The sequence below is a fragment of the Quercus lobata genome, chromosome 5, assembly GCF_001633185.2.
Source record: "Quercus lobata isolate SW786 chromosome 5, ValleyOak3.0 Primary Assembly, whole genome shotgun sequence".
NCBI classification, from domain to species: Eukaryota; Viridiplantae; Streptophyta; class Magnoliopsida; order Fagales; family Fagaceae; genus Quercus; species Quercus lobata.
This window is the reverse complement of record NC_044908.1, coordinates 70,172,409-70,244,497: the sequence shown is the minus strand read 5'-3', so window position 1 is coordinate 70,244,497 and position 72,089 is coordinate 70,172,409. Positions and strand designations below refer to the sequence as shown.

The window sequence follows — 72,089 nt, the reverse complement described above, 5'->3', positions numbered from 1 at the left end:
TAAAAAATATTTAAAAACTATATGGCATTATGGCAAGGTGTAAGTTTTGTCACGAATTGCCAAAGGGAGAAATTGTTAGGTTCTAAAAGTTTAGAACAATTGGCAGATCGTGAACACAAAATTGTCTAGATATAGATCCTAGAGTCTATAGGTATTATTAGACAATACTCAAGGTGATACAAGTTAAAATTCAAGAATATAAAAGCTGCAGAAAGAAGGGTTCAGAAATTGCCTGGTTCGACTAATGGAGAAACAGGCTTGATCGATCGAAACACGTATCTGCAGAATTCTATTTCAGCCCAAACTTTACTTAAACGTATTGGCTTTCAAGCAAAACACTACAGTTATATAAAGAAAACCCTAAGTACATTTTTATAAGGCTTTTCAGAGAGAGAATAGTGTGCCTCTTTTGTAGATCTAGGGTTTTGTACCCAAAAGCTCTCTAAAGTCTTCTACCGGTGTTATTCCTTGAAGAATCTCAAGATCCGGTGTTGTAGAAGTTGCTTCATACAAGATCAACGTCTAAGGAGATCCAAAAACTTTGAATGGAATCTCAAAGTCACAAGTGTGGGTGTTTGTGTTGCAAAGGCCTAATAGAGAAGGAGTCTATGGATTTAAAGCTTGCATGTGGTCATGTCAGTAAGTTCTACATATGGTAGCAATAGGATGTTAGTGGTCTAAGTCTTATTGTAAACTTCGATTCTCTATAGTAGATTTTCTTTTTACTTTGAGGATAACTAGGTTAAATCATCCCCAGGTTTTTTACCGGTTTGGTTTTCTTAGGTCATCATATCGTTGTGTTATTTACTTTTCCGTTACTTTGCATGATATAATTGTTTTGTTTTAACCTAGATCTGAATAATAAACCTAAGTATTCTCTTAGTTAATTAATTACGTTAAACAATCTAGTTTACAAGGATCTAAAACCTAACAAGTGGTATTAAAGCGGGTTAGCTCTTGTTTTTAGGTTTCTTGACCTAGAGTTGATCCTTGATCCCTATTATCTTGGATAATTTTAAGTGTCTTACTTTTTTTTATTGTGATGATTTGAATAAAAATGACACTATTGTTTTACTTGATCTTTTTTAGGCTTGTGAAAGGAATTTGCAGTATTTCAGTCTTTCTCAGAAGATTATGCCTCAAATATACTCTACTTCACATGGATTTTCACCTATAAAGCCGAAGACTCGTTCTATATGGGTGAGAAAAGATTCTCTAAGGTGAGTGTTGCTGACTTGTCCCTGATTTAATTCTTTCAATTATTTTGTGGACATGTTTACTTTTAGTTTTTAGTTGTTTTATTTTCTTAGGTTGTTTTGATTATTCAAAAATCCAAAAACATTGAAAATTTTCAAAAAGACAAAAATATTTGATTTTGTGTCTTGTTTATTTGTTTTGAAGATTACATGAGTTATAATATCTTTCTTTTGATTTAGAACATGCTTGACATTGTGAAAAAACTTGAATAGTATGTGTTATATAAGTACTAAGCTATTTCTGATTTTATGTGAGTATGTACTAGTTTGTACATGTACTCAAGGGTTAATTAAGAAATTGATATTTCTTTTTTGTGTACCCTCTATAGCTTAGTTAAGCACTGTCATGCATTGCATTTGTATTTTTAATCATTTAGCATAATGTGTGCTTTTAGTTTTGGTCATAAAAAAAATTTTGAAATCAAAAAGATTTTTATTTCTTTTGTATTACACATCATGAATATATAATTGAGGTTGGCCTATTATCTTCGCATAACATGCCTGTGTACCTTGTTTAGCTTAGATGAGCCTTTTTTTCTGCACTTTGCTAGTTTTAGCTATGTAGTGCATGTTTGTGTGAGTGTTTATAGTTTTTGAAAATATGCTCTTGATTTTGAAGTCACATGATTTTGATTGTAAGAACTAAAAAATCCTAAGAGAAAGGCATAAAAAACCATCTCACCACTGTTTACTAGCCAATTATAAACACCCTAGTGCATATCATAAGATTTTGTGCTCGAGAAAGTGTAGCACATGCACAAAAAAATAATAATAAGGTGTAGCCTTAAAAAAAAAATTTTTAAAAATCTACATTCAATAAGGCAAAATAAAAAAATATGCATGATTGTAAGCTTGTTTTCTAAAAGATGTAGGAGTTATAGGATGTAACTCTTTAGGTGATAGTCACTTTCAAACGTTTGTGATGGATGATGTAGAAATTTTGATTGATTACTATCTACATATCACCTTATATGTATCTCATGTTCTTACTAGTTGCACACACATCACAAGAAAGTCTTTTCTAAATCTTGTACATAAAATTGTGTGTGAATTTGGTTTGACCATCCAAGATTATATATTCTATGATTTTGATACAAAATATATTCATTGGTTGAAATTTTGGGGTAAAAAGTGTGAAAATCTTGTTTTTGAAGCTTTGGGTTGAAAACAAACGTTTTTGAAAAACTTTTAAACTCATTCTCATGCATTTCATTCATGAAATTATTTGGTTTGAGTGTTTTCTACATAAAACTTCTGCTGTTTTTCAAAAAATTCAGTTTTCCAGAATTTCAATCGATCGGGTGTGATGTTTGATTAATCGAAAATTTCCAAGTTTTTGAATCTTGCTTCTACTTGACTCGATTGGTATTCGATTGATGCTTAACCGATCGAAACTAAAAAAATTTCAGTTTCTAAATTTTTGACCAAATTTTTTTTTCATGCATCATTTATATTTAGGATTCACATGCATTGCATTGTTTTCTGTATCCATTTTGCATTTTTACAGCCATATCTCTCATCGTTTTCACACATAACATGCATACACTTTACTAAATTGGGTACTCAACTTGATCTAAAAATTGATTGATTAATTTTTGAGTCCTTTGTACATTTTAGTATATGCTATTTTTCTTGATGTGTGAAATGTTGAAAATTGAAAATATTTTTTTAGAAATATGATGGATAATCAATGTGCAAATATTTTCTCTTAAACATATTGCATGCATATATTTATAGGTCACATAGTGTCAAGTTTGCATTTATTGAAAGAGATAATATTTTTTTTTAAGTGTATTCTTAACTTATGTTTCTTTTAGTTTTCCCCACCTCCTAAATTTTACCCAAAACTGTTTTTCCCAAAACATGTTTTTTTTTTCCTATTTTTATAGGAGAAGGAGAAAAGTTTTTTTTTTTTTTAACTTTTATTGTTCTTAGAGGGAGTTGTTGCTCCTAATAGGGGGAGTTGCCTCTATTCTCTATAGAGCTGGATTCATTTGTTTCCTTGATTCTCTATTTTCTCTTGACTTTTGTTGTGTATGTTTTCTATTTACTTTTGTTTGAGTTGTCTTTGTTAATATGTGACAAAAAAGGCGAGAAATAGATAAAATGTGGGAATCCTTTTTTTTTTTTTTAAGTTTTTAAAAATGTTTTGTTTAGGAGGAGTTGAAATTGTTTTTGAAAGGGGGAGAAATTAAAAAATTTTGATGTATCTAACTTAGGGGGAGAGTTAGTTTGATTATTTATTGTTTATATGTCTTTCTTTCCACACATACAGTGATGTGTTTTTTGAAGTGTTTTCAGGAAAACAAGTACATTCTGATTAAGACCTTCTACCTCTTATTGCAACTTCTAGGTTAGGAGTCTTAGATTGAGATTTGTGATGTAATTGGGCATTTTATTGTATTGGGTTATTCTTGTATTTGAGCATTTCATATTGTATGTAAGTTTTGTCACGAATTGCTAAAGAGAGAGATTATTAGGTTCTAAAAGTGTAGAACAATTGGCAAATCGTGAACACAAACTTGTCTAGATATAGATCCTAGAGTCTATAGGTATTATTAGACAATGTTCAAGGTGATACAAGTCAAGATTCAAGAATATACAAGCTACAGAAAGAAGAGTTCAAAAACTGCCTGGTTCGACTGATCGAGAAATAGGCTCGACCGATTGAAACACATATTTGTAAAATTCTATTTCAGCCTAAAATCTACTTAAATGTATTGAGTTTCAAGTAAAACACTACTAGTATATAAAGAAAACCCTAAGCACATTTATATAAGGTTTTTCAAAGAGAGAATAGTGTGCCTCTTTTGTAGATCTAGGGTTTTATACCCAAAAGCTCTCTAAAGTCTTCTACAAGTGTTATTCCTTGAAGAATCTCAAGATTCAGTGTTGTAAAAGTTGTTGCATACAAGATCAACGTCTAAGGAGATCCAAAACCTTTGAGTGGAGTCTCAAAGTCACAAGTGTGGGTGCTTCTGTTGCAAAGGCCTAATAGAGAAGGAGTCTGTGGATTTGGAGCGAGTCCGTGGATTTGAAGTTTGCACGTAGTCGTGTTAGTAAGTTCTACATGTGGTAGCAATAGGATGTTAGTGTTCTAAGTCTTATTGTAAACTTCAACTCTCTATAGTGGATTTGCTTTTTACCTTGAGGATAGCTAGATTAAATTCTCCCCAGATTTTTTACCAGTTTGGTTTTCCTAGGTCATCATATCGTTGTGTTATTTACTTTTCCGATGCTTTGCATGATATGATTATTTTGTTTTAACCTAGATCTAAATAATAAACCTAAGTATTCACTTGGTTTATTAATTAGGCTAAACAATCTAGTTTATAGGGATCTAAAACCTAACAGTATTGTAAATGAAGATATTGATGAAATTGGCCAACTTGAGCTACAATTTGTAAGTATGAATATTTGTAGTGCTAAATCTACTACCAACGTTGAGTAAATTGATGTATAATTCTTATAAAATATTCACTTGTTCTTCTTTACTTAAATTGTTATGTTCATTTTTAAAGGTTTTATTTTATATTTAGTTTATCTTTTTATATATTCTAATTTTATTAATATTATTTTAAATGCAACAGGGATTTGTGCACTTAAGAAGGCTAATAACTTGACATGGTCCATAACATTCAATTTTGCATTTTTTTTTTTTTTTGTTCTTTTTGTGGGAATGATATCATTAGTGAACTTTGAATTTGAAGTATATAAAGAATTTTACTCATGCTCAAAAGTCAAAACTATTTGAATTGCGTGGATATGGAAATCTTTATGTTTTTTTTTCCCCCTTCACATCACATGTATAACAGTAAATTAGTAACAAATAATCTAACTATTTGATTTGATTCATTCTCTCTAAAAAGTTGGCATTTATTTGGTTTTTTTTTTTAATGTGAAAATATGGGTCAACCCAACCCGACCCAACCCATTTTAAAATTGTCCTTTTTTACCCAGCCCGTTTTGGCTCGCAACCCAAATGACCCAACCTGAACCCAACCCAACTCAACCGTTTACCATGTCTAAGAACAGTGGAGTCTCAAAAAGTTCATATGCCTTACAAAAGCAGGCAAAAGGGAAGCCCCGACAAAGGGAGTTTAGAGGATGCTTTACGTCATTAACAAAGGTATCCAACAGACCAAGGTAGAGAACGGCGTCATTTGGTTCATTGGGGTTGGGGATGTGATAGTTTCAGCATAACAATACCATCCTCATCATTGGCCAAGACATACAAAGCTATCCATTCCAGCTTAGTTGCAAACCTGAAAGGCCCACCCACACCCACAGGTACCCATACCTTGTAGAGTAAAAATCCCATAAAAGCAAACATTTAAGTTGGAGATGAAAGAGTTTTATAGAAGGGCTCTGATCATAATAATCCAAAGAAGTCAACTGCTATTAAATTACCTTCTTTCATGTCCCAGATCTCTCCAAGCGTGAGCTTGTCTAGCATTGTTTGAGCAAATATGCTAAATATGTTTTCAAGATTCACATTCTCCTCTTTGGACTAAAATGTGTAGCAGATTGGGGATGGGGCCATGGGGCGTGATTGATTTAGGGATTTTGATCCAAACGTGAGACCTTTATTAAGCTAGTTTAAAAAAAAAAAAAAAAAAAAAAAGTTCATCTTAGTAAGGCATACATGTGACATTTTGATTTGGTATAAAATTATTTTTTATTTTGGTTATTAGCCATATCAGCATTTTCTATTCATCACTTAACGGTAGGAACTAATTTCACCCAATAACAAAAGGTTAGGGATTAAATTGACACATTTGAAACGTTAGGGACCAAATTGACATTTAGCGAAAATGATAAAGAATATATTTGTAATTTACCTATAAAAAAGAATCTATGTGGAATGCAAAAACCGTTCAATAGACTTTTGAGTCGTCGATGATCAAATAACTCTATAACAAGTACATTCCTTCTCCGTCACAACTTTCTTCCAAATCCGAATTGAAGCTGTCTGAGTCACTAAGGGTAGTAGCAAAGACTTTACCCTTTGCCTTCAAATAAGTGGGGCATTCTTTCTTCACATGCCCATGCCCTTTGTACTCATAGCACGTGACCACTTGAGATGGAGAAGAATCTTTGGAATCCTTCTTCTTGAAGTCTTTCTTATCCTTCTTGAAATTTAAGAATTTCCACTTCTCAAAGGACTTCCCATCCTTCTTGAATTTAAAGAACTTATGAAAGTTCTTTGCAAGGTATGCCACTTCCTTTTCAACCTCATCCTCACTGGAGGAGTCTTGAGCTTCCACTCTCTCATTGATTGTCTTAAGAGCAAGAGATTTGCTCTTCCTTTGTGAAGGTAGAGATAGCTCATAAGTTTGGAGAGAACTGATTAGCTTTTGAATCTTAATCTCATCAAGGTCTTTGCTCTCTTCGATTGCAGTGACCTTGGCACGAAAGCTCTCCAGCAATGATCATAAGATCTTCCTCACAGCCTTAGAGTCCTCCGTCTTTTCACCCAAGTTGAATTTGCCAATCACCACGTCATTCAACTTCCCGTAAAAGGAGTCGAACAACTCATCTTTAGTTCTTTGAAGTGAGTGGTGAGCATTTGTAACTTGGTGTCTTTCACCTTCTTGGTGCCTTCATATGTGGTCTCCAAAATTTCTCATGTCTCCTTGGCGATTGTAACATGTGAAATCCTATGGAATTCATTGGGTGAGACACCACAAAAAATAGCATTCAAAGCTTTACTATTAGCATTGGCCATTGCAAGGGCTGCCTTATCCCAAGTAGATTTGGCAGCCTCCAGCCTAGTCCATCCATTCTCGACCTCATCCCATACGCTCTCATCAATAGAGCACAAGAATGCACGCATACGCACTTTCCAAAAGGCGTAATTGCTCCCATTAAAGAAGGAAGGTGCATTTAGGGATCGAGATATATCCATTGTAGGGTCAAGGATCACACTTAGGATATAGAAATCAGACAAAGTGTACCCACTCTGATACCAATTGAAAGTTCACTTGGTGTATAAAACACTACTGAATGTTTAGACCCCCAATTTCAAAAATACTAACACAAGCTTATACTCAAACAATAAATGTGTGGAATAATAAGTACAAGCAATACCCAAATAAATAAACTACTCTAAACCATAATTAATCACAACACAACAGTAATTAAAAGGTAAGAGTAAGGGTTAGAGAGATGCAAGCACAAAAATAACACCAGCACGTCTTATCGAAGCGGAAACCAAAGTATTCGACGAAAAACCTCTCCACCGCCCTCCAAGCGGTAAAATGATCCACTAAAGAATAAAATCGAGATACACGAATAGCAATAGACCCTCCAAACCTAATCTACCCAATGCACCTAAGCCCTCCAAGCTTCTTGCTCCAACAAGGTTAAGCCTAACCGTATCTTCTTTAGCTTTCTGGATCCCGTAATAAGCCCATTGCATCAACCAAATGAATTGGTCATCTCTGAACTGCTTCCCAAGCACCAAATAACCTCTTCATTGATATGGGTATGGTGAGATAAGAATTTGGCTAATGAACCTCTTAAGGGTATGTTAATGGAGAGGGTGAGAGTAGAGAAATTTGAGAATCAAAGGTATAAGATTGTGGATGAGTCAATCTTGTTGTTCTTTAGAGTTTTTCTCTCAAAATTCTCTTTGGAAGTTCTCTACATTTCATGGGTATAAGGGTATTTATAGTAGGATACATGAGGAATGTGAAAAGTCATTTTTCTGCAAAACAGGATGTTCCGGAGACTCACTCGCGACAGGGATGAGTCGCAAGTTCAAGTCGCAAAATAGCTAACTAGTCAGACTGTCCTTTTTTGTCCTGTAGTGCTCCAACTGTTGTGACCCTTCAGCTTCCTGCATGGTTCACACATGTGGTATGTTGGCGAGTCATCAGTCTCGAGTCACTCACGAGAAGCTATTTGAATGCGCACACACTTGAATTCTTCACACTCTCTCACATACAACCCTTACATGATTCTCACCTAAATATAGGGTATCTAATTGCTGAATTATAAGCAAATTTGGCATGGAATAAAGCCAACACATAGTTGAATAAATTCAACCTTACAATCTCCCCCTTTGACTATTCCGTGACAAAACCCTAAAACAGACTAGACTTAAAATGTGAGTAGGGAACAGTTGTCAAAACTCACTCACACCTAACTCTAGATTCTGTGAATCTCTTGAACCATACGGACAAGTTTTCCTGAAAACAATATCACAAGAAGTTCATTGTAAGGATTGGGACTAGTGCAGAGGAACACTGGACCTATTAGGATGCTGACAAGTGGCAAACATTTGACATGTGTCAATATCTCAACGAATTCAGTGCTACAATGCACTAGACCCAAGTCAGTTCCTATATATATTACCTATACGATCACCTAAGTAGCAAAATTTGCGGGGACAACTCCAGCCACGGCCAAGCTCAAGATCTGCTCTTCCACTTGAAGTAATCAAAGTTTCATTATTTTTGTCATCGTGAAGGCCATCATCATCTGGAAGGCTTGTATTGGAGATGCAGGTTTAGTTAGCTATTATGTACAGAGTGAGAAATGTAATAAATTCTTCAAGCTGGTAGCATATTTTGTGAGGCATACAAAGATAGAGTAGCCCCTCCAATACGCTCACGGGGTGTCCACTCTTGAAAGCAGACGGCATGTTAGCTAGCAGTTGAAAACATGTATGGCCAAGTTGGCTTTGTCAAATTTCAATAAGATACGTGCCATTTCTATATCTCCAGTTGCTGCCGCTTCATGAAGTGGTGTGTTTCCCCATATATTCCAGCCACCTTCCCTCTCCTCTCCTCTCCATCTCCCATGCTTTATTAAAAAATCCAACAATTCCTTGTTTTTGCTGAAAACAGCAATATGAAGTGCAGTGCCCTTGGTGACTGTTAAAGAAGAATCCAGGTATACACGTATTTCTTCACTGCTTCCCAATTCTTTTCCATGAATAATCCATAAGGTTCCATCAATATTTCCAAATTATCCATCTCTCTCTTCCTCTCCATGTCAATGTCTCTCTCCATCAGACAATGTATACAATCCTGCTTTGGTCCATAGACTGCTCACAATTTAAAGAAAGTTACTGGTGTCTAACTTTGTTTGCTCGACTAACAAAGGTAAACATTATAACAATAAAGAAAAGGTTCTAGGCTGTAATTTTTATTTTTCTTTTTTCTTTTTCCAGCATTGCCCTCCATTTTTCAATGAATTAGCTTGGTTTTCCTGTAAGAAAAGATGGACTTCAGTTTCAATTTTTCAAAAGAGTTCATAGTAATGATCTTATAGAGTCAAAATCTATTGTGTATTGATACAATTATTTTTATTGATTTCTTTAGTACTAACTAAATGATCATAAGTGTATAACTGTGCAGCCTTTAATAATCATATTTATCATCACACCCCGAGGGGTGTATACAATGCAATTCGGTGCCCCTCACCATAAACAGATTGGTCACTTTGTGATTTGGTACAGTTTTAGACCGTACAATTCAGTGCAGTTTTGTCTATGCTGTGCTGGGCCTTTTATTCCCATTTTGGGCTAGTTTGGACTTGTCCAAATATCTTTCATTTTTTCCTTTGTTTTGGGTTGATTTAGAATAGCCCAATGGGATTTTAGTTGTAAAAAGGGTTTTTAGTTGAAAAAGTTTTTAGTAATTTTTAATTATTGAAAAAGATATATTAAATATATAAAATAAAAATGATATAGTATTATTAGGTGCGGTGAAGTGCGGTTTTTTAAAAACAAAACCGCAAACCAAACCGCACCTAGCTTCTGCACCTCCACTATGATTGGTGGTGCAATGACCACATTTAACAGTTGGTTTAAGTGTGGTCAGGTAGTTAGGGCCCTTTTTTGTATACCCCTAGTCCCAATGTCAATAAAATAGTAGTTTTCACAAAATCATAGAATTAAAAAAATAGCAAATACGTAATTGACTCCCATCAAAGGCAAAACGATGCTCATGGGTCAAGAAAAATCATATGTTAGCAAAGAGTGTACACGCCATTAGAATGACCTAAGATTGACAACCGATATAAGTTATGGATATACCCTTTCATATCTTTACAAACACCATTTCAGAGATCCAGTTTACATTCATCACCAAAGATTTATTACATAAAATGTCTTTGTTGAGGCAGTATCCTTATAAGAAATTATAAAAGAATATTTTAGTTTGCTCAGGTTGTCAAGAGAGAGCTGCCTTCCTTGATGAGAACAAACACACCGCCACCATCTTCCCTTGAAATTCGAAGTTCCTCATCAAGGTAAGTGGTAAGTAACCATGATTCAGGATTGCTTTTTGAGAAAGAGACCTTCAATGGTGGCTGGCTGGAAATGGTCTTTGCAACAGATGAAGCTGTGTCTTGAACAGAGTTGATTAAGCCCTCGAAGGGCGAAAGGTCAATCTTTTGCCCCAGAAGTTCCACATTTTCGGGTATCACTATGGAGTCAGTTAATTGGGGAGTCCCAATGATACCTTCTTCAAATTTCATCTGAATAGAGTGAGAAAAAAAAAGGGCTAATTTAGAGCTAAATCCAATGCTTCAAAGTTCTCTAAGGTGAGATAGAACAACATGGCCAAAGAGAATCTCTGAATGCCAGGGGCAGAGCTATAGCATGGCTGGCCCCCCACAAAATTTTTAAAAATTATTTTATATTATGTATAAGTATTAAATATTTAAATATTTAGCTACAAAAATAGAAGATGGCCCCTCCAAATGTTTGAGTTAGTCCAATAAAGCTCTTAAAAATCAATAGAATTTGTCAATTGGTCTAGTAGTTATAGAGACAAGGTAATTTTTGTTTTCTCTAATTCATTTTTTGTACATGTTTAATATTAAACTAGACAGTTTTTGTATACTCATTAGAAGTTTAAAAGATGATAAGTTCCCCTAAAAAATTATCTTGCGAATATATATATTTGAAAGTTGTTAATTTTATATACAATATATTTATATATTATGACCTACTCTAGTATCAAAATATTAATGCTTATATTTGTGTACATACATTTATGTATGTGTAGGATGATTTATCTTAACTCAAAACTAATATATTAATACCAAAATTCCCCCCCCATATAAAAAATCTTAGCTCTGCGTAGAATGTACTTGGAATATAATTTTGATTTGCACCCTTTAATGCATGGGTCCTTAACAGAGATTTGAAGCATATATGCAAGAAATAATATGTAACTTTAGATTGCTGGACATGTAGGCATAATTAGTGATTGATGAGAAAGGATAACATTAAAAGAAACAAAAATAAAACCTGCACACTCTTTGGACTTCGGACTTCAAACTTGGCACCGTTACCAATAGGAGTTGTAGCCAATGGCCCAGCAAGCAAGACAATATTCTCGACCGTAACATTTTCTGAGTCAATTATCTGTGATATTTCTTCTACCGTCACTAAGGGCAGTGTACCCTTCGACAACAATGGGAATAAACCTGCAAAACATGTGTACCTGCTCCACACACAAAATTCAAATTCACCATGTACATGACTATTCTCATGAGTACTAGAAGAAGAAACATGAGAACTCTTATGAGGAAAAAAAAAAAAACAAATCTTGTTGTTTCATGATATATTTCCAATATTAATTGTTGCTATACATCAACTTCCAAGGATAACTACAAAGCATTTCTCAACAAATAGCTAACACATTAAGCAACAACGTCATACCAAATCGTTTTTTTTTTTTTTTTTGGGAGAGATAATTACAATATATTGCTAACCCTGTATTTCGAACTCTTCTCCCCTAAATCCCATGCACTTTGTGCATGGAGAGGTGCCTATTTGGCTACAAGGCCCTTGGCCAAATCGAATTTTTTGAGTTTTGCTTTAAATTAATTATCTATAACAGACCTATAATGTAAAAATAGCGGAATGCCATATGTAAAATCATTACTAGATCTAGAGACCTCTATGCAAGTATGCATGCCTCACATAACAAGAACTAGATGAGTGTAAAGATGCACCATTCTTGGGTTGATCATTTTGATCCTGGCTCCAAAGTTTGTACACAACCCAAGTCCTGTGGATTTTAGCTTTGGTGAATGTCTGAATTCCATGAAGGGGGCCAAACCAAATTACAAAGCAACTTGATTATCACAAGTCACAAACAGCCTAGAGTTGGATTCCTGTCTGTCTTCTAACACTAACAAGTACATATAAGAAGTCTATTCTACATTAAAAAATTGTAGTACAAATGGATGTTTTGTCTTTTTTTTTCTATGTATACGCGGATCCACGTTTGCGTTTCTTTCCTTTTTTTTTTTTCCAACCGCATGTTTTGACTTTTCAGCAGTGAACAGTGCACCCATGCACTGTTCACAGGTCCACAAACTTCACTTTTCACCAACTTTTTCATTAAAAAATGAGTCCTACAATACTATTCATACATTTAAAAATTATTTTACTACAATATTTTCAGTTTTAGCAAAATAAGTTCTATCCAAACGGACCTTAAGACTTTTCTACCTTAAACAAATGTAGTTCAAATGAATGTCTTGTCAAAACTTCATAAATTTTGCCTTTAGTGAGTCGCTTAGTTTCATTGTAGTAGAACATGCGGCTCTTGTCTCAACTATGTCATTTGAACATATTTCATTCAAATCTCATTGTTTATATCTTTGTTTTCACTAAATTACTGATTACCTCCCAAATTTAAGCTATTAGAAAATTATGAATTTAATGATTTAATCATTATTTTATCAAGAGTGCCTTTTAGCTAGAGCCCATTGGCTTCAATCAAGGTGTAAAAGATCAAACTGCAAAACACAAATACAATCTCATATTGCCGGTTGAATTATGAACACCTACTGGAATGCTTTCTACAAAATATTCTTACTCTACAAGAATCTTACAAAGCAATTACTATAATATAGAGAAAGTTTATTGGCACAACAAAAATCCCAAAACATTTTCAAACAACCTTGTTTTGAGTTATGTTGGATCCGGGTATAATCTTTCTTATTTTATTTTAACTTAGGTTAGACTAACACCTCATTTTTTTTGGGTAAAAATGTTGTGACTTGTGAGATTATGACCATAGAAGAACTCGTATACTAATAGTCTAATACACCACTCCACCAACAAAAAAATTTCTTAGTTTTCAAACAAGATTCATCGAATGATATAGAACTCCTAAAATTTTATGAAATTTTCCATTTCCAAAGGTGAAAAACACAAACTGAACCAAGCAAGCAAGTTACTTCTCTACTAAGATTTAATTAAACAAGTTTCAGAATTTCCTATCACTTTTAAGCTTTTGATGCACATGTTCATATATGATACTATTAGAGCAGGTAATCCTGAGAGTTCGAACTGTGTAAACAAACACTTACGCGAGAATCCATTTTCCATTGAGAAGAGTCAAGGCCTCAGTGCGTGCAGGGATGGGTTTTTTCGCCTCCAGCTGCGTGATAAGCTCGGTAATCTTGGCTCTTGTCTCGCTCGTCGCACTTAGCCCCCTGTCAGTCCCGTTAAACGAGGTCACCAAAGCCTTCTTCAGCCTATCGATCTCTCTTGGCGCCGCCGTCACCACCTCCTCCGCCACCGCCTTCACCTCCTTCACCACCGCCACTGCGGGCCCCTCTTCCTTCTTAGGACCCAACTCCTCTTCGCTCCCCGCTCTGACCCGGAAACTCGGCCTCTCCCGGACCAATTCCCCGGTCCAAATCCGGGTTTTCTCGACCCGTTTCGCTCCGATTTTAACAGAATTTGGCTCAAAAACTGAAGCTCTGGGAGTGAATTGGGTTTGTGGAGTGACCACTGAGAGAGTGAATTGGCTTAACTGTGACACAAAGGCCATATTTTGCAGTGTTGATTTGGGTTTTTCTTTGCTTGAGAGAGAACAGAGAGGTATGTGAACTGAGAGTCAAGAACAGAGAGTAGAGTTAATATATACAGAGCTGTACTTAGCGAGAAAATACACCCTATTACGAGTGCATGATTCTCTTCTCTCTCTCACAGCTGGTGAGAGAGACGGAGGAAGCGTGCACCCATAACAGGGTATACTTCCTCGTACTGTGCAACTATGCCGACTTCCTAGTACGTGTATTAAATTTAAAGGGATCAGTTTTTCGGAGCAACCATGCCGACTACCTAGTCCATACGTGGATGTGAAGGCATTGGAGGAAAATAGGCCGACTTCATGTAGGACAAGAAAGGGTCTGTTTTGTATTGTGAATTTTGCATGAACGTGATTTGTTTGGTCTGTAGTACACTTATACTATTGGCGGAGAATGTGCGATAGGTCAACAGAATTGCACTAATTATATGTGTCCAGCTTACCATGAGCTCAAGCATTGAGCATGAACGCAATGTGTTCCTAATTTCAGCTATTAATTAATTTTTAATAAAAAAAAGTTGGAATCTCCAATGATCTTTGTGCTAAGCACGATGTTTACTGATTTGATTTGTGTATTTTATATTATTTGGGTCACGAGGCTGTGCCTCTAGGAACCAACTTTTATTAGGTTCCCAATAAACCAAAAGGAGTTACATAGGAGTGAAAAAAGAAAAAAAGTTACATAGGAATGAACTTAGCAAAAAAAAAAAACCAAAAAGAGTTGCGTAGGAGTAGGAAAAAAAATCATCGGATTGTGACTTGATGATAGGAGTTTTTATCCCAGCACCTAAAGAGAAGTGATCTAAGCGATAACCCTAATACGACCCGTATAATATACGTTGTATTACCTATTATCATCACATGGCGTAGAGTCAATAAGCCCACACTTGAAAACCCTCTTTTTTCATTTAAAAAACAAAAAAATCAAAGTCTTCTAAAGAATGCAATAAGGCAGGCCACTAAACTGGGGGGATAATGGTGTCGAGCAATTATGTAAATACTATAAAATTATAAATAACAATTATCGAATATGTCTAATAGATAACTATTGTGATCGTCTTATAGATTAATCATAAATATTCAAAATTGAGATAAACTTAGTTATTTTTAAATATCCTAAGAATATTGATTTATATCATGCAAAAATAAATAAATAATATTGGTTTATAAAATATTTTTAAAAAAAAAATTATGAGATAAGAAAAAATTAGTTAATTTTTTTATGATTTTTTTTTTTTAAATAGTGTCAAAAAATTTTAAAAAATAATTTATTAGTAATTGTCCTAAACCGGACTTTACTAATATTTGCTCTAAACACATTCGTCCAAAGGACCATTCATTGTTTTTGATCATTCATTCATTGAATATGCTGCTGGGATTTGAATGGCAAAATTGATAAGTGATTATGCTGCTGGGATTTGAATGGCAAGATTGATTGATAAGGGATTATGCTGCTGGGTTATCACTTGTGTACGTTCTAATCAATGATTGTACTTGAGTTGGGACATGGGCAAGGAAAAAAAAAACAAACAAACAAAACAAAAACTTTGACACTGAAATGAGCCGAGCCTGGGCCGTCGGCAAATTACATTTTAAAGTCTAACGCCCATAATAATCTTTCGGCTAGAAAGAGGAACGAAAACAAAAGCCCATTACAGTCATGGGCTAACACCCAACGCAGCTCCAGTTCTATACCTTTTGGACGCGTAATTCTAGTAACCCATCTAATAATTTATTGGATAGGAAATCATATTCTTTGCCTTCTATAAGTGAAATAGCCCACAAGATTATTTTTGGGTATGGGATTTTCGCTATCTAAATTAGGGAAGTAGGGGTGTTCACAAAACCAACAAACTAAAAAAATTGGCCAAAACTGCTCGAATCGTTGCCAAAATTTTGGTGAGGTTCAGTTTCGGTGTTTATTTCATAAAAACCAAAATTTTTGGTTTTGGTTTCGATGGCAAGTTTGTATGCACCAAACCGGCCGAAACCGAACCGAATTATATTATAATATATCTTATATTACATATATAATATGAAACACGGTTTAGGCTTGCAAACATTGGGCCTCTAGCTTTCTATTTGATTTTATAAACTTTGGGCCTCAGGCCTTTTTGTTTAAAATTAAAATATTGGGCCTCTTGCTATTTAAAACCCAATAACCCATTAGATTAACTAACTAAAATTAAACTAATTATCTAATTAAGATAAAACTAATTAAGTTAAACTAATTAAACTAAAAACAAAAGATATAATTTAGAAACCCCACCCTACATACCCCACGGCACACACTTTTCACTCTCACTCTCAAATAGCCTCCACACTCCACTCCAATCCGATTCTGCTCCCTCTATTGCCAGCCTCCACACGCCGGCCTCCCCCTTTTCTTTCACTCTCACTCTCTTTTGATCATCGGCTTGAGGCTTCATTTTGTACTTCTTTTGATCATCGATATGATTCTTCTCTCTCTCTTCCCTTTTCTTTCTTGATTTTCTTCATTCAACAACTCCAAACCCAAGGCCCAAAAAATTAAAACCAATCGAAACCGAAATAAAACTGTAGGGGTAAAATTCCCAAGTCAACAATGGGCCTTGGGCCCCACACGGAGTCCAGCCACGACCAAAAGGGAAAAGGGGGACCAAAAGACTTTCAGCCCAACCCTGTTGAGCCCAACTTATTTAAAAGACGTCCGAGGAAGAATGTCTCCTCGAACACATCAAATGCGGGCCCAATGTGCGCCCCATCCACAGTGAAAAATCATCCCAAACAAATGTGGATAGTAGGATGAGCCTCACAAAGCAGGAAGAATGAAGAAAATGTAAGACGTCCAGGGGGAAACCACAACTGCCGCATTAAATGCAAGGAAGCTACTTTTCCAACTGCATTAATGTGGAGAAGACAGGCGAACAGTGTTACATTGGCTAATGCAACTCACAGAAAGATAAGGTGGATGTCCGATGGGACAAGCACTCAAGTGAAGGTCCAAATGGTTAACAAGTGTAAGGTTCTTATCAATTTAAGGAGGCTATATAAGAGAAGGAAGTCCCCATGAAGAGGGGATCGAAAATTTGAAAACAAAAAGGATATAGAAAGAGAGAGGAAGGCAATAGTCTTTGATCAGAACCAGAGGTACACCCATACGTCTCCTCAGACTGAGTATCCTGTGGACTTTAAGGAGATATTCTTACGTTTAAACTGCTGCATGGTATACAATTAACTAACGTTCACTTCGTCCAACCCTAGTTCTGTAACCCGCTCTCTACAAATTCATTGTCTAGGGTTCTTTGGGCCAGAATCACTTACTTCTTGGGCCTGGGCCCCAAAGACCGACCCTACAAAAACCAAAACTAAAAATTTCCAATTATTTCGATCGATTTCAGTTGAGAACTTCAAAAACCAAGAATTTTGGTTTTGGTTGGCCAAACACTAAGAAAATGCCAAACCGAACCGATTACACCCCTATAGGAAAGCATCCTACATAATTGGGCTTCTTTTTGTAATGTTGATCCATATTATCTCTTACAGGAAAGTTGGTCAAAAACCTAGAAAATAGCCTCCAAAAACCAGTCAAACCCCACCAAAAAACCAACACAATCCAAAATCCCAGAAAAATGTCTCTGTAAACCCACTGAAAAACTGACAAAATGCCACTAGGAAACTTAGAAAAACAATCCTAAACAGCCTCAAAATAACCTAGTAAGCGCACCAAAAACCCCATTGAAAAACCTAGAGCTCCATCAAAAGCAAGAGTGGCATAGCATAATACATTCAAAAAAGGAATAAAAGATTCAATTGCTGGACTTGTAGGCATAATTAGTAATTGATCATTATGAGAAAGGATAACATTAAAAGAAATAAATATAAAACCTACACACCCTTTGGACTTCGGACTTCAAACCTTTTTTTTTTTTTTTTTGGAAGAGTCTTCAAACTTCAAACTTGGCATTGGTACTAATTGAAGTTGTAGCCAATGGCCCAGCAAATTGGACAATATTCTGGACCTACAATTTTTTTGAGTCAATTGTAACTTGTAAGCATTATGTTGATTTGATTTAATTTGCGTATTTTATATTTTTAGGACATGAGGGTGGAATAGTTTTTTTTTTTTTTTTTTTAGTTCCCAATTCTAGTATTTTGAGTTACATTGAAGTATTCCCTGGGGAAAAAAAAAAGGTTACATAGGAGTGAACTTAGCAAAAGAAAACAAAAGGTGTTACATAGGAGTGGGAAAAAAAATGTGTAAAAAAGTTACAGTGCAGTTAATGTTGTTCTAGTCTTCTATAAAATGCAATCAAGGCAGGGGATTAAACTAGGATTAAACCTTTTTTTTTACTGATAAGTAAGGAGGCCCAGACCCCCAAAAAAGAAAAAAACTAATTCATCAACTTCCTTACAAAAGACTCAAGAAAAAAGGATTATTATTGGGTACTTCGAGAGCATACTCCCTCCCTCTCACATAAGGGTGGGTCCCACCCACTATAGAACCTATCCTCATGTGAGTGGGAGAAAGTATACTCCCGAAGTATCTAATAAATTTCCTATGAAAAGATGAAAGAGATGGGTTGGGGACCCCAAGTTGGAGAAATACACGCCCAACGAGCTAAATGATGAGCAAGCTCATTACATGATAGATAACAAAAAGTGAACTGGGATTAAACTTAGATAAGCATGGTCATTTCTTTGTATTTTGATCATCAAAGGCCCGTTTGGTACCCCATCTTCAGCAATGTTGTTTGCTATTTAAACACCAAAATAGGTGGGCCCCATGCTGAAATATGTGTTTGGTACGTGATTCAGAATATGTATTGTTTGAGTTTGTGTTTCACATGAGAGTCCAACACTTTGGGCTCACCCAACGTAAACTCTGGGTATCTAGTAGAATTTGTGTGGTGTGAGATGTTGGACCATTGTGTGTGTTGTCTTTCTCTGATATGTAATCAAACCAAAATAGTACTAGTGGCAGTTTTTTTTTTTTTTTTTAAAAAAAAACACACATACCAAACACACAACTTCATATTTTTAAACACCAAAATATCTATTTGAAATACATTACCAAACACATTTCTCTCTTTATGAATACTATAAATACGTATTTTTGACAACACTTTTTAAACCACATTTTCACATCATTTTAAACAATATTACTCAAACTTCTCTACCAAACGGTCCCTCGTTGATTATGTTGCTGTTATATTTGAAGAATGATGTGTGTAGGCTGTAATCAATTATTGTACTTGGGTTGGGTCATGGGCAAGCAAAAACACTTTGACACCGAAATGAGCTGAGCTGGGCTGTTGATGAATTACATTTTAAAGTCTTAAGGCCCATAATAATCTTTTTTCTTTTAGAACAGCCCATAGTAATCTTTCGGTCAGAAAGAAGAACAAAAACAAATCCCATAATAGTCATGGGCTAACCTAATACTGCTCCACTTCTATATCTTTCGGACGCGTAATTCTAGTAGCCCATCTTTCATTGGATAGGAAATTATATTCATTTCCCTTCTATAAATGAAATAGGCCACAATATTATTTTTGGGCTTGTATTTATGTAAATTAGGAAAGCACCCTAAATAGCTCACAATCTTGAACATTGGGATCTTTTTTATGAAAAAAAAAAGAAAAAAAACCTCTATCCAATCGGATTCAAATGGGAAGGACCTGAAATCATTTATATTCAGCTTGTAAATTTATTTTCAAGAACCTTTTGATTCAATGGCATTATGCTGTGTCCCATAAAAATAAAATTCCATACCTTATTGCGTGTGTGTATATATATATATATCATATCATATACTATATAATAAAAAGTGAGCTTATAATAAAAAGTGAGCTTATAAGTCGTGATTATGCCAAGTGATTTCACTATAAAAGTTTGGCTTAGAAGCTACGGTTACACCAAGTAGATTCACCAAATTGTAGGAATTTTTTTAAATTCAAAAAAAAAAAAAGATACAATTTTTGTTCTTATCTTCTTCTTCTATGATTTTTAAGTTGATAAAAATTTTAATTTGATTACAATTCAAATTATTCATTTAATCCTTTTATTATTAATTTATTTGATACTATTTATTTTTACTTAAAATATATTACTACAAGGTCATAAAAAAAAAATAAAAAAAACAGCAACTATTTTTTTTTATAGGAAAAGCAACAACATTATTGGTTCATACTTCGTACTGATTTACCAATCTTTTATTTTTTGGGATAAAATTTTTAAAAAAAAAATTGTAAATAATGTAATACTCCTAAGGATTTGAGTTTAAAGTCAACACTTTCTCCTTAAAATTCTATATATAATGAAGGAGTATACATATATACTTATACATATATGACCTTTTTTTTATTCCACTTTTTTATGGGATAGCAACAAACGCATTGATTAAATTAAAAATTTTAATTTCAATAGGATTTAAATTCTATATCAAATGGAACTCTACCTCTATATATAAGCTTACTCTAATATGTGAATGCTTAAATCCCATAATAACGCAGGTATGCATTCTTTTTTCATTATTATTTTTTTATTTTAGTTAAGCTATCTTTCTTTAACTTCAAAAAAAAAAAAAAAATTTTAATGAAAACTTCTCACACAAGTAGTTAAATTCATGAATTCCGCATTAGAAATTGATAGATACATTAACCCAATTCATAATATTAAACTTTTGTACTTATTTGTTATCTTCTACAATAATTGGTGTAGGTTTTCGTTACATACTCTCATTTACTCACACTTTCATCTCTCAAAGTGACGAAAGAAACAAATAGGTATATTCTTTGTTCTTTTTCTACATTTATATCTTAATTTATGATTTTGGTTAGTTTCTTAATTTTAAATTATGAATAAGTTTGAATATATTCTTAATATTAAATTTAAATTATTGTTTATAGGTTTTTAGTTGTGTTCTATTCTTCTAAAAAAATAAATAAAATAAAAGAGTTTTTTTTTTTTTTTTTTGGAGAAGGAAGACAGTCAACTTTATTAAGAAAAACCAACAATGTTAGTTAGTACAAAAGAAACAAAGGGTAGTGGAACACTCTCCATCCACACTAAAAAATCAAAAATACTAATGGAATGTCTTGCTAAATTATGCGCTACCTTATTACCCTCTCTCTTTACGTGAGAGTAAAGTAATTGATTAAACAAACTAGCATTACATCTGATATCCTCAATTAATAAACCAAAGGAAGACAGGTAAGGGCTATTATTTCTCAAAGCATTTGACAACACCTGAGAATCTGTTTCTAGTATTGCACGACTAAAACTCAGCTCAGTTGCAAACTCAAGAGCTGTTGAGGCTGCCAGTGCTTCAATCTCCATGGGCGTGTACTGTTGTGGCAGAAGTTTAGACATTGAAGCCATGACTAAGCCCTTGCTGTCTCGGATCACTACACCAATGCCTAATTTTTTCTGCTCCTTGAAAGTAGCTCCATCGCAATTTATCTTCACCACTTCTGGATTTGGAGGACGCCACTTAGCTCAAATTGAAGTGAGGTTAGGCCGAGTGATGGAAGGCGCAGGTTGGGTCATTGCAAACTCAGCCACACGCTCCTTTGCCGAAAACGGAATCTGATGGACACTTATGTTTGGTTGGCTCATACGCACCTGGTTCCTTTTAAGTCCAAATTAACCACACCAAAGTTGAAAGCAGCTCCAAATTGTGATCATTTGTAATGAGCCATGAGAGCAATTCCTTAAAATCCACGAAGGTGTGTCTTCTTCGGCAATGTCGAAATGGTTATTCTTCCCACACCATGTCTAGTTCACTGCAAGTCCAGAGAGCATGAAGAGCTGATTCGGGTACCTGTTTGCAGCGGTCACATGTCAAGTTTTCGATGATAGTTCGCCTCACCAAATTATCCTTAACTGGCAACGAGTTCCTGCATGCCCTCCACACCAAATTCTTGATTTTGTTTAGAACCTGAAGAGACCAAAGTGTCCACCACAATACCTTGTCATGCGCCATTTGTTCTTCATCCCACTCGGTCTGTACTTCAGCCTTCAAAAATCTGTATCCAGACTTGTGTAAACTCCGTTGCTAGTGAATAGCCAAAATAAGGTGTCTTCTACCTCGCACCTTGAGAGTGGATATCAATTTGGACAAAGCTAAACAGATAAGCCTAAGAAACGTTTACTAATAATAGTTTTATGACTTTATCAGTAACTTTAGCTTTTTGCAACAACACTTCTTTTTTTTAAGCCCAAAAGGCAGGATTTGGTTTTGGAATTACTTTTATTCACAAATGCATGGCAATAAGAGGAGTTTATTCAAAATTGCTAAAGTATCTATTTTATAAATCTACGGTTTAAAGTCCACAGAAGTGAACAACTAAGTTCACAAAAGTGAACAACAAAAATGATCAAGTTCATAACACACGGACTAAAAGGATGACGGTCTTACTAAACAGACGAGACTACCATCATATGGATAAGGTATTAACATGATTTAAACTATACATGTGCTAACTTCTAACTACCAAAACCAACAATTAAAGTACTAATCCATATGAAATACCACTTAGATATCCATATGAAACAAAGAGATTATAACAAGAATTAACTAGACAAGGATAAAATGACACCACCACCACCACCACCAACCTACATGCAAGTATTTTTTTTACACTTTACATGCACTTAATTTGTCTTTCAAATAATATGTACAGATAGTTTGGTTTGGTTGTGTATATTATACTTGTTTGCCATATATATTTTTTTGGGTTAAATAGTTGAAAAATGTTGAAATAACAAGACTTGCAAGATTAAAAAGAAGATTGATTATGAATGAACAATGATTTCTCTATTAGGATTTCTCTATTAGCAGTGTCATTGCTTAGAGTTACAAAAAAATTCATGGTATAGTTAGAATTAGAAAAACAAAACTATATCGTTTGGATTTGAAATTAAGTTCATAAATATATATTTTTGGCTTTTAAATAATACTATTTAAGCACTTTTAATAAACAATATTTTTGGAGTGATTATATTTATATATGGTTATAGTAAGTATTTTTGGAGAGATTATATTTATTTATATAAGATTATAATTATTTAATCTATCTTTATTCATTCAACAACATTAGTTATGTTTTTATTTTTAGACTAATATATGTTCATTGAGTTGATGTTACACCAACTTATATCTTTATTGGGGCATTTTGACTGAAAAATATACACACACATGTAACATGATTTTTACTTTCAATTATAAATTAATAAATCATTTAGCTATTAATTTTTAAAACAAAAATTATATGTTTTATGAGTTTCCACTTAACTTTGTTTCAGCTATTTTTTGGATTCATATTTTTTTAATGCCTATACACACACACATGTAGCTTGATTTTTACTTTCAATTATATATTAAAAATTCATTTAGCTTTTTTTTTTTGTTAATAAAATTATACGTTTTATAAGTTTATACCTAAAACCGTGCAATGCATAGGTCTTAAACGAATATATATAGTTGAGTTAAATTTTAAGATAACTCAGCTATGTGGATTTTAGGATACCTACACTGTGGAGTTACTACAATCCTAACAACCATTATTATATAAAAAAATAAATAAAAAATAAAAAAAGTAAATTACAAATTTAGTCCCTATTATTTTTGCTAAATGTCAATTTGGTCCTCAACATTTCAAATGTGTTAATTTAGTCTCTAACCTTTTGTTATTGAGTCAAATTAGTCCTTACCGTTAAGTGATGGATAAAAAATGCTGACATGGCTAACAACAAAATAAAAAATAATTTTTATGCTAACTCAGATGCTTAGTGTGATGTTGACTAGGATTAAACCTAAAAAATAAAAATAAAAACTAAAGGGTCTTACATTTGGATCAAAATCCCTAATTCAATTATGCCCCTAACCCCAATATGTTTCACGTTTTGGTTTAGAGAGAAGAGATCAGACTGAAATTTGCTAGCCTGGCCTGAACCCGCCCATTTTGTTTCGAATTAAATATGGGCTAACTCACGGCTTGCCTGTATTTTTGTGGGCCAACCTGACCTGACCCGCGGCCCGCCCATTTTTTTAACTCTTTTTTCCCCCCAAAAAATATTTGAAAACTATATGGCATTATGGCAAGGTGTGCTAGACTACTCCTAGGTACATAACATTATTATAAAACGCACAATGAACTTGTGTGACTTGTAGTTCTACCCCTATTTACTAAAAAAAATAAAAAGTTAAATGAAAGGGGAAAAAAATATACAAAAGGAATAATAATATACTAATATCTATCTTAGTATCTAACAACATGTCTAAGTTTTTTTTTTTTAATCCAAGTTTGTCTATTTAATTTTCATATGGTATTAATAGTAATAATCTAATATACTAATATCTATCTAATCTAAATATATAAGTAGCACAAAGCTACAAACCCGGCCACAATGAGTCAATTGACAATTGACAATGTGACAAACAGTAAACAAAACAAAATAATTCAATAGTGACTCAAGCAAAATAATTGCAATTTTTTTTAATGATTAGGAATTTGAGCATTATGAAAGTTGTCATAGTGCCAAAAAAAAATCTCAGTTGTACTTGTATTTAGAAGAGCCTAGACTTAGAAAAAAGCAAAATCCAAAGTTGGAAGTTCTCCCTTGGTGGAAAGAACATTACAACCTGTTTCCAGAGCTCTCTTTAACGGCACGAGATCTCATGAGCACAGGAAAAAAAAAATGCATTTGAATCAAGTTTTAGCACAAGGAAAAAAAAAAAATTCTTACACCGTATCGATCATGTCTTTTGCCTGAGAACGTGGAAGCTACGTTGTGCACTAAAAGTTGATTATATGGATTTGAAAGTATTTTAATTTATTAATAGAGTCATATAAATTATACATTTTTAATTCTTTATTGAGAAGCTTTGATTTGCTCTCATGATACAATTATGTTATATTAAAATATTGTATTGTAGATGAAGATATTGATGAAATTGGCCAACTTGAGCTACAATTTGCAAGTATGAATATTTGTAGTGCAAAATCTACTACCAACGTTGAGTAGATTGATGTATAATTTATATAAGATATTTACTTGTTCTTCTTTACTTAAATTGGTATGTTCATTTTTAAAGGTTTTATTTTATATTTAGGTTATCTTTCTATATAATCTAATGTTATTATTATTTTAAATGCAACAGGGATTTGTGCACTTAAGAAGGCTAATAACTTGACATGGTCCATAACATTTAGTTCTGTAATTATTTATTTATTTGGTTTTTGTTCTTTTGTGGAAATGATACCATTAGTGAACTTTGAATTTGAAGTATATAAAAAATTTTAGTCATGCTCAAAAATCAAAACTGTTTATGAACTTCATGGTTTTTGGTTTGTCTGTTTTTTTCCCTTCACATCACATGTATAACAGTAAATTAGTAACAAAAAATCTAACTATTTGATCTAATTCATTCTCTCTAAAAAGTTGGCATTTATTATTATTATTTTTAAATGTGAAAATATGGGCCAACCCAACCCGCAACCCGATTGACCAGACCTATTTTCAACCCGTTTAAAATGGCCTGCTTTTTACCCGACCCATTTTGGCCCGCAACCCGAATGACCCGACTCGACCTGACCCAACTGTTTTCCATGTCTATGAACAGTGAAGCCTCAAAAATTTCACATACCTTACAAAAGAGAAATCCTTGCAAAAGGAGTTCAAAAGCAGGCAAAAGAGAAGCCCTGGCAAAAGGAGTTTAGAGGATGCTTTATGTCATTAACAAAGGAATTCAATAGGCCAAGGTAGAGAATGGTGTCATTTGGTTCATTGGGGTTGGGGGCGTGATAGATTCAGCATAACAATACCATCCTCATCATTGGCCAAGACATACCAAGCTATCCACTCCAACTTAGATGCAAACCTGCAAGCCCCACCCACACCCACAAGTACCCATACCTTGTAGAGTAAAAATCCCATAAAAGCAAACATTTAAGTTGGAGATAAAAGAGTTTTATAGAAGGACTCTGATCATAACCATCCAAAGAAATCAACTGCTACTCAATTCCCTTCTTTCATGTCCCAGATCTCTCCAAGCATAAGCTTGTCTAGCATTGTTTGAGCATATGTGCTAAATATGTTTTCAAGATTCACATTCTCCTCTTTGGACTAAAATGTGTAGCAAATTGCGGATGGGGCCATGGGGCATGATTGATTCAGGGATTTTGATCCCAACGTGAGACCTTTATTAAGCTTTTTTTTTTTTAATAATAATAATTAAAAAAAAAATCTTAGTAAGGCATACATGTGACATTCTGATTTGGCATAAAATTATTTTTTATTTTGGTTATTAGCCATGTCAGCATTTTCCATCTATCACTTAACAGTTGGGACTAATTTCACCTAATAACAAAAGGTTAGGGATTAAATTGACGCATTTGAAACGTTAGGGACCAAATTGACATTTAGTGAAAATGATAAAAACTAAATTTGTAATTTACCTAAAAAAAAAAAAAAAAACACTATGCAGAATGCAAAAACCGTTCAATAAACTTTTGAGTCGTCGATCATCAAATAACTCTATAACAAGTTATTCAAGGAATTCTAATAGGAGATCCTCAACAACAACAACAATGAAATCTAATAAACAACAACAACAAAATCTAATAAGATAATTAAAAAGACGCTAGACACAAAATTAAAATCTAATTAGAATTTAATTTAGATTCCTGATTAAACTTTCACTTTAGGAGTTCATAGTAATGATCTTAAAGAGTCAAAATCTATTGAGCATTGATACAATTACTTCTATTGATTTCTTTAGTATTGAGTAAATAATCATAAGTGTGTAATTGTGTAACCTTTAATAATCATATTTATCATCACACACCGAGGGGTGTATACCATGCGCGTGATTTGGTGCCCCTCACCATAAATTGATCGGTCACTTTGTGATTTGCTAAGGTTTTAGACTCTGCGATTCTATGACAATGGTACGGTTTTAGACCGTGCAATTTGGTGCCGTTGTGCTGGTTCTGTGTTGGGCCTTTTATTCCCATTTTGGGCCCAAAGATCTTTATACTATTTTTTTTTTTTCCTTTGTTTTAGGCTGATTTAGAATAGCCCAACGGGATTGTGGTTGTGAAAGGGTTTTTAATTGCGAAAGTTTTTAGTAATTTTCAATTTCTGAGAAGTATATATTAAATATATAAAATTAAAAAAAAAATTATATCATATTATTAGGTGTGCCGGTGCAGTGTGGTTTTCTAAAAACAAAACCGCACCGCATCTAGTTTTTGCACCTCCACCGTGGTTAGTGGTGCATTGACCGCGGTCAGTTAGGTCTGGTATTAAGCCATTTTTTCTAAACCCCTAGTCCCAATGTCAATAAAATAATAGTTTTCACAAAATCATAGAATTAAAAAATAGCAGATACTTTTACCAAAAAAAAAAAAAAAAAATAGCAGATATGTAACTGACTCCCATCATACGTTAGCAGAGAGTGTGCATGCCGTTAGAATGACCTAAGATTGAAAGCCAATTTAAGTTATAGATATACTCTTTCATATCTTTACAAACACCATATCAGAGATCCAGTCTACATTCATCACCATAGATTTATTACATAAAATGCCTTTGTTGAGGCAGTATCCTTATAAGAAATTATAAAAGACTATTTAAGTTTGCTCAGGCTGTCAAGAGGGAGCTGCCTTCCTTGATGAGAACATACACACTGCCACCATCTCCCCTTGAAATTCGAAGTTCTTCATCAAGGTATGTGGTAAGTAACCATGATTCAGCATTGCTGTTTGAGAAAGAGAACTTCAATGGTGGTTGGCGGGAAATGGTTTTTGCAACAGATGAAGCTGTGTCTTGAACAGAGTTGATTAAGCCCTTGAAGGGTGTAAAGTCAATCTTTTGCCCCAGAAATTCCACATTTTCGGGTATCACTATGGAGTCAGTTAATTGGGGAGTCCCAATGATACCTTCTTCAAATTTGATCTGAATAGAGGGAGGAAAAAAAAAAAGGAAAGGGATAGTTTAGAGCTAAATCCAAAGCTTCAAAGTTCTCTAAGGTGTGATAGAACAACATGGCCAAAGAGAATCTCTGAATGCAGAAGGTACTTGGAATATAATTTTGTTTTGCCCCCTTTAATGTGGGGTCCTTAACAGAGATTTGAACCATATATGCAAGAAATAATCTATAGCTTTAGATTGCCGGACTTCTAGGCATAATTAGTGATTGATGAGAAAGGATAACATTAAAAGAAACGAAAATAAAACCTGCACACGCTTTGGACTTCGGACTTCAAACTTGGCACTAGTACTAATTGAAGTTGTAGCTAATGGCCCAGCAAATTGGACAATATTCTGGACCGTAAAATTTTCTGAGTCAATTATCTGTGATATTTCTTCTACCGTCACTAAGGGCAGTGTACCCCTCGACAACAATGGGAATAAACCAGCAAAAGATGTGTACCTGCTCCACACACAAAATTCAAATTCAACATGTACATGACTATTCTCATGAGTACTAGAAGAAGAAATATGAGAACTCTTATGAGAAATAAAACAAATCTTGTTGTTTCATAATATATTTCTGATATTAACTGTTGCTATACATCAACTTCCAAGGATAACTACAACCCATTTCTCAGCAAATAGCTAACAAATTAAGCAACAACGTCATACCAATTTTTTTTTTGAGAGATAATTAGAATATGCTACTAACCCTGCATCTTGAACCCTTTCTCCCTAGACCCCAAGCACTTTGTGCATAAAGAGGTGCTAATTCAGCTACAAGGCCCTTGGCCAAATCAAATTTTTTAGGTTTTGCTTCAAATTAATTATCTGTGCCAGACCTATAATTTAAAAATAGCGGAATGCCATATGTAAAAACATTACCAGATCTAGAGACCTCTATGCAAGTATGCATGCCTCAGGTAACAAGAACTAGATGAGTGTAAAGATGCACCATTCTTGAGTTGATCATTTTGATACTGGCTACAAAGTTTGTACACAACCCAAGTCCTGTGGATTTTAGCTTTAGTGGATGTCTGAATTCAATGAAGGGGGCCAAACCAAATTACTAAGCAACTTGATCATCACAAGTCACAAACAGCCTAGAGTTGGATTCCTGTCTGTCTTCTAACACTAACAAGTACATATAAGAAGTCTATTCTACATTAAATAATTGTAGTACAAACCGATGTCTTGTCTTTCTTTTCTACCTTAAACAATTGTAGTTCAAATGGATGTCTAGTCAAAACTTCATAAATTTTGCCTTTAGTGAGTCGCTTAGTTTCACTGTAGTAGAACATGCGGCTCTATTGTCTCAACTATGTCATCTGAACATATTTCTTTCAAATCTCATTTTTTATATCTTTGTTTTCACTACTGATTACTCACAAAACTTAAGCTATTAGAAAATTATGAATTTAATGATTTAATCATTATTTGATCGGGAGTGCATTTTAACTAGAGCCCATTGGCATTAATCAAGGAGTAAAAGATCAAACTGCAAGACACAAATACAATCTCATATTGCCGGTTGAATCATGAACACCTACTGGAATGCTGTCTACAAAAATATTCTTACTCTACAAGAATCTTACTAAGCAATTACTATAGTATAGAGAAAGTTTATAGCCACAACAAAAATCTCATTACATTTTCAGAACAACCTTGTTTTGATTTATGTTGGATCCGGGTATAATCTTTCTTATTTTATTTTAACTTAGGTTAGACTAACACCTCATTTTTTTTGGGTAAAAATGTTGTGACTTGTGAGATTATGACCATAGAAGAACTCATATACTAATAGTCTAATACACCACTCCACCAACAAAAAAATTTCTTAGTTTCCAAACAAGATTCATCGAATGATATTATCCCCTTTTTTACTATCAGGTCTAGAACTCCTAAAATTTTATGAAATTTTCTTAGTTAATTCTCTACTAAGATCCAATTAAACAAAGTTTCAGAATTTCCTATCACTTTTAAGCTTTTGCTGCACGTGTTTATATATGATATTATCAGAGCAGGTAATCCTGAGAGTTCGAACAGTGTAAACAAACACTTACGCTAGAATCCATTTTCCATTGAGAAGAGTCAAGGCCTCAGTGGGTGCAGGGGTGGGATTTTTCGCCTCCAGCTGCGTGATAAGCTCGATAATCTCGGCTCTTGTCTCGCTCGTCGCACTTAGCCCTCGGTTAGTCCCGTAAAACGAGGTCACCAAAGCCTTCTTCAGCCTATCGATCTCGCTTGGCTCCACCGGCTTCACCTCCTCCTCTACCTCCGCCACTGCCACCGCGGGCCCCTCCTCCTCCTCAGGACCCAACTCCTCTTCGCTCCCCGCTCTGACCCGGAAACTCGGCCTCTCCCGGACCAATTCCCCGGTCCAAATTCGGGTTTTCTCGATCCGTTTCGCTCCGATTTTAACAGAATTTGGCGCAAAAACTGACGCTCTGGGAGTGAATTGGGTTTTTGGAGTGACCGCTGAGAGAGTGAATTGGCTTAACTGTGACACAAAGGCCATTTTTTCAGTGTTGATTTGGGTTTTTCTTTGCTTGAGAGAACAGAGAGGTGTGTGAACTCTGGGTTTAGAACAGAGAGTAGAGTTAATATACAACCGCTAATTACAGAGCTGTACTGAGCAACTATTCCGACTACCTAGTACGAGTATTAAATTTAAAAGGGTCAGTTTTTTGGGGCAATTGATGAACGAAATGACTATTTTGTCCCTAAAATAATGGAGTTCTTTCTCTTTGATGATGAGGGCAATGTTGACTTTGACAACAGTGTCGCCAGAAGAAACGTACCAGTGTACCACAAAGAAACGTGCGTGCACAAATCACTTGGGGACATAGAGGTTGTCCATGTGTTTGACACGTGGATCGAAGGCATTGGAGGAAAATAAGCCTACTTCATGTAGGACAAGAAAGGGTCTGTTTTGTAATGTGAATTTGGCATGAACGTGATTTGTTTGGTCTATAGTACACTTATAATATTGGTGGAGAATGTGCGATGGGTCAACAGAATTTGCACAAATTATCTGTGTCCTGCTTACCATGAGATCAAGCATGAAGCATGAAGCATGAAGCATGAACGCAATGTGTTCCTCATTTCAGCTTTTAATTAATTTTTTTTAAAAAAAATTGGAATGATCTTTGTGCTAAGCACTATGTTTGCTGATTTGATTATTGTATATTTTATATTATTTGGGTCACGAGTTTGCGTCTCTAGAAACAAACTTTTATACATAGGAGTGAAAATAAAAACCACACAACGTTGTGATTTGATGGTGAGAGTTTTTATCTCAGCACCTGGAGAGCACCTAGAGAGAAGTAGTTCGAGCACGCTCAATAAGGCCTATATAACACAAAATTGTGCACAGAGTGCAGTTAATGTTATCCTAGTCTTTCAGAAAGATTCCCTTAAAAAAAAAAAAAAAAAAAAGTCTTCTAGAAAGTGCAATCAAGGCAGGCCACTACATTGGGGGGATAATGGTGCCAAATAATACTAATAAATACTATAAAAGTATAAATGACGATTACCAAATATATCTGATAGATAACTATCGTGATCGTCTTATGGATTAATTAAAAAGATTCAAAATTTAGATAAACTTGGTTATTTTTAAATATCCTAAGAATATTGATTTATATTATGCAAAAATAAATAAATAATATTGGTTTATAAAATATTTTTAAAAAATTATGAGATAAGAAAAAAGTTGTTAATTTTTTTAATTATTTTTTCATAGTATCAAAATTTTTTAAAAAATAATTTATTAATAATTATTTTTGTGGGGTCCAATAATTTGTGATCTTGGCCCATTTTTACATTGAGGCCGAAGGCCCGAGTCGAGGAGGGATATAGCCGATGACGTATAATAAAAATCCAAGTACTCTTGAGACATAGCCGATGATGATTCTGTCCTCGGCATCCCTGAGGTCTTCCTGAAAGAAAGGGCAAGAATGGTATATGAACAGTTTTGGGAAAAACCTAAAATATCTATGTTGATAGAGAAAGGACCGATGGACAGTATGACGACCAAGGACAAAGGGAAAGCTGTCATTACTGCCATTGAATACTCTGCACCTGATAGAACCATACTCTTCAGCTTTTACAACCACCCCCAACCACTTTGGGTAGGGGCCGATGGGACAAGTATCAGTCCTGGAAAGTCGAACCTACACGTGGACGTTGGATAAGGGATACAAGTTAATATAAAAGGGGAAGCAAGCAATCCGAGGAAGGGGCAGGAAAAAAGGCCAAGAACCAGAGCCTCCTGGACCGTCTCGAGGAGAAAAACTCCCCGAGCGAATATGGTTTAATTCTGTATGAATACCACAACCAACCACCGTTCGGTGACCAAGGTCTAGCCTTTCAAATCCACGCTTTACAAATTATATTGTTTGGGCCCTTTTACGTACGAATCCAATACTGTTTTGGGACCGTCGCGAATTGAATCGTTACAATTTTAAAAACACCCATTAACAAGACTATTAATATTTGCTCTGAACACGTTTGTCCAAAGGACCTTTCATTGTGTTGTGATCGTTCATTCATTGATTATGCTGCTGGGATTTGAATGGCAAAATTGATACAGCCTGTGTACGTTCTAATCAATGATTGTACTTCAGTCAAAAAAAAAAAAAAAATCAATGATTGTACTTGGGTTGCGACATGGGCAAGGAAAAAAACAAAAAACTTTGACACCGAAATGAGCCGAGACTGGGCTGTCGGCAAATTACATTTTAAAATCTAAGGCCATAATAATCTTTCGGCTAGAAAGAACAAAAACGAAGCCCATAACAATCATGGGCTAACACCCAATGCAGCTCCACTTCTTTATCTTTTGGATGCGTAATTCTACTAACCCATCTTTCCCTTCTATAAATGAAATAGCCCACAAGATTATTTTTGGGCTCTGGGATTTTTGCTATGTAAATTAGGAAATTGCAAAACTTACATATAGTGTGTGTGTTTGGATAGAACTTATTTTGCTGAAACTGAAAACTGAAAACTGAAAACACTGTAGCAAAATAATTTTTAAATGTGTGAATAGTATCGTGGGACCCATTTTTAATGAAAAAATTGATAAAAAATGAAATTTGTGGGTCCGTGAACAGTGCACGAATGCACTGTTCACGTAAATCTGGTCAAATGTTGCGGTTACTGTTCATGTACAGTACATGAACAGTAGCCGCTTGTGAGGGAGAAAACGCGTGAACCAAAAAAAAAAAAAAAAAAAAGGAGAAAACGTAAAAAGTAAAACGCAAACGCAGCAAACGCAATACAAACACACCCATAGTGGCTTAGGTTTCTATTTTAATATTAAGATATGTCTATTATACACCCTTAGTATGATGGTTATTTCATAAATATAAGTATTTATGAAATGTGGGAGGTAAAGGTTAGAGTACAAGCCTCTAGAAGAGAGCTTCACACATATACACTTAAATTATATTATAGTAGAATTTCTATATTGTATAATATATATATCCAACAGTTCATTCTCCCAAGAAACAAAACTCAAGCAATCCACTCCTCTCCTTGCTAGAAATCAAGCACCCATACCCTCTTGAACAGCTGTCAGTGACCACCTTCGATTGTAACAAACTGTGGAACTCGTCATATCCACCAGCAGTAGCAGAATTTTCATGCACCCAATTGCTTGGCTTATGAGAATATATCTTTGGAAAGAGATTAGGTGGACATTAGTCTTGAAAATATAACTTTAGAAAGAGATCTGATGGCTCATTCTTCCAAGTGATATCACATTGACCAAACATTGTGACCATAGTTTGGAACATGTCAACAAAAACCATGGACAGCGAATCTTGACACCCTCTCTCCAACTGGTTGAAGTTGTAGGAAAAAAAAAATCAACAAATACCCTAAATTGGATAAATTACTGAAGTGAGTTTGCATAACCTCCATTTACAACCGTGAATTTATCAATTACAATGCTAAATCGGTAATTCTTGACTAATTCTCTCATCTAACCTAAAAAAATTGAACCTAAACTCTAATTAATCTTCAAACCCAGAACCTGTGTTTTTGCATAACCACCCAAAACTTGTGTATAATGGAGAAGATCCATTGTTATGGATCAAAGGGGCTAGATTCGAGTATGGGAAACTACCGATATGTTGTCTCCCACCTTACAATTTACAAAGCCTTGAGTTCCACCTTTGATTCGAATTCCCAGCCCAACACCACTCCTATCAAAGCAAGTCTATCAAAATTGTTTGATTTCCCTTCAAAAGGGTATGGGTGCTTGATTTCTAGTAGAGATAGAAGAGGGGGATTGCAAGAGTTTCACTTCGTGAAACAGAGAAGAATACTGCTCAATCCATGCAAAATTTTAACGTTGTTTAGCGTGCTTAGTTAAATAGGCACATGTCTTAATATTAAAAGGGAACCTAAGGTACTTGCCCATTAAAAAAAACCCTACATAGCCCACAATTTTGGACATTGGGCAGCTTTTTTAATGCTGATGTGACCATATTATCTCTTTACTTCCTAAGTGGATCTTTAGCCCAGAGTAAGATGATGGCCTGGTCCATCACTCCATCTAGCTATCTAATTTTCTTCCTCTTAAAAAAAATCTATTTTATTGGGGTGTCGAAATTGTATTTTGCCGGACCCAAAAATTTGTGAAAAAATGAGCTTAAAATTAAGGATTTGGTGAATTTAATAGTTAAACCGTGTTTTTTATTGATTGCAATCAATTTTATGGGATTAACTAAGTTTAAATTAAAGACCATAAAATCCCCTACAAATTGATTGTCCTCGAACAAAAGTCATGCTTGAATTAGGCGAATTGAAAATATGAAAATTGTCTCATTGAATCTTTCATGGAGAATGTGCATTATTGCATTGAAACTTGTGTTACTTTCCCTTAAATTGCCCCTATACATGCTAGAAAGTCAAATTTTAATTTTCAAAATTACTTGATTTTTCTAGGGAACGCAATTCATCGCATTCTTTGGGTCCAATTATTCTTAATTAAATTATTATATTTAGGGTCTATTTGAGATTAGCTTATTTAGTTGAAATTGAAAACTTTTTATTGAAAGTGTGCTAAAATATGCTTGTACCTTATAAAAAAATTGAAAATGTGATGAAAGGTGGGAAAAAAGTTATACATAAAAGTTAAAAAAAGCTAAAAGTTGAGCTTATAAGCTCGTGCCAAACACACTCTTAATTGAATTGATCCCACAATTTTTACTGGAGAAGTGTGTGTTCCTTGGAAATTCATTTTTCATTTAATTTAGCGTGTCCAAATTCAATCAAGATCGTACTCTTTTTTCATGTTATGCTAATTTTCAATTAATTGTTATATGAATACACATTTAAATTGTTGTGGTCTTGTTCATGCAATTTTTCAAGATCATGCTGTGTGGTGGCCTATGATAAGCCCAAGTGTCCAAGGTTCCAGAATGTTCAAGAGATATTTTCATACAATTTGTCAAGATCATGCCATGTGTTAGCCAATGATAAGGCCAAGTGTCCAAGATTTTAGAATGTTAAAGAGATATTTTCATGTAATTTGTCAAAATCATGCCATGTGGCAGCCTATGATAAGACCAAGTGTCCAAGGTTTTAGAATGTTTGAGAGATATTTTCATGCAATTTCCCAAGATCATGCTATGTGACAACCTATGATGAGGCCAAGTGTCCAAGGTTCTAAAATATCAAGATCATGCCATGTGGCAACTTATAATGAGATCAAGTGTCCAAGGTTCTAGAATGTCCAAGAGATATATTAATGTAATTTGGCAAGATCATGACATGTGGCAACTTATGATGAAGCTAAGTGCCCAAAGTTTTAGAATGTCCTAAAGATATTTTGTAACATCCCAACCCTTTATTTAAATAAAAATAAGGGGGTAGGGTCAGATTTTTGAGACCCCATGTGACCCACCCACCCCATATGCTTCCCCACCACACAAAAATCAACTTAGTGGTCCTCTCCAATTTTTCTTTTTCAGTTTCTCACAAACAGAACCAACACTCCTCTCCCACACTCCCTCATTCTCCCACTGGTACCCACTCCTCACCACCATCTCCACCATCATTTTTCCAGCAAGATCACCAAAAAAAACTCCTTAGGAACCTTTGCCTCTTCCTCTCTTTTATTTGAGGTAAAAATTCATAATCTTTTTCGTGGGTTTTAATACTTTTGCTTGAGATTCTTTTAATCTAAGCTTTGGAAGTGATATTCTTGTGATTATGTATATGGGTTTTGTCTTGGTGGATTTATTTGATGAGTGAGTTTATGGTTTTTACAAATGGTGGCTATCTAAGGCTTGTTATGGTGAAGATTTGGGGAGTTTGGCTTTATAATGTAAAATATATGGTAAATATAATTTTTGTGGTTTATTAGGAGCTAGTTTCAAATTGTTTGTCTTGGAGTATATTGTGATTTTGGTGTCATGGGTCTCTTGATGATGTTGTGTAATTCTTGTAGGAACTACTTATAAAGTTTTGAGGTTTTGATGTTAGAGAGAATACCTTGAATGACTTAAGTTTATAAATTGAAGTATATGCCTTGTAAATTATATTGTTGAGAAACTTTGGAAGTGGAATACATTATCTGTGAGGTTAAATACTAGACTTGCCTAATTAATTGCTTATTTGGCAATTCCTAATTCGTAGCTAGATGCAATTTCAAGTTTTATGCTTATCATGATAGGTTTACTTGGTATTATTTAGGCTCTAACTTATCTCCTTTGGAGCTTGGAGAATTAGGTTTTTTGCAGGTTGTAAGGTAAGTAGCTTTTTACTTGGATTTTTGGAAAATAACCATGTTGCATAAACATTGTTTTTGAGTCAAACACATTTTGAAAAAATATTTGTGGGATTATGTTTTCTTAAGAAGTGTTGTGTAGATGATTATATATAAAAAGCACATCATGTTTAATATTGCATATGGGGAAATTTATGAATTGTTGACATGAAAAATATGAGCATCTTTGATTTAATATTTGATAATGAATTCATGGATTTTATGGTATATTGGAAAATTTAAAGGTGCTTATCTTGTCTTGTATTATTTGGGAAGTTGGTAGAAAATCTTGTTAACAAGGAATGAATTTGGAAACCTTACAAACTATGTGGAGGTTTTGGTTGTTTAAGGTTTTTCTAAAACTACCTGGATATAAACTATGTATTTGAAAGCAAATGTAACCTATGAGCTTTATGTTGTTTTAATCCTATGTTATGTGTGATTTCCTGGTGATCACCCGATTTGATTTCCACAGTCTTTATGACAATGGAATCAGATCTAGGTTAATGCCCTTTCACTTTAAATGACGTATTCTTCTTTACTGCCCATGGGGGGAAGAGGTTTTTTGATTGTGTATGGCTGTAGTTACTGCTCATGGGGCCAAAAGAGCACATGCAAAAGAGATCATATTTGACGTGTTTTCCCTATGGCCCATTGCCGGCTGGGGGGGGGGGGGGGGGGGTGAACCCTTGAGGGTATGGATGAAGTTATTGCCCATGGGGCCCAAGAAACTACATACCAATGAGGACAATATCATACCAATTGTGAATGGGTGGATCTCCTAACCTCAATGTGGTAGTGTGGTATATTTGTGATAATTTGCCTTATGTTAGATTTTATGACTTTGGAATTATATTGTTAGTGCTCAAAGATTATATATATAGTTTCATTTTATTTATTTTTAGAAGTTGTGTTTCATTAGTTAATCATTCTTTGTCATATTATTATTTAAAATGATATTGCAATATTCATGTTAGAAATTCCTAAACTAACATGCTTTCTAAACTATTTCTCATCATGAAATTTGCATTTCCCCCACCCTATTAATTATGTTACTTACTAGGTTCTGTCTCATTCCATTCGTTTACAAACTTTTTTAGAGTATGCAACAATCATTTTGAGACAGGTTTTTGTGGCTAGCAATAATTAGACTAACTACTGATAGAGGTTGGAATTTTGTGATTGTGATATTTAGATGATGTACATCTTAAAGTAGATTTGACTCGTTTTGTATCTAATAGTGGTGATGACTTTTATCTCCACTAATGGGATAAGTTAATGATGTGTAATTATATTTATTCATACCTCCATTCTTTTGTGGCCAATGGTCCTTGTAATTATTGCATAGAACTCTGACTTACTTTAGGAGTATCTTTAATAAAATTTGATAGTTCCTTGGATATCAGTAGGTTGATGAGTCTCGAATGATGATGATCTTTGGGCTGTATCCTGTAAACAAGAACACTGAATCAGAGGAGACCGGTGGGGACCGGCCAAAAGTCCTTCGATGGTGAAGTTAGTGAACTTGGAATTCTCTGTAAGAAGGGAGTATTTTCTTGAATAAAAATGTCTGAATACCTTACCTCTCATCGAAGAATCCTTATATAGTATGTGTGGAACGGTTATCTGCTTAATAACCATTCCTAATGTCGAGGAGTCCGGAGAATTGGGGGTAACTTCCATAATCGCTATGGAAATTACCTCAGTTGGACGGCTCGTTCCATAGTAGTTAATGTAGAATTTGGCACTTAGTAGTTTAATCCAGTGAACTCGTCCATCTTTCATTAAGGACGGACGACACTATCTAGGATGGCTTGTCCTTATCCAAATGATTAAGGATGGATAAGATTCCCATGGGATCTCGTCCATCCAAAGACAGACGAGGTTAGCAAGGACGCTTGGTATGGTCACTTTGCTTGTCTGGTTCGTCCTAGCTTGTCTTTAATTGGACGAGCCATATGGACGAGTTCAGGAGTTGATGTTTTTTGTCACCATCAAAATTATCATGAAAATTCTTGATGTTGGTACTTGGTATGAATTGTTTTGATTGAATTGTCAAAAAAAAAAAAAAAAAAAAATTCTACAAGTACCTTTGGGATGTATTTCTCATACTTTGGATCCTTTTGGGTTTGGGACGTGACATATTTTCATGCAAAAAAGTTACAAACTACGGAGATTTTTATCTCATGGTGGCCTAGGAACACTTGTCCAAATCCAATGCATAGGGTGAATGCAACAAATCGATTCTCTCTTCCAGACAACCAAATTCTTGGCCTCCAACAAATACCAAATAACTTACAAGAAAGTCAGTCAAAAACCCAGTAAATAGCCTCCAAAAACTAGCCAAACATCACCAAAAAACCAACACAATCCAAAATCCCAAAAAAATGACTCTGCAAACCCACTGAAAAACTCACAGAAAGCCATTGGAAAACTCAGAAAAACAGTCCTAAACAACCTCAACCCCACTGAAAAACCCAGAGCTCCATTAAAAGCAAGAGTGGCATAACATAATACATTCAAAAAAGGAATTAAATATTATTTTTTTGGATAAAAAAAAGGAATAAAAGATTTAATTGCTGGACTTGTAGGCATAATTATTAATTGATCATGATGAGAAAGGATAACATTAAAAGAAACGAATATAAAAGATTTAATTGCTAGACTTGTAAGCATAATTGGCATTGGTACGAATTGAAGTTGTAGCCAATGGCCCAGCAAACTAAACATTATTCTGGACCTTAAAATTTTCTAAGTCAATTGTAACTTTTAAGCACTATATTTGGTGATTTGATTTAATTTGTGTAATTTATATTATTTGGGACATGAGGGTTATGCCTCTAGGAACGATTCTTTTTCTTTTTTTTTTTAAAGTTCCCAATTCTAGTATCTTGAGTTATATAAGAGTATTCCCTGGGAAAAAAAATGATTACATAGGAATGAACTTAGCAAAAGAAAACAAACAATGTTACATAGGAGTGGGAAATAAAATGTGTAAAGAAGTTACAGTGCAATTAATGTTGTTCTAGTCTTCTAGAAAATGCAATCAAGGCAGGGCATTAAATTGGGATTCAATTTTTTTTTTTACTAATAAGTAAGAAGGCCCAGACCCCAAAAATAAAAAAGCAAAGACAAAAAATGGAACTAATTCATCAAATTCCTTACAAAAAAACTCATGAAAAGACAGAAGAGATGGGTTGGGGATCCCAAGTTGGAGAAATGCATGTCCAACGACCTAAATGATGAGCAAGCTCATTACATGATGGATAACAAACAGTGAAATGGGATTAAACTTAGATAAGCATGGTCATTTCTTTGTATTTTGATCATTCATTGATTATGCTACTGTTATATTTAAAGAATGATGTGTTGATGCTCTAATGAATTATTGTACTTGACCATCGCCCACGTTGGGCTAGGGATGGCAATTTTGCCTTGAACCTCCTCGCTTCGCCTTGCGTGGGTTTTCTCCACTCTTGCAAAGGTGGTAGGGCAAGGATATGGTGAGATTTTAGTCCCGTACCATAGGGCAGGGTGGGGCGAGATTGTGATGAGTTTAAACTTTTTAGACCCACCTTACCCCATCGCTACGCCGCTCGACATTGATATGGGTTAACTATAAATTTTTCACATCCTAAAACCTCTACTATTTAAACAAACATATTATTAGCTTATTTTATTATATCCAACCTCTTTTTTTCTCTCTAGCAAGGTTGAAAATAAGGTACCAATTTGAACTTCTTCTTCTTCTTCTTCTTTTGTTTTTTTTTGTTTTGTCTTTATTAGAAACAAATTTATATACTATTGAATATTTAGTTTTTGATAAAAATTAGTTTGATTTGATAGGATAAATTTATTTATAATTTCAAGTATATTTCTATCAATGAAAAAGGTTTTACTATAAAAAATTGTAATAGTTGTGGGCAAATTAACAAGAGGAAAAGTTTTAAGGGTTGGGGTAGGGCTTTGTGGGGCCCCAAGGGGTGGAAATGCGGTAAGAAAATTTTTTCCGTTATGCGGGACAAGGCAGGGCAGGATAGGGATGGGACAAAATAAAACCATGTGGGGCAGTGGCGAAGATTCCATCCTTCAGCCCCGTCCCATTGCCATCCCTATGTTAAGCGGAATGGTACTTCCCCAAGCCTTGAAGGCTTGTGGGGTTTGAGGACCCAAATTCAAATGGTTCTGAGTGAGAGGGGGTGGGGGTAGTATATTAGATTCATTAGATTATGATTTCTATTTGAGCTAAAAAAAAAAAAAAAATTATTGTACTTGGTTTGGTCATGGGCAAGCAAAAAACACTTCGACATCGAAATGAGCTGAGCCTGGGCTGTTGACAAATTACATTTCAAAGTCTTAAGGCCCATAATAATCTTTTGGCCCAAAAAAAAAATCCCCATAACAATCATGGGCTATCGCCTAATGCTGCTCCACTTCTATATATTTTGGATGCGTAATTCTAGTAGCCCATCTTTTATTGGTTAGGAAATTATATTCATTTCCCTTCTATAAATGAAACAGCCCAAAATATTATTTTTGGACTTGTATTTTTGCTATGTAAATTTGGAAAGCACCCTAAATAGCCCACAATCTTGAACATTGAAAAAAAAAAAAAAACTCTATCCAATTGGATTCAAATGGGAAGGGCCTGAAATCATTTATATTTTCAACTTGTAAATTTATTTTCAAGAACCTTTTGATTCAATGGCATTATGCTATGTCCCATGAAAATAAAATTCCTTACCATATTGTGGGATCATACTATATACTATATAATAAAAAGTGAGCTTAGAAACTGTGATTATGTCAAGTGACTTTACTATAAAAGTTGGGTTTAGAGGCTGTGGTTACACCAAGTGACTTCACTAAATTGCAAGAATCTTTTTAGATTTAAAAAAAAATAAATACAATTTTTTGTTCTTATTTTCTCCTCCTATAATTTTTAAGTTGATAGAAATCTTAATTTGATTACAATTCAAATTCTTCATCAAATTCTTTTATTATTAATTTATTTGATACTATTTATTTTTACTTAAAATATATTACTACATAGTCAAAAGAAAAAAAGAAAAAAAAAATGTTTTTTTTTAATAGGAAAAACAGCAATGTTATTTTTTCTTACTTCATTCTGATTTACCAAACTTTTTTTTTTTGATAAACTAATAAAAAAATTGTAAATAATGTAAGACTCCTTGGATTTGAGTTTAAGTAAACACCTTCTCCTTAAAATCATATACTACATAATAAAAGTTGAGCTTAAAAACTGTGATTGTGCCAAATGGCTACTCTCACTAATTAGTAAATTAATTATATATTTTTTCTTAAGATATATTTCCTCAATTAAGAGATAATATTTAACAACTGTTTAATTTAGGTAAAATTTTATCATTTAAATTTCAACAAATTTAAATTCTATTCAAACTAAATTTTATTATAAAAAATTTCTAAACTTAAATCTCACACAACAATCCACATTTTCTTTCTAAAAAAATCCACATTTTGACTAAGGGATAAGATTTAACAATAATTTTAAATTTTAAATTTAAATTCTATTCAAACTAAAATTCTATTATCAAAATTTTCTAAACTTAAGTCTCATACAACCCACGTTTTTGTTTTTGTTTTTTTCCTCAAGTTGCATGATTTAAAAATAATCTAAATCAAATATATATTCTATTTTAACTAAAAGTCTATTATAAAAACTTTCTAAACTTAAATCCCACACAATCCACGTTTTTTATTTTTTATTCTCAAGTTGCATCTTATTAAATTAATATTTTATTAGGATATTAATCTACAAAACTCTTGACTAATGGGTAAGATTTAACAATAATTTAATTTATATAAAGTTTTATCATCTAAGTTTTAGTGATATAAATTCTACTCCAACTAAAAATCTATTATCAAAATTTTTTCAAAAAATTTATTATCAAAATCTTCAGAATTTATATATATATTCAGTCATGGCTTTTTGATACAATCTCTCTTAACCAATAATCCATTCCCATAACTAAATCTCACACAATACACTTCACGTTGTTGTATTTTTATTTTTATTTTTATTTTTTCAAAATGCAACTCACGCTTATGTTTTAATCTAATAAATCCATCTTACTTATTGTTCTTTACTTCTGAATTTCCTTCCAGGATATGATGCCAAAGGAAGTCTATTATAAAGAAGCAAAACAATTTACACCCATTTAAATTCTTGGTTCTCTTATGTAAGTTTTTATTTATATTTTTATATTCTCAATTTTTGAACTTTTTTGTGTATGTTTTTATTTTTGGTTTTGGTTATTGTATTTAATTTGTGAGTCTATTGATTTTTTCAATTAGACTATCACTAGGAAAAAATCATTATTGAGGAACTATTTTATTTATTATTGTTTGTGCTGGCTAAGGCAAAAATTAAAAATAGCCCAAATAGAAATAATCAAACTCATTCCACATCTCATATTAAGAAATTAACACAAAGTACAAAGATAATTTTTAAATATAAAAATAGATAAACTCTAAATGATCAGAACTTAAAGTAAATTTTTTACTAACATTATTTACTTATTTTATAATTTATTATTACTATTTATTTAATTATTTTAAAATTTTTGACCTTACATATGAATCTTCATCAAGCGGTGCATTGCATGGGAATAATACTAGTTCTATATATAATGAAGAAGTATACATATATACTTATACATATATGACCTTTTTTTTATTCCATTTTTTTATGGGATAGCAACAAACGTACACATTGATTGAATTAAAAATATTAATTTCAATAGGATTTAAATTCCATATCAAATGGAACTCTATCTCTAGATATATAAGTTTACTCTAATATGTGAATGCTTAAATCTCATGACAACGTAGGTATGCATTCTTTCATCATTATTATTTTTTCATTTTAGTTAAGCTATCTTTCTTTAACTTCAAAAAAAAATAAAAATAAAATAATAGTAATGAAAACTTCTCACACAAGTACTTAAATTCATGAATTCTGCATTAGAAATTGATAGATAGATTAACCCAATTCATAATATCAAACTTTTGTATTCATTTGATATCTTCATGAATTCCACATTAGAAATTGATAGATAGATTAACTCAACTCTTAGTATTAAAATTTTGTATTTATTTGTTATCTTCCACAATAAGTGGTGCAGGTTTTCATTACATACTCACACTTTCATCTCTCAAAGTGACAGAAGAAACAAATAGGTAAATTTTTTGTTCTTTTTCTACATTTATATCTATATTTATGATTTTTGTTAGTTTCATAATTTTAAATTATGAATACGTTTGATTATATTCTTAAAATTAAAATTAAATTATTGTGTACAGGTTTTTAGTTGTGTTATATTCTTCTAAAAAAAATAAATAAAATAAAAGAGTTGATATCAATTTGGCAACAAAGCTAAATAGATAAGCCTAAGAAATATATACTAATTATAGTTTTATGACTTTATTAGTAACTTTTTATTAATGTGATTTAAACTATGCATGTGCTAACTTCTAACTACCAAAACCAACAATTGAAATACTAATCCATATGAAATACCACTTTGATATTTGTATGAAATAAAGGGATTATAACAAAAATTAGCTAGACAGGGATAAGATGACACTACCACCACCACCAACCTACAGGCAAGTATTTTTTTTACACTTTACATGCACTGTCTTTCAAATAATAGGTACATTTAGTTTGGTTTGGTTGTGTATATTATAGTTGTTTGCCATATACATTTTTTGAGTTAAGTAGTTGAACAATGTTGAAATAACAAGACTTGCATGATTAAAAAGAAGATTGATTATGAATGAACAATGATTTCTTTATTAGGAGTGCCACTGTTTAGAGTTACAAACAATTTCATTGTATAGTTAGAATTAGAAAGACAGATCTATATCGTTCGGATTTGAAAGTAAGTTCAAAAATATATATTTTTGGCTTTTAAATAATAATATTTAAGCACTTTTAATGAACAATGTTTTTGGAGTGATTATATTTATATATGGTTATTGTGGGAGCATTTTTTGCTTCAAGGAACCTCATGTTTTACCTAGGCAATTTTTGCTTGTCCCACATTGGAAAGATCTCATCCCTCTTTCTCCCTTATAAGGGATGAGATCTTTCCAATGTGGGACAAGCAAAAATTGCCTAGGTAAAACATGAGTTTCCTTAAAGCAAAAAATGCTCCCACAGTTATAATAAGTGTTTTTGGAGGGATTATATTTATATATGGTTATAATAAGTGTTTTTGGAGTGATTATATTTATTTATATAAGATTATAATTATTTAATTGTTCTTTATTCATTCAAAAACATTAGTTATATTTTTATTTTAGACTAATATATGTTCATTGAGTTGATGTTACACCAACTTATGTCTTTATCGGGGCATTTTGACTGAAAAATATAAACAAACATTGTTCATTATTTAGCTATTATTTTTTTAACAAAAATGATACGTTTTATGAGTTTACGCTTAACTTTGTTTCAATTATTTTATGGATTCAAATTTTTTTCTTGTATATATACACACACATGTAGCATGATTTTTACTTTCAATTAAATAATAATAATTCATTTAGCTATTATTTTTTTTAACAAAATTATACATTTTATGAGTTTATACCTAAAACTATGAAACACACGGGTCTTAAACTAGTGTGTGTATATATATATATATATATATATATATATTGATAAGGTCCTGCAAAACCAGAACCTATGATAGAGTAGCTGACTTCGAGGGCAGCTAGCCTCCAACAGAGAGAGAGAGAGAGAGAGAGAGAGAGAGAGAGAGAGAGAGGATGTAACTGACAAAGATATTATTTCATTCCCTTGGACATCAAGTACTCTCTATATACTAATACATGTCTATCCCTTAGCTGTAACTAACTAACAGAATAGGAAACTCACTATACAATTTCTTGCACTCACTCACTTAGCTAATGATCCTAACAATATCCCCCCCTTTATAGCACATTGCCCACAAGGTGAGGGAATTGTTGTTGTAAACTGTATAAGTTCTCCCAAGTTGCATCATATTGATTGCTTCCTTGCCATTAGACTAATACTTAAGTGATGGTTCTGTTTCGAAGCCTGTGAGACCTCTCTTGCAGCACTTCAATAGGTTCAGGGTTAACAATGCCTTCTGCAGTAATATCTGGTAAGGTAGGAATGGGGATAACTTGCTGTTCCAATTTGGCGTTAAAGTAGGACACATGAAATACTGGATGAATTAACGCATTGGAGGGTAGGTTCGGCTTGTAAGCTACTTCATCTATCTTCTGCAGAACTTGGAATGGCCCATAGTACTTAGGAGCTAGCTTGCCAAGAGTTTTATGATTTATTAACTTCTGTCTATAAGTATGCAGCTTCAAAAACACCCACTCCCCCACTTCAAATGACCTTTCAGACCTATGCCTATCAGTTTGTAGCTTCATCCTTTCTTGAGCTAAAACCAAATTATGCTTTAGCAATGACAATATCTACTACCTAGACTTGAGATGCATATCAACTGCCTCCACTCTAGTAGTTCTAGGAACATAATCCATTAATCTTGGTGGTGGATAACCATATATTCAAGAGTTATTTTAGTGGAATTGTGAAAATTAGTATTGAACCAATATTTAGCTAAAGGCAACCAATCAATCCAAGTAGTACGTTTATCAGTTGTAAATGCCCTTAGATATTGCTCCAAGCTCCTGTTCACCACTTCAGTTTGCCCAATTGTCTGTGGATGATAGGCTAAAGACATCACTAGTTCTATTCCTTGCAGTTGCATCAATTCCTTCTAGAATTGTGAACTGAAAGTGGGATCCTTATCACTTACAATAGAAGTTGGCATTCCATGTAACTTAAAAACATATTGCACATACAATTCTGCTACCTTAGAAGCTGCGTAAGGATGTGCTAAAGGAATGAAATGAACATATTTGGTCAACCTATCCACAACTACCAAAACCACATTTTTCAAGTGGGATTTAGGAAGACCCTCAATAAAGTCCATACTTACATCTGACCAAGGTGTAGAAGGAATGGGCAAAGGTTGAAGTAACCCAACTGGCTTACAAATCTAATGCTTAATTCTCTAACAAGTGTCACACTCTCTAATATGCTGCCTTAAGTCCTTCCTTAAACCAGGCTAGTGGAAATCTTGTTGGATTCTGTGCAAGGTCTTTAGATAGCCTGAATGTCCTCCTAAAAGACTGTTGTGCACATAGTGCAAGAAAGAAGATTTGAGATGGCTATTAGGCCCCAAATAGATTTGACCGTTGTATAATAGAAGTCCATTTTGCAATGTGAACCCTTTGGGAATTTCTCCCCCAGTTTGAGAGTTAACTTTAAGATAACTTAGCTATGTAGATTTTAGGATACCTACACTATAGAGTTACTAGAATCCTATCAACCATTCTTTAAAAATAAATAAATTAATTAAAATATATATATATATAATGCAAAAACCTTTCAATAGACTTTTGAGTCGTTGATCATCAAATAACTCTATAACAAGTTATTCAAAGAATTCTAATAGGAGATTCTCAACAACAACAAAAATCTAATAGGATAATTAAAAAGATGCTGGGCACAAAATTAAAATCTAATTAGAATTTAATTTAGGTTTTCTGATTAACTTTCACTTTAATATATTATATATATGATTGTATAACTTAGATTAGAATTGTGAAAGACCGAGTAAGTCTGGTTCCAGACGAGGCAAAATCAATCAAAATCTGTTTCAAAAATCAAAATTAGCGACCTAGCACCAAATGTGATACCATCCAAACTGAATAACTATTGAAAATTGCACATTAATTTGACATTTGGTTATGTTTGGTTGAACGGATATTCCCCTTATTCTGGTTGGTGTCAACAAAAAAGGCTTCATGATTGGTTGTACTCCATAGACCAACCAATTGGCATTGCCAATCATTGATCCAAAAAAATATTTACATGGATACGATTAATAATATTAATTCCAAGTAGAAATTTGACTTTGGATTGTTTAGATCCATATAATGTTAATTAAGAAGAACTTTAATCATGGTAGGACATGTATGATGATGATAACATGCCTACTTTGTCTAGATTTGAAACCACCGAAAATAGGGTCTAGTTGGGTAACTGAGAGTGAAACCAGAAAAAGTGTTGAGTCCCATTAGATCACAAATCATGATGTTCAATTAAATTAAAAGCAATGTTAACGAATACTCTGTTAGGAAGCCGGTGGTTTCTAATGGGGACGACAAAGCTTGTAAGGAAATTTACTTAATTTGAGATAGACACCCTCTATAGAAAAAGAAATAGATAAAGAGATAGAGACTAATTTATTCTTCCATCATTGAAATGTGATTACAAATAGGTATTTATTGTACCATAAAACTATTCTATTGGCCCACATGGCCTAATCCTAATGGTCTTATTATTCTCTATTTGTATTAATAATTTCAACATGTGTTAAATGTGATTAATAGACTTGGAATTGTATTACAACAATTATTATCTAAAAATCTGTAGGGGTTCCTTACATGCTTTTATGGCAATTATAAATAAACTATTTTAAGAAAAATCGGATACAATTTTTATGGAAAATATAAAAAACTGTAAAAATACATGTTTCTTTTCTCATAAAAAGTTTTTAAAAGTATATCCTAGACCAATTGCTTTGGCACATCCGTTAAATTTTCCCATACAGACTGCATTAAAGTTTTGTTTATCATTTTCCTTGTCAGACAAAATTTGAAAATTACACTTTCTATTTTCTTTTCCCTGTCCAGGACGAAGAATATGTGTAGTGAAATTATGTTGGGAAGCAAATTCTCCCTTTTTGGCACAATCAGTGCATCAACCTTCGTTCAGTGGTGGGGAAATAACAGATGAACTTGATGTGACTCATTGGACAAAGGTTTTTTTTTTTTTTTTTTTTGGGATACATTATAGAGGAATAAAAAATTTAAAAATCCTCTTTGACACAAACATTGGTCCAATACCATGTGTTATATGTTTGAAGTCAAATAGTCTAATCCTTAGTGAAAGGTATTTATTTTTTTAATTTTTTTTATTTCGAGAATGTAGTGAAAAGTGTTTATAATATGAAAGGAAGTTTATGTATTTATTTAAAGAGAAAAGGAATGCAAATTTAACCTAAATTTCAAAAAATTTTAACATAATAAAAGTGTTGGGGTTAACCCCTACGAGATAGAACAGTTGGGTTGTATATTTTGTGTTTAATATAATATTTAGATCCCTCTATCCATCAGAGTCAATTCACCAAAAAAAAAAAAAAAAATCATTTATCAATAATTCAAACCATTTAGTTAAGGATAAACTTCAGACTTATTCAAAATTCAAGCAATTTATTTTTTAACTACAATATAATCAGATTGATGTCTCTCATCTAGTCATCTTACCAAACACCAGTCTAAGGCTGCGCTTTGCTTGAAATTGGAGACTTACGTGTCTAACCAGCTCAATAAAAATTGAGAATCTTGTGGAGCATGCCACCTCATTCTATTATTTTAATATAGGTTAAAATATTATGTACATTTGGAGAGAATCCACTCTAAAATTAGTCCCTAAAAAAAATAAAAAATAAAAACCCTTTAAAATTAATCATTTTTTATATAATTTAAGAGGAGGGAGGAGTTGATCATTAATTTTCTCCAATGGTTTAAATGGATAACCTCATGTGGAGATAGTTTTTTTTTTTTTTTTTCCTATGTTTGGTAGTATCATAAAAAATGAATTAAGAAAAAACAATCTTTTAACTTTCTTTATTTAACTTAAAATGAGATTGAGTTGGTTTTTTTTTTTTTTTTTTTTTAATTATTAAAATTGGAAAACAACATTATCTCACGTGGGGCTAAATAAGGGAAATCAAAAAATATTTTTCCAACTCATTTTAAGATTGTTATCAAACATAGAAAAATAAGATAGTTTTCTAAAAAGTGTTTTATGAAAAATGATTTATTTTAAAAAAAAATATTAATGTCGAAACAAACAAAATTAAGTTACAACTTGCAACTTAAACTATCAATTATAGTAATGTTAATATACTCATTTTCCTATATTGCTACCAAAAATAGGAAAACCAGTTAATTTTCTAAAAAAATTATTTTATAAAAAATTATTCATTTAAAAAAAATATTAATATAAAAAAAAACGGAATTAAATTACAACTTGTAACTTAAACTATCAGTTGTCTATTATAGTAATGTTAATATACTCCTCCAATGAATAATTTTTTTTATAATTTTATTATCAACCCACAAAAAAGAAAATGTATTTCTAAATACTAATAAATTATAGACCAAAAAATATATGTTTTAAAACAACGTCATTTTCAAATAAATTAACGACCAAAATATGATTGGTATAACCTTTATAATTTTTAAAAAATGAAATTTAATAATAATGATATAAATTATAAAATTTGAAAAATAAAGAACTAGTAATTTAGAAACAAATCCAAACTTTTTCTTTTTTGAGCAACAAACAAATCCAAACTTATAGATATATAACGTGTAAACTTTAAAGTTCATTTTAATATTAATATTAATAATATTATATTATTATCCAAAGTTCTGATTATTAGGTGATGGAGATGCCATGTGGCAAAACCTTGGTTGACGCGCCGGCTTCAATGGCTTTTGACTTCATTTCGGGGCCGGCAAAACACCATGTACAAGTTACAAAAACCACAAGCTACTTATAATTTATAAATACTACTTTAATGTAATAAAAAAAAATTTTAATTTTAATATATTGCCAAGTCTGCCACAAAACAAAGTATAAAGTTACCAAAAAACAAAGAAAAATTGGTTCCCTTACTCCAACTCCAAGACAATTAAGAAGAAGAAGAAGCAGAAAAAACTCTGTGAAAGTAGCTCTCCAATTCCTTTCCCTTTTTTGTTTTCTTCTTCTCTTTCTATCTTGTCCTCCTTTTCTTTCCCAAGCTCTCCAAAAATCCCATCTTTTTCAAAGACTGAGTTAGCTAGGACCTCATAATCAGTTTAAAACACTGTATTTATTGACCTATCCTAAGTTTCTCAAGTCTCTCAACTATGCAAAAAAACAACTTTGCTTTCTTTGGACCCCATTTTTCCATGTTTGGTTTTGTCACTTTCGCTGCTGTGAATTAAACATAGAGAGGTGGGGTTTTAACGCTTCTTGCTGCTACTTTAAGATACTCACGGGATTTACATGGACAACTCCACCTTAACTGTGTGATCTAAACCTGTAGGTTTTTATTAATGTAGTACCTCACAAAAAAGCCTTTTCACTCTTGCTTTATTTATATATAGACTATAGTAGTGTGTTTGTATTCCTTTTTTTTTTTTGGCTTCTGGGTTTGCGTGAAAATGAGTCAACTCGGTATGATATTGCAGGAATCGGTGGTGAGAGAAAGAGAGACGAGAACGATTCTGTGTTTTCTGAGGGAGCAAATGGACGGTGTAGATGGAACGAGGAGAAGGCGGAGGAGTCTAAAAGAACGGCTGGGATTGAAAGGAATGGGCTGTTGTGGGACCACCTGGGTTTTCGGTGGGACCAATGTTAGAGACAACAACATCGTCGACGACGACGACGACGACGACGAAGAAGAAGACGTGGTTGTTATCGATGTGGGCCTGGGCCAGGCTCCACCGGGTCAGAACCCGGATCCGCTTTGCGTGAGCCCGGTTACGTCGGGTTCGGGTATGAACTTAGCTGCCGCGTTGGCAGCTGAGAGACAACTTCGTGCGTCGCATGAACCGGAGAGAGTGGCATCAGTGGGGCCTACAGACAGCACCGTAGGGGGGACGACGTCAGCACCGGGAACGCCGTTCAGGGTTTCGTTGATGAGATTGCTGGAGGAAACGGACGGTGGAGATGAGGAGACGACGATGATGACGGAGAAGGAGAAAGAGAGAGAGAAAGGTGGAGTGGAGGGGAATGATTCGGTGTGCTGCGTGTGCATGGTGAGGAAGAAAGGCGCAGCGTTCATACCATGTGGGCACACTTTTTGCAGGGTGTGTTCGAGGGAGCTTTGGTTGAATCGAGGTTCGTGTCCCCTCTGCAACCGTTCGATCCTCGAGATCCTTGACATTTTCTGATTCCATCTTTATCCACGTGGTGCCTCCTGATTCGTCATAAACTGTGTTTTTTTTTATTTTATTGTTTTTTTTTACTGTGGGGTAAATTTTCCCAAGGAATTCAATACTGCAATTCTGTTTTACTGTGTAAAATGAAATTTGATGGATTTATTATATATATATATTGGTGCTCTTTAATACTACTATTACTAGACTAGAAGTCTAGAAGATTTGTTTTTCATGCCCTTCTCTCTTTTTTTGGCATTTTTCCAAAGGATTTAATGATTCTCTTTTTCTTTTTTTTGGTTAAGATATAGTTGGAGTACCACGATCAAGCAGGTATTACTTGTAAATTCAGTGATTCTAGATAGAAATTAAATAAGGAAAATAAGAGCTAACACAAGAATTTGACAATCTTTTTCAAAAAGTTACGTAATTGTCTTTTTTTTTTTATATGGTTTCATTATTGTCTAGGCTCTTTTGTTGATTAACACGTACTTGAATTTGATTGGGTTTTTCCATTGATTGGGGTCGCGAAATTTAGCATACCTACAAAAGAATGGTTTGTGAAAATCATATCAGTCCTCAGTCCTCCGATGCTCTTATATATAATGATGTTAGGGTCACCATTAGACCTATTGATAGTAAGGAATATCAGTTATAGTAGTTGGATATTAACACAAACTAACATTAAGCAGTGAACTTCCTTAATGTCGGTTGATGTTACCTCTCTCCAATAGGGGTAACTCAAATTTGCTTTCCTAAAGAAAATGCCCCCTTTTTTTAAATTTGCCAAATTTAAGGGATTAGGACAACAAACATTTGGTTGGTTGGTGGGAATTCTTTATGAGTACTTGAACACTGGGCTTGGGACACATGAATGTCAACGGAAGTGATGAACATTGGACTTGAGATGAGACATGTTTCTTGGCTTTGTCTAGTTTTTGAAGCAAGTATTTTTCTTACGCTAAGAGATGTACAAAAAAAAAAAATATTATTAACGACCAATGATACCATTTATATTATGCATCAATCATGACATATCATGTCAATAGTAACTGTGAAAATTCTTGCACCCCTAAATTTTTATTGAAAAAATAAGGCCACAAAACTAAGTAGGACTACAAGGTACAAGAAAATAGTGTTTTTGTATTGTTTCTGCAATTGTTTTAGAGGGATAAATCTTAGTTCATGAAAAACATTGTTTTTATTTTTTGTTCCCTTTTTGTTTATGTAATAAATACGTTATATAAGCCTTTAAAAATATTTTAAGGCTTAAAACTTTTGTCAATATGACTCAATTAAAAAAAAAAAAAAAAACCTTGAAAGCTTAAGAGCTCTAATAGATGTGTTTAGACTTTAGAATTAGATACTTTTTTTTTTTTTTTTTTTTTTTCATTTTTACTGAAAGTTTAGAATTAGATACCTATTTAGGTTTCTTTTAAGAGCTATAATAATACTTAGAAGTGGTTTTCTTTATTCCTTCCGTACAATAGTCTCATCATGTTACATATCGGAGTTGAAAGTTGAAAGTTTTAAAGGTGGTAAGACATAATTATCATGTAATTGGATATGATATGATCGATTATATTTCAAAATTAAGGGGGGGGGGGGGAAATTGTTGTTTCAAAACTTTCAATAACAGTTAAATTTCAATAGAAAATTCTTGCTATTTTGTATTGGTCCATAAAATTTCCACCTTACTTCGATTAAATTAGGCGAAAAACACATTTTGGTCCTTACATTTTCAGTCGATTCCTGTTTTAGTCCCTAAGTTTTTTTTTTACTGCTTTTAGTCCCTCTCCTGAAAAACGGTTCCATTTTAGTCCCTACCGTTACATCATAAACGGATATTACTGATGTGGCAAACGGCGTGCACTGTTGGCCTGACGTGGTCATTAAAATAATAATAAAAAATGCCACGTCAGCATTTAAATTAAAAAAATTAATTTATTAATTTTAACTAAATAAAAAAAAATTAAAAATAGAATTAAAAACTAAAAATCATATGAACTAAGATCTAAGTGTGTCTTGAACAAGAACACCAAGAATACAAACTCAAATCCAAGAACACAAACCCAAAAATTAAAAAAAAAAAAAATTATCATGCTTTGATGTTTTATGCGTTTTATAAAACGCAGCTCTGGGTTTGTTATTAAAAGAAAAAAAGCCCTCAATAGGACACAACAACGGAAAAAACTCTCAGCTCACTCAGCCCCATCCCTTCCTTTCTCCCATGCCTGAGACCGAACCCAACCTTGAAACTTTTTGACCAGCGAGGGCATTAGCTTGGGCATTAGAGTTGAGGTGATATCAGTGTGGAGATCGGCGTGGGTCATTAGCATGGAGATCTGTACTCCAGTTGTGCTTCGATTCGTGCGATCGTGCTCCGATCTGTGCTTCGATTCGTGGGATCATGGGTGTCGCCGTCGGTCTGGCCGTGGGTCGTGGTTGTGGTGCTTGTTTTGCCGTGGTGCTGGGTTTCTATTTTTGTCATGGGTTGCTGTGGGTTTCTATTTGGTTTCTATTTTTGTCTTTTGGGTTGCTGAATTTTTGATTTGTAAGGTGCTCGATTGTGGGTATTGGTTGTGGCGGTATAGGTGCTTGATTCGTGGGTTTGGGTTGCCGGTGTTAGTGGGTTTTGGTTGTGTTTTCTGGGTCTGAGTTGCTGTGTTTTTTGGGTTTGGGTCTGGGTTTGCTGTGTTTTTCTTAGTTTAGTGCTAGTGTATCAGAGATGGAGAAATGAATTGTTCTGGGTTTGGGTCTTGCTTGCTCTGTTTCAGAGATGAGAGAACGAAGAGGAAGAGAGGGACAACAGTTTTCTGACATTCCATACCATTCTCCACTGCTCTGATTTGGTCAGGTTTGAAAATATTTAAGAGATTTGAAAAAAATTTTGTTTTTATCAACTGGATGCGTTTTTTCTTATTATCTCGATAGTTGAACAAAATCTTTTGTACTAACATTTCAGATCAGATGCTTTTAATTCTACTTAAATGTACAGAACTTAATTTGTGAGGAAATTCAAGGCTATGTTTGTTCTTTTAGCACAGATCACATTATCATGCTTTGATGGTTTTTTTTTTTTTTTTTTAATTTCTGGGTTTGTGTTCTTGAATTTGAGTTTGTGTTCTTGGTGTTCTTGTTCACGACACACTTAGATCTTAGTTCATATGATTTTTAGTTTGTAATTCTGTTTTTAATTTTTTTTTATTTAGTTAAAATTAATAAATTAATTTTTTTAATTTAAATGCTGACATTGCATTTTTTATTATTATTTTAATGACCACGTCAGGCCAATAGTGCATGCCATTTGCCACATTAGCAATATCCGTTTATGATGTAACGGTAGGGACTAAAATGGAACCGTTTTTCAGGAGAGGGACTAAAAGCGGTAAAAAAAAAACTTAGGGACTAAAACGGGAATCGACTGAAAATGTAGGGACCAAAATGTGTTTTTCGCCATTAAATTATACATGGGAATGTGACAATGTAAGCACTCACAAGTTTTGGGACAATAAGTAGGTTTTCGTTGACCACATTTGCCAAAAATATTTTGCCCATGTGCGAATTCATTCTATAGTACATTACTAATAATCTTTGTCAAATTACTAATATAACGATTTTTTAAATGGATTTTTTTAACTTGTAAAATACGAATGTCAACTTTGTCTAAAAGTCTGACCAAATTTTGGAGTTTTGGATTTGTTCTACTAATTTGCTCAAATGATTGCCGAAAAAGACGCAAGCTTGCAAATTGCAATGAGCAAGAGGGGATTTTTTAAATTATTTTTTAGAGGGAGGGGACGTTACACTGAGAGAGTCCATTATATTATATACATAGTTCTAAAACTCAAAATTAAAATATATAAATAAATAGGTGCCTTTTTTTACTCAATTACTTAAATCAGATGCGCCATGTTTCTCTAGTTTAGGTTGATTATGTTGGAAATATTTTAGTGGACAAATAAGTTTTAATACAACAAATGATATCCCAAATAATTAGCAAAGACATAATATATAAAAGAATCTCACAATACTATAGAATCCCGCTGCAAAAGCGTTGTCCTTAAAAAGTTGATTTGTGTTGGTGAAATAAATACCTTGGGGGAGTTTTCTTAAATAATTAATATAACATATAGAGACACACTTTAACTCAAAAGGCTTAAGTACAATGGATATGTGCTTAATTATGTTTTATTAACCACTCATTCTTTTCATCATTATTCAATATAGGACTTCACTCATACGTGTAACCCAACAATCTCCCTCTCATGTGTGAGTCTTTGCCTCTTTATGGATTTCAAGACCTCTCCATGGGCCATGAACAAATCATGCTCGCCCCCCCTTGCCTTATGGGCTTTTATCTTCATCAACCTTCCATCCATTGGCCTCTCATATGCCATCCATAGGAATCCTGTGTCAACCCCACACACACATCCATGTTCATGGGACCCTCACGTCACACCATTATTTAGCATCATTAGTAACATTCCTTTGTTGGAAATTTTCCAAAATCGTTTGCATAGGCTTTATGAGCTTGCTACGTGAAATATACCGTCTCTGCTCCAACTGCAAAAGAGACCTGCCCTGCTTCATTTGAGAAAGGACTCCAAGCACACACATGCCGTACCCGTTCCAACTGTGAAAGGAACCTCGATAATCTTACCACTTTTGTCCCACACCACCATAAACTCTAATACCACTTGCTAGGGAGATAAATACCTTGGATAACTTCCTTGAGTGATTAATATAAGATATAAAGATACACTTTAACCCAAAAGGCCTAAACTTAATGGACATGTGCTCAATTATATTATGTTAACTAGTTATTTTTCTCATCATTATTCAATGTGGAACTTCACTCACACATGTAACCCAACAGATTTGTGCCACCCAGAGTAAAACTCGGTGCAACCAGTTCTTTTAACTAAATAATCATCTAAGATTAGACTGTAGTATCAACCTTCGTGATGGACGCACTTCCGCTCACAAAGGTTCAAGAAGAACACTCTATTGCCTTCCTCAGAACAAATATAAATTGTAGAAAAATATGTGGGAGAGAAAGAGAATAGAAATTATGTATTTGGAAATACAGAGTAATAGAAGAAAAAAAAAAAAAAAAAAAAAACTTAGAAAATGGTGTAGTGATGGGTACTGTATAGACTACTCATGATAATAATAGCCTATAATTATTGGTTACTAAAAACTCATAAAAGCTCAACGACTATGTTACCCATTATTGCCTAACAGCTATTTTTAATTACTCGTCCTTGTGTTGTTGTCCAGAGTTCAGCCATGCCTGTACCAAGTCATCTGAGAAGGAGAACATACACATTCGTTGATAACTAAGTGATACGATGAAGGGAGTTCTTCATGGATGAGTTTATTTAGACGACCGTACGCATGGACGATAAAATTATACTTGATAAATTCTACAAGAAATTCTCCAAAGGTTTCACATAAGTAAAACATGACACGTTGCTTAACACGTGAAAGGAATTCCATACACTTCCTTCCACATGTCCCATTTTCTTCATTAACTACCAACATCACCCATGATGGTGATTGGTCCTAAACAAGTAGACCCACGTAAAAATCTCTATAAAAACGAACAAACCCCATCTACCAAAGGTAAGTTCTGACCATTTACTATTTCTCATCCTTATGTTCTAGAGAGAAAACTGATTTAACCGTTGGAGGGTCCTTGGCCGGGTCACACCGATCATCTTTGATAGTTATTTCTTTCTTTTCAAGATTTACAACCATCATCATAGTTCAAAACATTCTAGCTTACTGATTTTTGTGCATCATCAATCATAATTGCCCAACGGCTATTTTATCATTTATTACCCAACATTAATTCCCAATTGCTAGAAAAATAAAGAATAATAAAAAAGAGTTTAAAATGATTTAATAATGCTATAGAATCATATTGCAAAAGCATTGTCCATAAAGGTTGATTCGTGTCATTTAGAGTAAAATTCGGTGCAACTGATTCTCTTGGCCAAACGATTCTCTAGGATTAGATTATAGTATTAGCCTTCGTGATGGATGCACTTCCACTCATGAAGGTTCAAGAACAACCCTCTATTGCCTTTCCTTAGAACAGATATAAATTGTAGAAAAATATGTAGAAGAGAAAGATAATATAAATTATATATTTGAAAATATAGAGTAATAGAAAAGACTTATAGGAAAAAGTGTAGTGATAGATACTATATAGGCTACTCATGACAATAATAACTTATAGTTGTTGGTTACTAAAAACTCATAAAAGTCCAACGGCTAGATTATCCATTATAACTCAAGAATTATTTTTTCATAATTGGCCAACGGTTATTTTATCCTTTATAGCCCAATATAAATTCCTAATGGCTAGAAAATAAAGAATAATAAAAGTATTTGGAACATACACCCACACCACATATTATTAATTATATATAAAGTTTGAGGTTCAAATATTTAGAGAGATTTTGTTTCAGTAGGGGTGTGCATGGGTCGGGTTGAGGGGATTTTTTGACCCAACCCACCATGGTGGGTCAAAAATATTTCAACCCAACCCAACCCGTCATATAAGTTTAACCCAACCCAACCCAACCCACATGGGTCGGGTTGGGTCGGGTTGAACCCATGGGTTTGACAAATTTTTATGATTATTATTATTAAATTGAGTAGAAAAAAATGTATATACACTAATATATTAAAAAATCCTAAAGATTAGTATCAATGTAATTCCTTAAAGGCAAACAACACTAATGACTAAACAATAATAGTAATTTATTAGGATTTGTGTAAACTAATTGGCTTTTATATAGGATAGGAAGAATTAGCTATTTACAAATTTTATTAATTATATAATATATTATATATATATATATATATTAAATTAGTATTAGTAGGAAGAACTGAAGAAATGCAGCTCTACAATTTTTTTTAAATTATTAAATATAATATATATATATATATATTTATTAAATATATACAATTGATTTAAAAAAATTATTAAATATAAAATATATTTTAAATATATATTAAATATGGGTGGGTCGGGTTGGGTTTGGCGGGTTTGTAATTTTATGGCCCAAATCCAACCTGACCCGCCATAAAAAATTTTTTTGTAACCCAACCCAACCCACCAAGCCTTAAAAACCGACCCAACCCGGTGGGTCGGGTTGGATTGGGTCGGGTTTGGTGGGTCGGTGGGTTTTCTGCACACCCCTATTTCATAGTACCTGGAAAGCATGTACTGTAATAGTGATGGACTTGTTTTAGCAATTGTTGCTCAATTAATGCTGCTAATCCCGCAACTCGAATCCTTTCCCCCCTAAACCCCCAAACTCTTTGTACATCGGAAGGTGTCAATTCAGCTACAAGGCCTTTGGCAGCCAAAAAATATTTCTAATGAAATGCATATAATCTCACTTTTGGACGTGCTCCCTCTACCTCTACGGCTCTACCATATAACTATAATGAATACTTCACTTCATTAATCGTATTATAATATGCACCGAAGAATGTGCAAATGCACCTAATGCAAAGCCCATCCACGTAAACGTAAAAAATTCAAAACGCCAGGACCGACTCTAGATCTATGTACCTTTTTTTTTTTTTTTTTTTTTTTTGAGAAAATAGATCTATGTACCAAGGCCTAGACCATACTCCACCTGTCTAAAAAATTTATTGAGTATGACTAGTAGTAAACCAATTTTTACAATTTTATTACAACTTTGTTACGTAGTGACTTGTGAGTGGTAGAATCATGGACCCACATAGACTTATCATTTTATTTCCACCATTCACGAGTTGCCACGGGATAAAATTGTAACAAAGTTATAAAAATTGGCATGGTGGTAGACTTAATCATTTATAAAGAGGGTCACGAGATTCCTATTATATAATCAAAAAGATCATTTGTACTGGCTTATCTAAAATTGCATAAAACCCAAAATACAGTCAAAGAAGCCCAAAATCATCCACATAACCGGTTGTTATTGCTGTACAAGAGGCCAGAGCATTAGCATTAAAATTTTGATCGTCAAGCAAATATCGAATGGGCTTAACATATCCACCACCTCTTCACTCTGATACGAGATAATGAGGCACCACCAATTTACTCAAACCTGACCCAAATATGAAACTTAGCCTGGCTCTGGTTCGGCCACAATTGTTAAATCTATAAACAATCTTAACTGGGCTTGTTATTTGGTATGAGGCCCATTTTATTTGGTCCAACGCTGCTTTTTTTTGTTGAATCTCCGCAATTTTACTGTGCTTGTGTAATAAGTACAGGGCCGTTTTACTTGGTCCATCGTTCATCTATGGCAATTGCTAAATTTGATTTGCGGTCTGTGGCTGGCTATCAATTCCTTAATCCTCCATCCGTCAATCGATTTAAGGCTCAAATCAAAAGCCTTTTATCTTTTTAAGGTCTAAGTTCCATTGGGCTATAGAAAGCCTATTCATGCATTGGTTCAGTTTAAAAGAAGCTGCTCTTACTGGTTTCTTTTCCAAATATTTTAAAGTGGAATTTGAATATGCTAAGACTATGTCTGGTTCGATGTGTAAAATATTTTATGACCGTAAAATATTTTCAGGTAAAAATATATTTTCGAAAACAAAATATTTTCAAGAGTTTGGTTGCATTCCGAAAAAGGCTTTAGAAAATATTTTCAGATGTTTAGTTATGTTCCTGAAAATGTTCTCGAAAATACATTTTCTACTAGTTTCTTACATTTTCCCAGCATCCAAACAAATATTATAATAGAAAATTTTCAATATAAAAATCCAAACAAACAAAAATGTAGGAAAATAGAAGTGTAGTTCGTTTTACACCAAAGCTAGTCCTATTTTACAAAGGGAAAATGATTTCAGGTTAACAGAATTTTTCAATCCACCCAAACAGCCGTAAAGCTGTAAAATGTTTTCCATAAAATATTTTCAATCAAACCATACACAGCCAAAGTCTTATTCAAGGGCAAAAGATTTTAGAATATGACCCTTGAACTTAACATAATTTTAATTTAACAAAGTTATTGATATATCACAATACGAAATTGGGATGGAGTGAGGCAGGTACTGGCGAGTACTTGCTATAACCTACAACAGGAGCAAGGGGTGGGAGCAGGCAGGCACTACCGCTCAATCCCTTGGCAACTGCGTAGGACCTCATTTAAAAAAGGATTCCATAATTTTGCTCTTAAAGTATAATGCTATATTTGTATAACAAAACAAAATAATATATACTTTACACCAATTTAAATAGTTTCTTCTGAAAAAAGTGTTTTTCTAGCTAAAATTTAAGGAATTCATATTCATCTTTCTCCCTATCTCACGTACAAAAGCTGTTTTATCATTTACCAAAAAAAAAAAAAATCATTCCATCTTTCCATGAAATAATTCAATAATTGAAACATAAATTCACATAAATATCTCACTTATAATTATCGTCTTAGACCTTAAATCTTGTTCAGTAGGCCTTGGGAGCGAAGAATAAAAAACCTACCCTGTTGTCATTTCTAATTTCAAAGGAAGGGAAAGAGAAAAGACCAAAGTCATCTGAAAGGTTCCACCCCCAAAACACCAAGAAGTCTACACAAAGTGCATATTTGGGATTAAATTATGGATTCGTCTGGATTGAACTTATTTTTGCTGAAGCTGAAAACTGAAAACTGAAAACACTGTAGCAAAATAATTTTCAAATGTGTGAATAATATCGTGGAACCCATTTTTAATATTTTAAATACGTGAACAGTGCATGAACAGTGTATACACTGTTCATGAACAGTAAATTTTGTCTTTGAAAGTCAACATAAGCGGCTTAAAAAAAAAAAAAAGAGAAGCAAAACGCCAGACGTGGACGCGTAATCCAAACCACACCTATAAGTCAGTTTATTGCTTATTTTTCCTACTATTTACGGTTCTCTTGTGAGTCACATACTTACTTTATTTAACTTTTATTTATTTTTTCTACTATTTGTGAGTTCCATATGAGTCACTGCTTACTTTATATAAATTTTTACATTTTTCTGTAATACTTTCAGCAAGAAGTTTTTAATAAAAAAATTAAATAAGTTGTACTCAAAACATATGCTAATTCACTTCTCCAAAAAGGCAAAAACACACTTAATCTTCTTAAAAGAGAGTAAGAGCATCCAATTCTATTATAACAGCAGAAAGAGCTACAGAAACAACACGATAAAGTCCCTTAAAAGCCCACAATTCAACCCTAGTAATAGTGACAAACCCGATACAATTAACTTAATAAAGCTGATGCAAATGTCACACACACACACACACACACACATGTTTTTTTTTTATATAAAAAAGCTCATCTTCAGGCGATTCCCATGTCATAATAATGCGTATGAAAAATATGAGTGTGAACTGTTGAACACTATAACGTGGGCATCATTGTTAAGAACCAGCTTCTCCAATAGCAGAAGTGAGAAAAACTCATGATCAATGTGTGCATAATTGAAAGCAGGGAACAATTCGATTCTGAGTTGAGTTTGGAATGGATATTTTATGGTTACGTGCAAGGCATAGCTAGCCTTCAAATGGAAAAGGCTTCTTTTTGGTTGGATGAGTAATGAGTTAGTGGAGGGTTTTCGATTATTTTGCATCACAGTTCAACTTTAGGAAAGCCTTTTCTGTGTCCTTCCTCCAATTATGTGGTCTCTGCAATTTGATAGAGTAAAAAACGTACACACTGCTGACTGCCCATCTCGTTCTCTTTTTGTTTGATGCTGATGCCCTAGAAAGTATAGAGCCTAGTGAGCCTCTGGAATTAATGGATTCGTTATGTTTGCATTTTTTTTTCCTTGTCAAGTGTTTTGGAAATAATGTTAATTCCAGTTTATGAAAAGTTTTGATACTGATTTAGCTTTCTAGATTCATAAATTAGAAGCAACTTATACGATACCAACAAGAATAATCTTCATTATCTCAATGCTAGTCTCTCTAACAAAGTGACGTTTGATAAGACATTATAAGATAAACATAGAGCTAATGTTGCGGTCCAAGTAGTATATAATAAGAGACAAAGAAAGAAAGAAACTCCCGAAATTTATGTGAACTTTAAAAAGTTATATCTAGATAATTCTCATAAAAGTTTACATATTCCAATAGTACTAATCAACCACTGAAATCAAGTTACTTTTGGGGATTCAATCAAGGTATAATTATGCTTCCCAAACTAGCTCGTAAGAATCATAATTTAATGGTAAGGTCACTATTATCTAGCAAACTTGATGGCCCAAACCCTATCTTTTATTAAATAATGATAATCTCGTCAAACTCATCATTTGAGGTTGAAAAAAATGGTTTTCAAAGTTCTCTTATGAGTCTGTTTAAATATAATACAATTCAACAACTACAATCAATACCTTTTAAGACTTAAACAAGTTATATTAAATGACGTTTTCCTCGACCAAAAAGAAAAGTATATAAAATGACTCAGCCTAAGTTACTTCTATTTCTAGTTGGTTTTTTTAAAAGAAAATATTAACAAGTAATAATGACATTTTGTAGTCACACTAAGGCTTCATTTGGTTAGAGTGGTGGAAAAGTGGGATGATAAAAAAGATTTTAATTTCCCTCATTTTTGTTTGGTTGGGAGTGGAAAAGTGGAGGGATGGAAAAAGTGAGTTTGTATAAATTTACTCATATATCCTTGTTAAAAAATGATACTCAATTAAAACAAAAAAAAGTGATAAAAAAAAAAGAAAAAAAAGAAGCAATCACCTAAATTTATTTTAAAAAATCATGTTAAAAAAAAATCACATCTAAACAAAAAAGAAAAAAAAAAGCAACAAAAAAAAAAGAGCAGAATATGGGCAACGTACACCTGCCCAGTAAATCAAAAAAAAAAAAAGTGTGAAGAAGAGCAACGTAAGGATAAAGCCCATGTGCAACTACACATGCTTATTTTCGTCAATTAAGCAGTCTTATTTTCTCCTTTTAGTTTTCTCTTCATTTTGGGGAGAAAACTTTTTGATGGGTTTGGGGAGAAAATACCTGGACCCCACCATTTATTTTCTTTCATTTCCATCTATCCAAACACATTCTAAAAAAAATTTCATTTTCATTTTCTCTCCAAAGTTTTCCATCCACTCTATTTTACTTCCCAACAAACACATCCTAAGGTAGGGTTCAAGACTAACTGATCAAAGCTTTAAATCTTATTTCTTTCTTCTCTGTATCTCTTTTTTTTTTTTTTTTAAATTTTTTCTTATCTCAACATCATAAATCAAGTACAACTAAAATTCCATAATAAGGCCCCATCAATCAGATCCCAATTTTCTAAAAACATAGAACATGGCTTTCAATCTAGTGATTCTAGTCACAAGTACTCACAGGACTCATCACTACCCCATGTAGAATGGCAGAAAATCTAGGCAAAGAACCTTATATTGTTAATTAATTTGCATATACTTATAAAAGCTATTATTATTCAGTCCTCATTCAGTAACAAACAAGTTGGATGGACCCCCCCCACATGTGATTCAATCCATTCTCAATCATATCATTGGACTGAGAATCATCAATTACTAAAGTTTCACATTTAAGAAAAAAATAAATAAAATAAAATAAAAAGACTATTTTATTTCGTGAGGATTCTCATCACACGGGGACACGCATATATTTTAAATCAAGGACCCCAGCAATGATCGACTTTGGTCTGTGTTCGGTGTACACCATTGATTGGTTTCTATTAAGGTGGGTCCCACATTCGGCACTGTCTCCAAGAAATTTGGTAGCACGCCGAGACCATGCTTTTGAAAGAGCTTATCAAGAAACAAGAATCTTGGAGATAGATTTGATTTTTTGAATTGTATGTAGGCTTACGTATATTTTTGTTTTCCATTTATAGAAAGGCTGATCCCTGTTTTCTGATTGGTTTGAGGGGACATTTTGATTTTATCGACTGATGAGATGACAATGAAAAAGATTTTCATGAAAACATTATTGGTACCTAAATCAATCTCTTCCCACAAGATGGCATATCATTTTCTTCCATGCAATCTGTATTCTGATTCTGAATATTGATCAGATTCATCGGGCTATTAGTGATCAGATTCATCGGGCTAAGATTAAGCGTGCGTTTGCGTACAGAGTTTTCTGCATTTTACGTTTTTTAGTGGATCCCATAAGTACTGTTTACAGACCACCAAAAACTAAAAAATGTAGTCATGGGTTTTGCTACAATATTTTGTCTTTAAAAAATTATTTTGAAATAAGTTTTTAATTTTTAGCAAATAAATGGTATTCAAATAGATACGAAATGTCACGAGGCAAATTGGGAATAAAATTTGTTTAATAATAAATAAAAAAAGTCTCTACTGTGAATTCCACGCTAAATAACAGTGATAAATAATATCACGTATACCACCAAGACCTTGATAGCGAACAGGGTGCTTTTGTCTCATTGTAATGAGATGGTTAGTTCTAATATGGGATAAGTCTTGGAGGCTTGAATGAATACTAATAAGCTCTTTTAAGCCTCCTCGGAAAGGTAGGAGCTCCAAAATTTTCTCGGATGATGAGTTTGATAGCAACAATAATGGGATATTGGCATTTTCTCTGCTTACTTTGGAGATGTTATTGCCACTTATATTGTATGCGTTCATCTACTTCAAACTATTAATTTTGGGAAAAATATTATTTCCATTTAAAGTAGATCCATTTCATAATTTAGATTTAGATTAAATTTTGCAAATTTAAAGTTGTGTATAGACTATCTCTTCATTCGAAATTTTAAATAATGTGGTAGTTTGTACACTATACATATAAATAAAATAAAATCTTAACTATCAAATGAGTAACATGAAGAGGACTTGAAACAAAGAGGATCTTGTTCCATAATATTGACAGGTTAATTTCGCTCCCAAACTTTGGTAATTCATTGAGCTTCAAATTTGCAACCTCATTAACCCAAAATAAAAGTGATTTCTATCATCCAGTTGACTTGAAATATAGAGGATCTTGTTCTATAATATTGACAGCTTAATTTGGATCCCAAAACTCTGGTAATTCATTTAGTTTCAGATTTACAACATCATAGCCATTGACCCCAATAGTCCTCTTGGAGCTTCTGAATTAAAACTCCAATGGAGCCGAGGGAAAATCAATGAGAGATTAAAACTCCTCATTGTGGAAAATAGATTGGGAAAACCTACTAGAGTATTTCTCAATTCAACCTCCAACATTCTTGGAATTTCATGCCCTTTATGTCATAGGCATCTTTTTTTTTCCCTCTTCCCCTCCCCCCATCTACCCTTAGTTGTCCTAGTTTTGTATGACCTTTCAACTTACCTCATATCCCTTACAGACTTATTGGGATTGGTTCAAAATGATGCTCCTTTAAATACCATGGCACTATGAGAAGTAAGGAGACCTAGATCACTTTATTTCCTATTATACTTTTTTTTACTAATTTGGGTGTCCAAATTTTTTGAGCACCTAAGTATTCTCTGGGTATATGCAATCTTTCCGTTTTATATATACAAGATAATTACAGAAAAATCCCTTAAGGGCGACCCCAAATGCTAATAAACCGTCTAAATCCAAGACCTCATAGATCTCAAGATACCTTGAAAACTAATAGAGCAACACCTTGGAGTTTATTTTTGTTATACTTTGTGATCACATCTAGTGTACAACAAATAAAAAAAAATTCGACAAACATGAGGCCAACCAATCCCATGAACCAGTAGGTTAAATCAACAAGCTTACAACTCTCACCTAGCAACATGGTCCTCTCTTATTCATCCCTCTCCAGACAACGAAATTTGGGCAACTACTTCAGGTTGGCTTGGCTCAAATTCAACTTCTATACTTCTCAATCAGATACGACAGAGCCTTCTTGGTAATAATCTATAGGAATCACTAGGGTAAATCATTTCGTACATAGGCCGAATCTAATAAAGAAGGAAGTATTATCTGGGGTGATATTAATATAATATAAATAATATTATAATATCATCGTTAACTAACGGTATTGAAATTTTATATAACACTAGTGTGGGTTGCACATGCAAGACACGTGCTGCCCCTTTAATGAGAAAATTAATATAGATTTTTTTTTTTTTTGGTTGTTGAATATGTATGAAGTCATGTACTTAAATTTAAAATAGCTATTTGAATATTTATTTATTATAATAATTTCTTAGAACCTATTTACTAAATGTAATATCAACTCACCAAAAAATGCTACAAAGAATGATAATGAATGTCATTATTTTTTTATAATATTTAAATTTTCGCAATAAATGATGATATATGCTATAGTTTTTTTGAAGATCTTCATCAAATTAAATTCTTGCAATCATCTACGATGAAGATTTTATTATTCATACTTCATTCTTTATTGTCCTATTTTATGAGTCTAACTACGATGTTTAGCTTACTTATTTTTAATGAACACCCTTTTAAGCAGGAAAAGAAATTAAAAAAAAAATAACAAAAGACATATGTCATCAAAGTTTCAATTAGATAAAATTATAAGTCTAGAAGATTTAAACCTAATAAATTAGTGTTCTCTAGATAACAAATAGAACACCATATATCATTATTCTAACTGTTAGAGATATATATTAGACATATTAGCCCAATGTAATAGGCCCAAGCCCATTCCTGCTTGTACTAGTAGTCTAGGATTTAGTCGCTTATATATACTCATGTTAGGGTTCATTGTAACACAAGAGATTATTGTACTACACTCTCATACAATAAAGATGTAGCCCTTAGGGATTCCTCCGTGGATGTAGGCCGTCAAAACTGAATCACGTAACCCTCATGTTCTCAGTGTTCTTATTCTATGCTTCTCCTTCCGCATCCACTCTAGCATACACAACATGGTATAACACATCACGTTGCTAATAATAATAATAATAATATTCAACACTAACTTTCCAAGCATGACTACCAGTCTACCACATAAAATTCAAAATAAACGAAGAAATTTTTTGGAACATTAAAATTTAGTATGAGTATTTTAGACATTATACAATGGAATATTTTAGGAATTATAAGATTTCATTAGGGTTTAACTAAGAGAGTAAAAATAGGGGTATATGCTCATTTACAAAATATAAAGGAGGAAATTATTTAACTTTAGTTTAGGGGGGGAATGAAACTGCCCCAAACATAAAGGAGGAAAGTGCTACTTCGTCAATTTGTGTGTAAAACAATTTTTTTTTTTTTTTTTTTTAACTTGAAACAATGTGTTAAAATAAAAATCAACCTAAAAAAACTATACATAAAACAATGAATTTTGGTTCAACAAATTGACTAAACCAAAAAAGAAGTCTAGGAACACAATAAAATGTTAAGATATTTTTACAATACCTTTATTTCTAATTATGGTGGGTCCTAGTCTGATATTTTATTATTTTATTTTAGAGTAATGCTATGTTTATAATATTTTCAAAATAAATCCTAGGTGGTAAATTGTTACTGGTTTTAAATTGGACTAACCACTTTTAATCGTGCATTTAAATAAAAAATAAAATAAAAAGCTAATTGAAGAAAATTGTGGCTAAAAAAATGAATTTTGGCTTACCAAATTTGACTAAACAAAAAAAGAAGCCTAGGAACACAACAAAATTTCACACAAAAAAGAAGTTTAGGAACACAATAAAATGTCATAACATTTTTGTAATATTTTTTTATTTCCAGCTGTGGTAGGTCCTAGTTTGATTTTTTTTTTTTTTACATCCACAACATTTTCACAACAAATCTTAGGTGAAAAATTATTACTGGTTTTAAAATTATGCATTAAAAAAAAAGAAAAAAAAAAGAAAAACAAAACAAAACAAAACACAAGAAAATTGTGCATGAAACTGTGAATTTTGGCTCACCCAATTTGACTCTATATACTAAAAAAGAAGTCTAAGAATACAACAAAATATCACAATATTTTCACAATACATTAATTTTTAGGATCAGAATAGATATATATTTTTTAATGTGAGAGAAATGCTACCTTCATAACATTTTTAAAACAAATTTTAAATGACAAGTTGTTATTGGTTTTAAACTGAGCCCACTATTGATATCACTTTTTTATCCATCAAAAATACCTTGCCACATAAAATTTGTCGTGAAATTATTGTGAAAATGTTTAGGACATAGCATTTCTTTTTATTTTATTTCATTTTGATCTATAAGGAACTGAGATCTCGGCAATTGTGAAAATATAGTGACAATAAGAAGATGTTATAACATTTTCATAATACAGTTATTTTCAGTTATGATTAGTCTCACTCTCTTATTTTATTATTTTATGTTGACCTTTAAATACCATGGCACTATGAGAAGGAAGGAGACCTAGATCACTTTATTTCTTATTTTACTTTTTTTTACTTATTTGGGTGTCCAAATTTTTTGAGCACCCTAAGTATTCCCTAGATATATGCAATTCTCCCGTTTTATACACACAAGATGTTATAGAAAAATCTCTCAAGTGCGACTCCAAAATGCTAATAAATAGTTTAAATCCAAGAACTCATAGATCTCAAGATACATTGAAAACTACTAGAGCAACATCTTGGGGTTTATTTTTATTATACTTTGTGATCACATCTAGTATACAACAAATAAAAAAATTTACGACAACCATGAGGCCAACCAATCCCATGAAATCAACAAGCTTACAACTCTCACCTAGCAACGTGGTCCTCTCTCATTCATCCCCCTCTAGATAACGAAATTTGGGCAACTACTTCAGTTTGGCTTGGCTCAAATTCAACTTCGATACTTCTCTATCAGACACGACACGACACTCGACAGAGCCTTCTTGGTAATAATCTTTAGGAATCACAAGGGTAAATCTTTTCATATATAGGCCGATTCTAATGAAGAAAGGAAATATTATCTGGGGTGAAATTAATGTAATATAAATAATATTATAATATCATCGTTAATTGACGGTATTGAAATTTTATATAGCATAATATTCTCAATTACTTACAAGTCATTAAAACCCAATACTTAGTAATTGACAAAGTCGTTTACTAAGATTAGAGCAGGCTCTGTGTTTTGGACCAATTTAACATTGATATGTAGAATATGAGCTTCTCCTTTTACTTTGCTTCTATTTTTAATCCTCAAAATTGATAATTACTTCCAATTTATGGTCTAGATACCAATCCCAGCCTGATCCTATTGATTTGTGTAATTATTTAATACAATTTGAATCGTGTAAGGGATTTCAGATCATGAAATGGTACGATTTTTCGAATTATAAACCAATTTTAAGTTTTAATAACCATGCTGTGAAGACCATTTTCAAGGAATCGAATGCAATTTTTAGGAAATTAAGGACCTTCTAACTAACATTCAATCTCTTCTTTCCATCTTTCACGGGTTGGGACCATTTTTTTTTTTTTAAGAAAAAAAGGTAATCTCACGAGTTGGGAGGTTTTTGGACAAAGGTTCTAGTCATAATCGCATGTGTGTCATCTGTGACGCATTCATATCTATAGAGTTTAAAGATTCTAGAGAAGTAGAAGATTTTTGCTTTAAGTTGGTCTATGGGTTGTTGAGTCTAGGTAAAGGTTTAATTTAGATTGTAATAACTTTTCTTGGTATAGTTATTGAGTGATGCTACAGTCACAAACTCTTTTACAATATTTTTACAAACTGTTGATCTGATTAACTTCTTATTGGTTTTTATTTAAGCTCACCATTAATATCATTTTTTCATTTACTAATAATCACTCACCATATCAGCAGTTTGTAAAAAATTTTATAAAAAAATTTGTATCTCTTGTATTACTTATAGTTATTTGTTTTATTTGGAAAGGTTTCTCACGTGGTGGTTTTTCCCTTGGATAGCTTTCCTTGGGTTTTCCACTTCACTACCATATTGGCTTCACCTTGGGAATCACATTATTTAAGTTTTCATTACTTACTTAAATTGATTATTTGTGAATTAAAAATGGCATAATTGGATTGATTGAATAACTTGGTTAATACATATATCGAGACATTATATATATATATTTATTTATTTATTTATCGAGACATAACTTAATTGGATTAATTTTCTTGAATAACTTAGTTTAGACATAATTGGATTAATTTTAAATTTTGTGCCAAATGAATTATTAAGTGTAAAAATCGAGAAGTCCAAACCCAATTAAATTCAAAATTGGATTTTAATTGGAGTCCAATTTTTCGTCATGTGTCCATTTAAGTTTTTAATTTTTGTGACAAGTGAATTATTGGGTACAAAAATTAAAGAGTCTAAAACAAATTAAATTCTAAAGCATAATACACACACACACACACACACATATATATATAATATGAGAAATCATTACATATTTTAAAAATGTATGGTTTTAAAAAAAAGTGTAAGCTAATACTATGTCTAATTTAAACATCTTCTAAAAAAAATTGTATAACTTGAACTATATATCTGTGATTATTTTTAATTGTACCCGTGTATATACACGGGGCTATACACTAGTCTATAATAATAATAATAATAATAATAATAATAGGTGAAACTGAGAGAAACTCAAATTAGAATTCTAAATTAGAGTTCTAATTTTGCGTCATGTATCCTAAATTATTTATTCTTAAATAGTTTTATTTCTTACTTTTAGAATCAAATCTGAGACAACATCATAAATATTTATCTAAGTTAGTTATTAAGTACAAAAACCAAAAAGTTTAGAATAAATGAATTGTAAAAAAAAAAAAAAAAAAAAAAAGTGCCTCGCAATTGTGGGGCCCGAAATTTGAGGTCCCAGCCCACTTTGTATTAAAGGCCCAAAACCCAGGCCGAGGAGCCCTACTGCCAAGGACGCGCAATGAAAGCTCCTTGAAGGCCCAAGGATGTGGCCGAGGACGACTTTACATCCAACCTCTCACAAAAAGCGCCTGAAGAAAAGGACAGATTCAGTACAAGAGCAGCACAAGGGAGAAGGCTGCCAGCACCTTAATGTGGAGCCCATCGCCTGACAAACCCATACTCATACCATGCTATCTAACTTTTCCCAACCACTCTGACGTGAGGATTGATAAGACGAGTAACCATCCCAAAGAAGGAGAAACTGACATGTAGATGAAGAAAGGGAAATGAATACTAGTATAAAAGGGAAAAGAGAGCTAAAAAGGAGGGGGTCCAAAGAAAGGAGGAGAGAA

The 72,089-nt window shown here is 33.2% G+C and overlaps 3 protein-coding genes and 1 long non-coding RNA gene across 5 annotated transcripts; 2 read left to right on the top strand and 2 right to left on the bottom strand.

Annotated features, from left to right (window-relative positions):
• Positions 1-10,257: 10,257 nt before the first annotated feature.
• LOC115988377 (plastid-lipid-associated protein, chloroplastic-like) lies at positions 10,258-14,433 on the bottom strand. Its single transcript, XM_031111917.1, has 3 exons — positions 13,602-14,433; positions 11,524-11,719; positions 10,258-10,745 (listed from the first exon to the last, which is right to left on the bottom strand). The coding sequence occupies exons 1-3, from the start codon at positions 14,066-14,068 to the stop codon at positions 10,431-10,433; spliced, it is 978 nt and encodes a 325-aa protein (XP_030967777.1). The 5' UTR covers positions 14,069-14,433; the 3' UTR covers positions 10,258-10,430.
• A 13,138-nt stretch (positions 14,434-27,571) lies between these two features.
• LOC115992392 (plastid-lipid-associated protein, chloroplastic-like) lies at positions 27,572-30,728 on the bottom strand. Its single transcript, XM_031116580.1, has 3 exons — positions 30,133-30,728; positions 28,334-28,529; positions 27,572-28,051 (listed from the first exon to the last, which is right to left on the bottom strand). Exons 1-3 carry the CDS (start codon positions 30,585-30,587, stop codon positions 27,737-27,739), a joined length of 966 nt encoding a protein of 321 aa, XP_030972440.1. The 5' UTR covers positions 30,588-30,728; the 3' UTR covers positions 27,572-27,736.
• Positions 30,729-36,028: 5,300 nt separating this feature from the next.
• Positions 36,029-38,889, top strand: LOC115992413. The gene is made up of 2 exons (XR_004092503.1): positions 36,029-36,207; positions 38,258-38,889. It is a non-coding gene; the product is annotated as an uncharacterized LOC115992413 (long non-coding RNA).
• Positions 38,890-50,633: 11,744 nt separating this feature from the next.
• Positions 50,634-52,116, top strand: LOC115992401. Of its 2 annotated transcripts, none has more exons than XM_031116593.1 (2): positions 50,634-51,012; positions 51,249-52,116. In XM_031116593.1, the coding sequence occupies exon 2, from the start codon at positions 51,306-51,308 to the stop codon at positions 51,951-51,953; it is 648 nt and encodes a 215-aa protein (XP_030972453.1). In that variant the 5' UTR covers positions 50,634-51,012; positions 51,249-51,305; the 3' UTR covers positions 51,954-52,116. The 2 variants fall into 2 exon arrangements, with proteins under 2 accessions (XP_030972453.1, XP_030972452.1); XM_031116592.1 differs by having other exon boundaries at positions 51,007-51,099.
• The last annotated feature ends 19,973 nt before the right edge of the window (positions 52,117-72,089 follow it).

Excerpts from the sequence above, each read along its gene's own strand:
- LOC115992401 (XM_031116593.1), top strand. The coding sequence starts at position 51,306 with ATGGACGGTGTAGATGGAACGAGGAGAAGGCGGAGGAGTCTAAAAGAA.
- LOC115988377 (XM_031111917.1), bottom strand. The coding sequence starts at position 14,068 with ATGGCCTTTGTGTCACAGTTAAGCCAATTCACTCTCTCAGTGGTCACT. Across the intron at positions 11,720-13,601 it reads AATGGAAAATGGATTCTCGC|GTACACATGTTTTGCAGGTT; the intron begins GTAAGTGTTTGT and ends TGTGTGGAGCAG. Across the intron at positions 10,746-11,523 it reads GAAGTCCAAAGAGTGTGCAG|ATGAAATTTGAAGAAGGTAT; the intron begins GTTTTATTTTTG and ends CACTCTATTCAG.
- LOC115992392 (XM_031116580.1), bottom strand. The coding sequence starts at position 30,587 with ATGGCCTTTGTGTCACAGTTAAGCCAATTCACTCTCTCAGCGGTCACT. Across the intron at positions 28,530-30,132 it reads AATGGAAAATGGATTCTAGC|GTACACATCTTTTGCTGGTT; the intron begins GTAAGTGTTTGT and ends TGTGTGGAGCAG. Across the intron at positions 28,052-28,333 it reads GAAGTCCAAAGCGTGTGCAG|ATCAAATTTGAAGAAGGTAT; the intron begins GTTTTATTTTCG and ends CCCTCTATTCAG.